This window comes from Somniosus microcephalus, chromosome 10 (genome assembly GCF_052327205.1).
Source record: "Somniosus microcephalus isolate GS21.2 chromosome 10, FLI_Smic_1.0, whole genome shotgun sequence".
NCBI classification, from domain to species: domain Eukaryota; kingdom Metazoa; phylum Chordata; class Chondrichthyes; order Squaliformes; family Somniosidae; genus Somniosus; species Somniosus microcephalus.
In genome coordinates, this window is record NC_140996.1 from 235,189,489 (window position 1) to 235,261,068 (window position 71,580).

A 71,580-nucleotide genomic window follows, 5' to 3' on the forward strand; every position below is an offset into this window, starting at 1 on the left:
GTGTGATAGAGGGAAAGGGAGAGAGAGTGTGATAGAGGGAAAGGGAGAGAGAGAGTGTGATAGAGGGAAAGGGAGGGAGAGAGTGTGATAGAGAGAAAGGGAGAGAGAGAGTGTGATAGAGGGAAAGGGAGAGAGAGAGTGATAGAGTGATAGAGGGAGAGAGATAGAGGGAAAGGGAGAGAGAGAGTGTGATAGAGGGAAAGGGAGAGAGAGAGTGTGATAGAGGGAAAGGGAGGGAGAGAGTGTGATAGAGGGAAAGGGAGGGAGAGAGTGTGATAGAGGGAAAGGGAGAGAGAGAGTGTGATAGAGGGAAAGGGAGGGAGAGAGTGTGATAGAGGGAAAGGGAGGGAGAGAGATAGAGGGAGAGAGAGAGAGAGGGAGAGGGAGAGGGAGATGATGGAGAGAGAGACAGACAGAGCGACCAAGCATTTACCAGGTAGTAAAGGGCTTCACCTGCTCTGAATGGTAATCAGAATAATTTGTCCTCTAATAGACAGGAAAGCAGAGAGAGGAAAGAAATAATAAACAGACTGCAGAAACAAACAGATAAAAACACAGTAAGAGTAATAGAGAGAGAAAAAGGGAGTGAAAGAGATGGAGAGACAGAGAAATAGAGAAAAGAACACAGAGCAGAGCGAGTCAAACAGAGAGAGAAAGAGATGAGAAATCGCAGGCGGAGCGCGTCGTGTAACAACTGCCCCCCCCCGGCCCCCTCTACCCCCCCCCACCCCCGGTCCCCCTCCTCCCCCCAGCCCCCTCCCTCCCTTCCCCCCCCCCACCCCCGGGTCCCCTCCCCGCACCCCCAGGTCCTCTCCCCGCCCCCCCCCCAGGCCCACTCTCCCCCGGAGGGGCAGTATTGAGAGAGTGCCGCACGGTCGGAGGGGCAGTACTGAGGGAGCGCCACACGGTCGGAGGGGCAGTACTGAGGGAGCGCCACACTGTCGGAGGGGCAGTACTGAGGGAGCGCCGCACGGTCGGAGGGGCAGTACTGAGGGAGCGCCGCACTGTCGGAGGGGCAGTACTGAGGGAGTGCCGCACTATTGGAGAGGCAGTACTGGGAGTGCTGCACTGTCGGAGGGTCAGTACTGAGGGAGTGCCGCACTGTTGGAGGGGCAGTACTGAAGGAATGCCGCACTGTCGGAGGGGCAGTACTGAGGGAGCGCCGTACTGTCGGATGGACAGTACTGAGGGAGTGCCGCACTGTCGGAGGGGCAGTACTGAGGGAATGCCACACTGTTGGAGGGGCAGTACTCATAGAGTCATAGAGTTATACAGCACAGAAAGAGGCCCTTCGGCCCATCGCGTCCGCGCCGGCCATCAAGCCCTGTCTAATCTAATCCCATTTTCCAGCATTTGGTCCGTAGTCTTGTATGCTATGGCATTTCAAGTGCTCATCCAAATGCTTTCACTGCCTGAAAGGGTGGTAGAGGTTCCTGCCTCTACCACCCTTTCAGGCAGTGAGTTCCAGATTCCAACCACCCTCTGGGTGAAAAAGTTTTTCCTCAAATCCCCTCTAAACCTCCTGCCCCTTACCTTGAATCTATGCCCCCTTGTTATTGACCCCTCTACTAACGGAAAAAGTTCCTTTCTATCCACCCTATCTATGCCCCTCATAATTTTGTATACCTCAATCAGGTCCCCCCTCAGCCTTCTCTGCTCCAAGGAAAACAACCCCAGCCTGTCCAGTCTTTCTTCATAGCTGAAGCGCTCCAGCCCAGGTAACATCCTGGTGAATCTCCTCTGCACCCTCTCCAAAGCAATCACATCCTTCCTATAGTGAGGCGACCAGAACTGCACACAGTACTCCAGCTGTGGCCTTACCAGCGTTTTGTACAGTTCCATCATAACCTCCCTGCTCTTATATTCTATGCCTCGGCTAATGAAGGCAAGTATCCCATATGCCTTTTTAACCACCTTATCCACCTGTTCTGCTGCCTTCAGGGATCTATGTACATGCACACCAAGGTCCCTCTGATCCTCTGTCTTTCCTAGGTCGTACCATTCATTGTGTATTCCCTTGCCTTGTTAGTCCGTCCAAAATGCATCACCTCACACTTTTCAGGGTTAAATTCCATTTGCCACTGTTCCGCCCATCTGACCAACCCATCTATATCGTCCTGTAGCCTGAGGCTTCCCGCCTCGCTATTTACCACCCCACCAATTTTTGTGTCATCTGCGAACTTACTGATCATACCTTTTACATTCACATCCAAATCATTAATGTAGACCACAAACAGCAAGGGACCTAGCACCGATCCCTGCGGTACCCCACTGGACACAGGCTTCCAGTCACAAAAACAACCTTCCACCATCACTCTTTGCCTTCTGCCACTAAGCCAGTTTTGGATCCAATGTGCCAAGGCACCCTGGATCCCATGGGCTCTTACCTTCCTGACCAGTCTCCTATGCAGGACTTTATCAAAAGCCTTACTGAAATCCATGTAAACCACATCCACTGCACTACCCTCATCCACACACCTAGTCACCCCCTCTCAAAATTCAATCAAATTGGTCAGACATGATCTTTCCTTGACAAAGCCATGCTGGCTACCCTTAATTAATCCCTGCCTCTCCAAGTGGAGACCAATTCTATCCCTCAGAATTTTTTCCAATAATTTCCCTACCACTGATGTTAGGCTCACTGGCCTGTAATTCCCTGGTTTATCCCTGCTACCCTTCTTGAATAATGGTACTACGTTAGCTGTTCTCCAGTCCTCTGGCACATCCCCTGTGGCCAGAGAGGTTCTGAAAATTTGTGTCAGAGCCCCTGCAATCTCCTCCTTTGCTTCACATAGTAGCCTGGGATACATCTCGTCCGGGCCTGGGGATTTATCCACTTTTAAGCCTGCTAAAACCGCTAGTACCTCCTCCCTCTCGATGCTAATATGTTCAAGTATATCACAGTCCCCCTGCCCGATTTCTAAGTCCACATCGTCCTTCTCCATAGTGAAAACAGATGCAAAAAATTCATTTAAAACCCCACCTACATCCTCTGGCTCTACACACAGTTTGCCACTTTGGTCCCTAATGGGCCCTACCCTTTCCCTAGTTATCCTCTTGTCCTTAATATACTTATAAAACACCTTAGGATTTTCCTTTATTTTGCTCGCCAGTGTTATTTCATGGCCTCTCCTCGCTCTCCTAATTTCTTTTTTAAGTATGCCCCTGCACTTTTTATACTCCTCTAGGGCTTCCTCTGTCTTTAGTCCTTTGTATCTGCCAAAAGCCTCCCTTTTTTTCCTAATCCATTCTCGTATATCCCTTGACATCCAAGGTTCACTGGGCTTGTTGGTCCCACCCTTGACCTTTACGGGAACATGTTGCCATTGTACTCTTTTTTTAAAATTCATTGATGGGATGTGGGCATCGTTGGCTAGGCCTGCATTTAGTGCCCATCTCTAATTGCCCTTGAGAAGATGGTGGTGAGCCGCCTTCTTGAGCCGCTGCAGTCCATATGGTGTAGGTACACCCACAATGCTGTTAGGAATGTACTCTCTCAATTTCCTTTCTGAAAGACTCCCATTACTGAGGGAGCACTGCATTGTCAGAGAGGCAGTACTGAGGGAGCACTGTACTGTCGGAGGGGCAGTACTGAGGGAGTGCCGCACTGTCGGAGGGGCAGTACTGAGGGAGCGCTGCACTGTCAGAGGGGCAGTACTGAGGGAGCTCTGCACTGTCAGAGGGGCAGTACTGAGGGAGCACTGCATTGTCAGAGGGGCAGTACTGAGGGAGCACTGTACTGTCGGAGGGGCAGTACTGAGGGAGTGCCGCACTGTCGGAGGGGCAGTACTGAGGGAGCGCTGCACTGTCAGAGGGGCAGTACTGAGGGAGCTCTGCACTGTCAGAGGGGCAGTACTGAGGGAGCTCTGCACTGTCAGAAGGACAGTACTGAGGGAGCACTGTACTGTCGGAGGGGCAGTACTGAGGGAGTGCCGCACTGTCAGAGGGGCAGTACTGAGGGAGCACTGCACTGTCAGAAGGACAGTACTGAGGGAGCGCCGCACTGTCGGAGGGGCAGTACTGAGGGAGTGCCACACTGTCGGAGGGGCAGTACTGAGGGAGCACTGCACTGTCAGAAGGACAGTACTGAGGGAGCACTGTACTGTCGGAGGGGCAGTACTGAGGGAGTGCCACACTGTCGGAGGGGCAGTACTGAGGGAGTGCCGCACTGTCAGAGGGGCAGTACTGAGGGAGCGCTGCACTGTCAGAAGGACAGTACTGAGGGAGCACTGTACTGTCGGAGGGGCAGTACTGAGGGAGTGCCACACTGTCGGAGGGGCAGTACTGAGGGAGTGCCGCACTGTCAGAGGGGCAGTACTGAGGGAGCGCTGCACTGTCAGAGGGGCAGTACTGAGGGAGCTCTGCACTGTCAGAGGGGCAGTACTGAGGGAGCGCCGCACTGTCAGAGGGGCAGTACTGAGGGAGCACTGCACTGTCGGTGGGGCAGTATTGAGGGAGCGCCGCACTGTCGGCAGTGCTGTCTTTCGGATGAGACGTTAAACCGAGGCTCCGTCTACCCTCTCAGGTGGACGTAAAAGATCCCACGGCCACTATTTCGAAGAAGAGCAGGGGAGTGTTCCCCGGTGTCCTGGGGCCAATATTTATCCCTCAACCAACATCACTAAAACAGATTATCTGGTCATTATCACATTGCTGTTTGTGGGAGCTTGCTGTGCGCAAATTGTCTGCCACGTTTCCTACATTACAACAGTGACTACACTTCACAAAGTACTTCATTGGCTGTGAAGGGCTTTGGGACATACTGAGGTTGGGAAAGGCGTTGGAGAAACGTGAGTCTTTCATTCAGTATTTTTATGACGCAGTTGGTTAGATTTTCACCGTCCTGTTGGGTGTGAAACTGACGCTGCCGATCCGCCTGCGACTGAAGCCGCCCGATTCACCTTAGTGTGGAAATCAATTGAAAGTGAAAAGCAGGCGGTTTCTATATTGTGAGGCCGATCTGCGACGGCCGTCTCGCGGCCAGGTGGCAGGTGGAGACGCCACCAGGAAGTGACCGTGCTCCTCTCCAACTGGTATCCATGAACAAGGTGGTCAACATCCAGGGAACGGGAATCATAATATCCCTGGAGATAAAGGGCAGGACTTGCATTTCTATAGCGCCTTTCACCACTGCAGGACGTCCCAAAGCGCTTTCCAGCAATGAAGTACTTCATGATCACCTTAAACATGATGAGAGATTCAGGCCTGCCAAAGACCAGGAGCCAGGAATATACCGTTTAAAGGGCTAATTGCACAGAAAAGTGGAGGCTGCTTATCAAAACTTCAGCAGAGGTCAGTGGAATGCCTTTAAAGGAATAATGCTGAGCTTGCCGGATGATCAGTCCCGAAATGGATCAATAAACAAATTCAAAGTGAAATAAATGGGGGAAAACATTAACCGTGTGAGAGAGGAGTAAGGGTCCATTGGGACAGGGTCAGCCAGAGGGTTAGAGGGGCCAGAGGCTCGATTCTAATTCTGGGCACGTTCAGGGCTGAGGGGAGGACACACAGAATCCTCAGTGTGATTTTAATTTGTCCGCACTGTCTCCCAACCATAGCGGGGAATGGGGCGGGAGGAATGGGCTGTAGCCAGGAGTGGGGTGGGCTTTGGGGAATGGGGCGGGAGCGGGGACTGGGATGAGAGGCCACTGGGACCCACGGGAACGGTCCCGACATAACGGACAGGGGGTGGTCACCAAAGAGCTGCCAGTGGTGGGAGGGAGGGAGGGGGAAGGTTGGGTGGGGGGTGGGGAAGCCCAAAGATTCCTGCCGGAGTCTGTCTCCGTCACGCTCTGTCCCCCATCACGCTCTGTCCCCCATCACGCTATATCCCCGTCACGCTATATCCCCGTCACGCTCTGTCCCCGTCACGCTCTGTCCCCGTCACGCTCTGTCCCCCATCACGCTCTGTCCCCGTCACGCTCTGTCCCCGTCACGCTCTGTCCCCGTCACGCTCTGTTCCCGTCACGCTCCGTCCCCGTCACGCTCTGTCCCTGTCACGCTCTGTTCCCGTCACGCTCCGTCCCCGTCACGCTATATCCCCGTCACGCTCAGTCCCCGTCACGCTCTGTCCCCGTCACGCTCTGTCCCCGTCACGCTATATCCCCGTCACACTCTATCCCCGTCACGCTATGTCCCCGTCACGCTCTACCCCGTCACGCTCTATCCCCGCCACGCTCTGTCCCCGTCACGCTCTGTCTCCATCACGCTCTGTCCCCGTCACGCTCTGTCCCCCGTCACGCTCTGTCCCCCGCCACTCTCTGTCCCCGCCATGCTCTGTCCCCGTCATGCTCTGTCCCCGCCACGCTCTGTCACCCATCACGCTATAGCCCCGTCACGCTCTGTCCCCGTCATGCTCTGTCCCCGTCACGCTATATCCCCGTCACGCTCTGTCCCCGTCACGCTCTGTCCCCGTCACGCTCTGTCCCCGTCACGTTCCATCCCCGTCACACTCAGTCCCCGTCACGCGCTGTCCCCCGTCACGCGCTGTCCCCGTCACGCTATATCCCCGTCACACGCTGTCCCCGTCACACTATATCCCCGTCACGTTCTGTCCCCGTCACGCGCTGTCCCCGTCACGCGCTGTCCCCGTCACGCTATATCCCCGTCACGCGCTGTCCCTCGTCACGCTATATCCCCGTCACGCTCTGTCCCCGTCACGCGCTGTCCCCGTCACGCTATATCCCCATCATGCGCTGTCCCCGTCACGCTATATCCCCGTCACGCTCCGTCCCCGTCACGCTATATCCCTGTCACGCTATATCCCCGTCACGCTATATCCCTGTCACGCTATATCGCCGTCACGCTTTATCCCCGTCATGCTCTGTCCCCGTCACGCTCTGTCCCCGTCACGCTCTGTCCCCGTCACGCTCTGTCCCCGTCACGCTCTGTCTCCGTCACGCTCTGTCCCCGTCACGCTCTGTCCCCCGTCACGCTCTGTCCCGCGCCATGCTCTGTCCCCATCACACTTTGTCCCCCGTCACGCTCTGTCCCCCGCCACGCTCTGTCACCCGTCACGCTATAGCCCCGTCACACTCTGTCCCCGTCACACTCTGTCCCCGTCACGCTCTGTCCCCGTCACGCTCTGTCCCCGTCACGCTCTGTCTCCGTCACGCTCTGTCCCCGTCACGCTCTGTCCCCGTCACGCTATATCCCCATCAAGCTATATCACCGTCACGCTATATCACCGTCATGCTCTGTCCCCGTCACGCTCCGTCCCCGTCACGCTATATCCCCATCACGCTATATCCCCGTCACGCTCTGTCCCTGTCACGCTCTGTCCCCATCACGCTCTGTCCCCGTCACGCTCTGTCCCCGTCACGTTCCGTCCCCGTCACGCTCCGTCCCCGTCACGCGCTGTCCCCGTCACGCTATATCCCCGTCACGCGCTGTCCCCCATCACGCGCTGTCCCCATCACGCGCTGTCCCCATCACGCTATAACCCCATCACGCGCTGTCCCCATCACGCTATATCCCCGTCACGCTCTGTCCCCTGTCACGCTCTGTCCCCCGTCACGTGCTGTCCCCGTCACGCGCTGTCCCCGTCACGCGCTGTCCCCCATCACGCGCTGTCCCCGTCACGCTCTGTCCCCGTCACGCTCTGTCCCCGTCACATTCCATCCCCGTCACGCTCCGTCCCCGTCACGCGCTGTCCCCCGTCACGCGCTGTCCCCGTCACGCTATATCCCCGTCACACGCTGTCCCCGTCACACTATATCCCCGTCACGTTCTGTCCCCGTCACGCGCTGTCCCCGTCACGCGCTGTCCCCGTCACGCTATATCCCCGTCACGCGCTGTCCCTCATCATGCTATATCCCCGTCACGCTCTGTCCCCGTCATGTGCTGTCCCCGTCACGCTATATCCCCGTCATGCGCTGTCCCCGTCACGCTATATCCCCGTCACGCTCCGTCCCCGTCACGCTATATCCCTGTCACGCTATATCCCCGTCACGCTATATCCCTGTCACGCTATATCGCCGTCACGCTTTATCCCCGTCATGCTCTGTCCCCGTCACGCTCTGTCCCCGTCACGCTCTGTCCCCGTCACGCTCTGTCCCCGTCACGCTCTGTCCCCGTCACGCTCTGTCCCCGTCACGCTCTGTCTCCGTCACGCTCTGTCCCCCGTCACGCTCTGTCCCCGTCACGCTCTGTCCCGCACCACGCTCTGTCCCCCTCACACTTTGTCCCCCGTCACGCTCTGTCCCCCGCCACGCTCTGTCACCCGTCACGCTATAGCCCCGTCACGCTCTGTCCCCGTCACGCTCTGTCCCCGTCACGCTCTGTCCCCGTCACGCTCTGTCCCCGTCACGCTCTGTCCCCGTCACGCTCTGTCCCCGTCACGCTCTGTCTCCGTCACGCTCTGTCCCCGTCACGCTCTGTCCCCGTCACGCTCTGTCCCCCGTCACGCTATATCCCCATCACGCTATATCCCCATCACGCTATATCCCCGTCACGCTCTGTCCCCGTCATGCTCCGTCCCCGTCACGCTATATCCCCATCACGCTATATCCCCGTCACGCTCTGTCCCCGTCACGCTCTGTCCCCGTCACGTTCCGTCCCCGTCACGCTCCGTCCCCGTCACGCGCTGTCCCCGTCACACGCTGTCCTCCGTCACGCTATATCCCCGTCATGCGCTGTCCCCGTCACGCGCTGTCCCCGTCACGCTATATCCCCGTCACGCGCTGTCCCCGTCACGCGCTGTCCCCGTCACGCGCTGTCCCCATCACGCTATATCCCCATCACGCGCTGTCCCCATCACGCTATATCCCCGTCACGCTCTGTCCCCTGTCACGCTCTGTCCCCGTCACGTGCTGTCCCCGTCACGCTATATCCCCATCATGCACTGTCCCCGTCATGCTCTGTCCCCGTCATGCGCTGTCCCCGTCACGCGCTGTCCCCGTCACGCGCTGTCCCCGTCACGCTCTGTCCCCGTCACGCTCTGTCCCCGTCACGCGCTGTCCCCCGTCACGCTCTGTCCCCGTCACGCTCTGTCCCCGTCACGCTCTGTCCCTGTCACGCGCTGTCCCCGTCACGCTCAGTCCCCGTCACGCTCCGTCCCCGTCACGCTCCGTCCCCGTCACGCTCCGTCCCCGTCACGCTCTGTCCCCGTCACGCTCTGTCCCCGTCACGCTCTGTCCCCGTCACGCGCTGTCCCCGTCACGCGCTGTCCCCATCACGCGCTGTCCCCGTCACGCTCTGTCCCCGTCACGCTCTGTCCCCGTCACGCGCTGTCCCCCGTCACGCTCTGTCCCCGTCACGCTCTGTCCCCGTCACGCTCTGTCCCTGTCACGCGCTGTCCCCGTCACGCTCAATCCCCGTCACGCTCTGTCCCCGTCACGCTCCGTCCCCGTCACGCTCCGTCCCCGTCACGCTCCGTCCCCGTCACGCTCTGTCCCCGTCACGCTCTGTCCCCGTCACGCGCTGTCCCCGTCACGCGCTGTCCCCGTCACGCTATATCCCCGTCACGCACTGTCCCCCGTCACGCTCTGTCCCCGTCACGCGTTGTCCCCCGTCACGCTCTGTCCCCGTCACGCTATATCCCCGTCATGCTCTGTCCCCGTCACGCGCTCGAGGGCTAAAGTTGACCCTCTAGAATACAGAGCAGCAGTGGCAAACCCTGTGGGCGCCAGCGAGCTGCGAGTCAGTGGTCAGGACAAGAAAAGAGAGAAACATAGAGATAGGAACAGGAGTAGGCCATTCGGCCCTTCGAGCCTGCTCCGCCATTCAATGAGATCATGGCTGAAACGGGCTGCAAGGGAGAAGGAACAGGCGATACTAAATATTCTGATTGATTAACCAAGCGATGGAATGAACAACAGGCTTTCGGCAAAAACGCAGGCCCGGGCAAAATTCAGGACCGAGGTGGAATCCAAGGCAAGCTGAAAGGGTTTTTAAACAAATAAATCCACCAGGATGGATGGTATTTTTTCCAGAGTGCTGGGAGAGGCTGGTGGAGATTTGTGAGATTACGACAATTCATGTTTAGAATATAAAAGTCAAGATGCTACGATCTGGAATGTGCTGTCTGGAAGGGCGGTGGAAGCGGATTCAATAGTAACTTTAAAAGGTAATTGGATAAATACTTGAAGGGGAAAAATTCACAGGGATTCGGGGGGGTGGGGGGAGAGCAGGGGAGCGGGACTAATTGGAGAGCTCTTTCACGACAGGCTGAATGGCCTCCTTCTGTGCTGTGTGTAACGGTGAATTTATTTCAAACCTCAGTAAGAGCACAGATGGAGCAGTGTGTGCAGTTTCGGGCTCCGCACTGCAGGAGGGACATTGAGGCAATAGAGCGGGTGTAACGCGGATTCAGGAGGAGGTTGTCTGGTGTGGGAAAATATAATGGAAGCTTGATAAAATGGGTCTGTTTTCAGTAGAAGAGGAGGCTGTGGGCTGCACGACCCAGTCAAGATCCCACGCATGTGCGGTTTTTTCAATTTAAAAGCTTAAAGGGAACATTGGTTGTGGGATGATTTGACAGGTGTTTAAAATTATGATGGGATGGGACAGGGAGGGATTTACAACAACAACTTGCATTGATAGATACTTTTTTATTCGTTCCTGGGATGTGGGCGTCACTGGCAAGGCCGGCATTTATTGCCCATCGCTAGTTGCCCCTTGAGAAGGTGGTGGTGAGCCGCCTTCTTGAACCGCTGCAGTCCGTGTGGTGAAGGTGCTCCCACAGTGCTGTTAGGGAGGGAGTTCCAGGATTTTGACCCAGCGACGATGAAGGATCGGCCGATATATTTCCAAGTCAGGATGGTGTGTGACTTGGAGGGGAACTTGGAGGTGGTGGTGTTCCCATGCGCCTGCTGCTCTTGTCCTTCTAGGTGGAAGAGGCCGCGGGTTTGGGAGGTGCTGCCGAAGAAGCCTTGGCGAGTTGCTGCAGTGCATCTTGTAGATGGTCCACACTGCAGCCACGGTGCGCCGGTGGTGGAGGGAGTGAATGTTTAAGGTGGTGGATGGGGTGCCGATCAAGCGGGCTGCTTTGTCCTGGAATATTATAAGCCTTAATATAGCGCCTTTAATGCAGTAAAACGTCCCAGGGTGCTTCACAGGAGCGATTTCAGACAAAATTTGACACCGAGTCACGTAAGGAGAAATTAGGACAGGTGACAAGAGGTCGGTTTTAAGGAGCGTCTTAAAGGAGGAGAGAGAGGCGGAGAGGTTTAGGGAGGGAATTCCAGAGCTCGGGGCCCAGGCAGCTGAAGGCACGGCCGCCAATGGTGGAGCGATTAAAATCAGGGATGGTCAAGAGGCCGGAATTAGAGAAGCGCAGAGATCTTGGGGGGTTGTGGGGCTGGAGGAGGTTACATGGATTGGGATTTTAAAATCAAGGCGTTGCTGGACTGGAAGCCAATGTAGGTCAGCGAGCCCAGGGGGTGATGGGACAAGGACTAGATCAAGGAGACATCATAAGATTAAACCAGAGAATCAGAGAAATTTACGGCACAGAAGGAGGCCATTCGGCCCATCGTGTCCGCGCCGGCCGACAAAGAGCTCTCCAGCCTAATCCCACTTCCCAGCTCTTAGTCCGTAGCCCTGCAGGTTCCGGCACTTCGAGTACATATCCAAGTACTTTTTAAATGTGATGAGGGTTTCTGCCTCGACCACCCTTTCAGGCAGTGAGTTCCAGACCCCCACCACCCTCTGGGTGAAAACAGTTCTCCTCAACTCCCCTCTAATCCTTCCACCAATTACTTTAAATCCATGCCCCCTGGTTATTGACCTCTCTGCGAAGGGAAATAGGTCCTTCCTATCCATTCTATCTAGGCCCCTCATAATGTAAAATACTTTGGACAGAGAGCAGGAGAAACTGTTTTCCACAGAGCGGTGAGGCTGTGGAACGTTGCCTCTATCCACACTGCGGGGAAGGATCCTGGCCATGGGCTGGCTCTCTCGCTCACACACACTTCTCATGTCTTGACTTCTCCGAAAGTGGGCAGCACCTTCGCCTCTGAGTCAGAAGGTTGTGGGTTCGAGTCCCACTCCAGAGACTTGAGCACAAAAATCTAGGCTGACACTGCAGTACTGAGGGAGTGCTGCACTGTCGGAGGGGCAGTACTGAGGGAATGCTGCACTGTCGGAGGGGCAGTACTGAGGGAGCGCCGCACTGTCGGAGGGGCAGTACTGAGGGAGCGCTGCACTGTCGGAGGGGCAGTACTGAGGGAGCGCCGCACTGTCGGAGGGGCAGTACTGAGGGAGCGCCGCACTGTCAGAGGGGCAGTACTGAGGGAGCGCCGCACTGTCGGAGGGGCAGTACTGAGGGAGCGCCGCACTGTCAGAGGGGCAGTACTGAGGGAGCGCTGCACTGTCGGAGGGGCAGTACTGAGGGAGCCCCGCACTGTCGGAGGGGCAGTACTGAGGGAGCACTGCACGGTCGGTCGGAGGTACTGAGGGAGTGCTGCACTGTCGGAGGGGCAGTACTGAGGGAGCGCTGTACTGTCAGAGGGGCAGTACTGAGGGAGAGCTGTACTGCCAGGGGGGCGGTACTGAGGGAGCGCCGCACTGTCGGAAGGGCGGTACTGAGGGAGCGCTGCACTGTCGGAGGGTCAGTACTGTGGGAGCGCCACACTGTCGGAGGGTCAGTACTGCGAGAACGCCGCACTGTCGGAGGGGCAGTACTGAGGGAGCACCGCACTGTCGGAGGGGCAGTACTGAGGGAGCGCCGCACTGTCGGAGGGGCAGTACTGAGGGAGCGCCGCACTGTCGGAGGGGCAGTACTGAGGGAGCGCTGCACTGTCGGAGGGGCAGTACTGAGGGAGTGCCGCACTGTCGGAGGGGTGGTACTGAGGGATCTCCTTCCGGACTCACCAGCATCGAGAATAAGTCAGTTGCAGATAATTTTCCAAACTCTCATGGATTCTTCCTGAAAACTTCTACCCTTTGCGGCTGTTGAGACCCCCTTCCTATATCCTTACTCTCATTCAAAACCCACGGAGCCCGACTGAACCAGTCACTGGCTGACAGCCAACACCCACAATCCAATCATAAAGATGCCATGTCCACAGCACCTTGGCTTACTCAGCTCCTGCCCTTATGACCCCGACAGCATCTGTTTTTTGACCCTCAAGACTCGCATCTGGGGTAGTTATGGCAACAAGTCTCTTTATTGGAGCGATGCGGTGCCCTCGATGGTCCTGTGAGCAGCTCACTGCCAGACAGCATAACATTCCAACACAGTCGCAACTTCAAGTGACCTCGGTTCACAGGCTCGCTCCACTCTGTGCCCCGTCCTTACTGAGGGGGAATATCCAACCTTCGTTCGTTCACCCAACAGCTTCCCTATTCGACTATAGCAGTCCTCACTCTCACCCCAGGCTGTCTGGGTTACGACTCACTCACAGAGTTTAATTATAAGCAGGAGGGTTGTGAGTCTAATATAGTTCAGGCTGCCATTACATGCAACTGATGATTACAGAGTTCTACGTTTAATTCTTACACACGATTAGAAATCCGTTGCTGCTGATGATAAGATACTAAAACAAATATTCTAAGAAAGAACTAATCCATCATAATCTTACAGGGATTAGGACTGAACTCAACGTAAACGCGAGGAACAGCGCCTCATCTTTCTATCTGGCACTTTAAACCTCCCGGACTCAACATCGAGTTCAACAATTTCAGTTCATAACCTTGGCCCTGTTTTATTTGGATGGCAGCTGTTGATGATTCTGCCATTCCCATTTACTCCTCCTCTAGACTCATCTTATGTTTCTTTACTTGTCCCATTACCATCTCCTCTCGCCTCGCACCGTCATGTTGTGTATATGGACTATCAAAAGGTGTTTGATAAAGTACCGCATACTGGGCTTGTTAACAAAACTGAAGCCCATGGGATAAAAGGGGCAGTAACAACATGGATAGAAAACGGGCTAAGGGATAGCAAACAGAGAGTAGTGGTGAACGGTTGTTTTTCAGACTGCAGGAAGGTATACAGTGGTGTTAACACAGAAACATAGAAGATAGGAGCAGGAGTAGGCCATTCGGCCCCTCGAGCCTGTTCCGCCATTTAATGAGATCATGGCTGATCATCCAAATTCAGTACCCTGTCCCTGCCTTCTCCCCATACCCCTTGATCCCTTTAGTCTTAAGAAATATATCTAACTCCTTCTTTAATATATTTAATGAATTGGCCTCAACTGCCTTCTGTGGTAGAGAATTCCACAGGTTCACCACTCTCTGGGTGAAGAAATTCCTCCTCATTTCAGTCCTACATGGCTTACCCCTTATCCTTAGACTGTGACCCCTGGTTCTGGACTCCCGCGCCATCAGGAACATCCTTCCTGCATCTAGTCTGTCTAGTCCTGTTAGAATTATATAAGTTTCAATGAGATCCCCTCTCATTCTTCTAAACTCTAGCGAATATAAGCCTAATCGACTCAATCTCTCCTCATACGTCATTCCTGCCATCCCAGGTATCAGGCTGGTGAATCTTCGCTGCACTCTCTCCATGGCAAGAACATCCTTCCTCAGATAAGGTGACCAAAACTGCACACAATACTCAAGGTGTGGTCTCACCAAGGCCCTGTACAACTGCAGCAAGACATCCTTGCTGCTGTACTCGAATCCTCTCGCTATGAAGGCCAACATACCATTTGCCTTCTTAACCACCTGCTGCACCTGCATGCTTACCTTCAGCGACTGGTGCACACGGACACCCAGGTCTCGTTGCACTTCCCCTTCTCCCAATCTATTGCCATTCAGATAATAATCTGTCTTCCTGTTTTTGCCACCGAAGTGGATAACCTCACATTTATCCACATTATACTGCATTTGCCATGAATCTGCCCAATCACCCAACCTGTCCAAATCGTACTGGAGTTTCTCTGCATCCTCCTCACAGCACATACGCCCACCCAGCTTTGTGTCGTCTGCAAACTTGGAGAAATTACATCTAGTTCCCTCGTGTAGATCATTAATATATATTGTGAATAGCTGGGGTCCTAGCACCGATCCCTGCGGTACCCCACTAGTCACTGCCTGCCACTCGGAAAAAGACCTGTTTATTCCAACTCTTTGCTTCCTGTCTGCCAACCAGTTCTCTATCCAAGACAGTACCTTACCCCCAATCCCATGTGCTTTAACTTTGCACGCTAATCTCTTATGCGGGACCTTATCGAATGCCTTCTGAAAGTCCAAATACACACATCTACTGGTTCTCCCTTATCTATTCTACCAGTTACATCCTCAAAAAATTCCAGTAGATTAGTCAATCATAATTTACCTTTTGTAAATCCATGTTGACTTTGTCCGATCCTGTCACTGTTTTCCAAATGCTCTGTTATTACATCTTTTATAATGGACTCTAGCACTTTCCCCACTACCGATGTCAGGCTTACCGGTCTATAATTCCCCGTTTTCTCTCTACCACCTTTTTTGAATAGTGTGGTTACATTAGCTATCCTCCAATCCATGGGAACTGTTCCAGAGTCTATAGAATTTTGGAAGATGACCAGCAATGCATCTACTATTTCTAGGGCCACCTCCTTAAGTACCCTAGGATGTAGATTATCAGGCCCTGAGGATTTATCGGCCTTCAATCCCGTCAATTTCCCTAACACCATTTCCCTACAAATACTGATTTCATTCAATTCCTCCCTCTCATTAGAGCCTATGTTCCCCGACATCTCTGGGAGGTTATTTGTGTCCTCCTTTGTGAAGACAGAACCAAAGTATGTATTTAATTGGTCTGCCATGTCTTTGTTCCCCATTATAAATTCCCCTGATTCTGACTGCAAGGGACCTATGCTTGACTTCACCAATCTTTTTGTTTTCACATATCTATAGAAGCTTTTACAGTCAGTTTTCATGTTCCCTGCAAGCTTACTCTCATTATCTGTTTTCCCCTTCTTAATTAATCCCTTTGTCCTCCTTTGCTGAATCCTAAACTGCTCCCAATCCTCAGGTTTGCTGCTTTTTCTGGCCAATTTATATGTCCTCTCCTTGGATCTTATGCTATCGCTAATTTCCCTTGTTAGCCACGGTTGAGTCACCTTTTTTGTTTTATTTTTATGCCAAACAGGGATGAACAAATTCTGTAGTTCATCCATGCGATCTTTAAACGTTTGCCATTGCCTATCCACCATCAACCCTTTAAGTAAGGTTCCCCAATCCATCCTAGCCAACTCGCGCCTCATACCATCGTAGTTTCCTTTATTTAAATTCAGGACCCTAGTCTCTGAGTCAACTATTTCACTCTCCATTTTAATGAAGAATTCTATCATATTATGATCGCTCCGCCCCAAGGGGCCTCGCACAACAAGATTGCTAATTAATCCTTTCTCATTACATAATACCCAGTCTAAGATGGCCTGATCTCTGGTTGGTTCCTCGACATATTGGTCCAGGAAACCATCCCGTATACACTCTAGGGCAGGATTTTCATTGGGCCATGGAGGCGGGATTGGAGGCGTGTGGGGGGTTAAAATCACGAAAACTGGCATCCCGCCTCCAAACAATTTAAATTCATTCGTGTCTAATGGTCCTGACTCTGTCCCACCTCCAAGAGGCGGGATAGGCCATTAAGGCCCTTAACAAGCACTAAATTGTCTCTATAATGCCATTTTGAATGGCCTTTGCGATTTTAACCCTTTTCCCACGTGAAGCACGCCTGTTCTGAAACACGACGGTGAAACCTGGCGGGAGCACAATTGGATTGCTGACTCTCAGCTGCAGGTCAACCATTAAAGAGGAGATTTGATCAGCCATCATTTGCAGGTGGCAGGACTTTGTTGTCTCAGGTCTGGGGGAACTTTTAGAAGGCATAACCACAGCTGTGGTTGTTTGGAGCCTGACACCCATCTCCAGTGTGACCTCCTGGGAAACCCCTCTCGCCACCTTCACTGAGCGCTTCCTCAACTGAGGCATCTACCAGAAGCATGGGAGCCATTTATTTCCTTCCCTTCTGGGCATTAGAGGAGCTCGAGCACCAGCCACGGCACCAGCAGAACCAGGAACAACAGCAGCAGCAGGAGCGCCAGGCTGCTGCTCACCCACCTGAAGCTGCACAGGCCAGAAGGGGCCAGCGCATGGAAGCCCGCCGGCGCAGGAGATACCCCCCAAACAGGGTCTACAGACGCAGGGTCAGCTACCTCAACATGACTGAGCAGCAGTGCCAAAGGCGGCTCCGACTTTCGCGAGAGGTAGTGAGTGACATCACCACTGCACTCAACTTTTTTGCCTCAGGCTCATTCCAGGGATCAGCAGCAGACATCAGCGGCATCTCCCAGGTGGCCGCACACACTTGCATCACGCAGGTAACCGATGCCCTTTTTGCCCTCGCACACAATCACATCCATTTCACCAAGGATCGCGCAAGTGTGACGGCGCGAGCGGTTGGATTAGCTCATCTGGCAGACTTTCCAAGGGTGCAGGGCGTCGTTGACTGCACACATGTGGCCCTTAAGGCACCCCATCGCAATCCAGGTATTTTTGTCAACTGCAAGGGCTTCCACTCCCTCAATGTTCAGCTGGTGTGTGGCCACAAGAAGGAAATTTTGTATGTTTGTGCCAGGTACCCTGGAAGCTGCCATGACTCCTTCATACTGTGCCAGTCTAGTGTGCCTCCGCTATTCAGTCTGCCAGACCAACTTAACGGATGGCTACTTGGAGACAAGGGCTATCCCCTGAGGACGTGGCTAATGACGCCGTTGAGGAGACCATCCAATGAAGCTGAGGAGAGCTACAACTCCAGCCACATGTCCACCAGAGCCATAATGGAGCAAACCATCGGTTTGCTGAAGATGTGCTTCAGATGCCTGGATAGATCAGGTGGAGCCCTGCAGTACTCAGCAGCCAGGGTCTCCAGAATCGTCGTGGTTTGCTGTGCACTTCACAACATGGCACAGCATCGTGGCTTGCAGATTCCTGAGGACCAAGTGGCTCCTCACATATCCTCCTCAGATGATGAGGAGTAGGAGGAGGAGGAGGAAAGCGAAAACAAACATCCTGCAGAGGCCCATCAACCAGCGGCAGCATTACATGAGAACATTACTGCCCGAGATGCAAGGAACGCACTCATCTTGGCCAGATTTGCTTAGCTTAGCCGATCAAACACTTTTGCCTCGCAGCTTCTTACCTGAGCATCAACAATGGCCAAGACCCTGCGGATTCCTAGCTATTTGACCAGCATACTGACAAAATTGCAAGTAATCCTAAGCCCTCAATGTGAAAGTCCCATTTGTGACATGACACACGCCACAACTACAGCAGTAGCCATCAGAATTTTTATTAACATTATTAATCTGATGGCTTTTTCTAACAATACATCAAATTTCACCCAAGTGACTACCCTTGTGACTATTTGTGCAGTATCTTTCTTTTACGCGTGCTCCTACGTGGTGCTTCCCCTGTGGCTTCAGCGGATGTGGAGGCCCCTTGCTCACTTTCCTGCTGCTCCTGTCTCGACACCTTTGGCGGGCATCCTCTGGGGTTGCGAGCCTGTGAGGGCTCGTCAAAAGTCTGCTGCTCCTGCGGCTGTGCAGGGCTTGAGACGCCGATCTCAGTTGGGTGTGGACTCTGGTGGGGCTCTGACCGAGGGCTCTGCAGTGGCATGGAAGTGTGAGCGCTTGGAGAGGAGCCCCCACTTCTTTGATGTCTGCCACCAACTTCCCTCTCATGGGTCAGGTTCCCCTCAGTGCTTGCAAGTGGCTTGAGAGCAGCTTGCTGCACATCAGGGGGGCCATGGGGACTGTATCTGCACTGGCAGTCCTACTCAGAAGGACTTCCATGAAGGTCTGGTTTCTCTGTTCAATAGATGACCATCACTCCTCCAGAGATGTCATTCTATTCTGAACACTCACCATGTTTTCTGCACTCTGGTGACTTATCTCCTCCATGGCCGCAGCCATCCTCTTGTCTACTGTAGCCATCTTTTTGACGGAGGTTGCCATCCTTTCCGTGGTGATGCGTTCATGCGCCAATGACTCCACAAAGGCTCTGCTCATGTTTGCTATGGACTCCTCCATTCGCTCCACACTCACAGTGACCCTGGAGACAAAACCTGCCAGAGACTCCTGCATCTGTTCCTGGAGTTCCAGCACCGGTGATCTTATGGATGGACCCAGAGGCAGAGGGTCGACATGCAGCTGAGCCGAGCTGGCAGAGTCCTGCGCCCTCCGACTAGGACTCTCCACCGCTGTCCCTGTCTCCACAATCTGCTGATGCTCACTTGTGAGCTGTGATACACCAGGTGACAACACTACTCTATGTCCCGAAGGTCCCACCGAGGTGTGAGTGTCTGTGCTGGTGCTGGGTGCGGTGAATTCTGCTGACACTGCGCCCTCAGAGGTTGCAGCTTCCTCTGAGGAGTCTGGATGCTCAGGCTGTTCCTCCTGGCTAGTGGGGACGGGTGCTTGCGATGGTCCTGTGGGGGAGTAAAGGAAATAGTCAGAGATGTGAGGCCAAGGTTACATGCACATTGCATATTGCAGATGATCATAAGTCCATCTGTTAGAGCTTCAGAATCATTATCAGTGACTCATGCAATGTCAGTGAGAGAGATGGAAAACTATTCTGTCACCAGCTTGCTGTGATGCACCCATCTGTCCATCCCCCACTTGCGCATCGTCCTCCAGTCCCACGATCTCCAGGACTGCCTCCTCCCAGGGGGTGAGGTGGGCTACTGATGGTAGCCCTCCTCCTGTCCTTTCTCGCTTATTGTGAGCTCTCTTTTCTTGCAATGAGGGAGACAAGTGGAGGTTGAGTGAGAATGAAAGAGTGAGTGCAGAGATTCCATAGCATAGATGCTTAGAAGGAGACAAAGATGGAGTGAGGTGGCAAGACCAAGGGCCCTCCCTGTGTGTTGTCAGTTGTTTTCATAGCATCACAGTGATAGGGAGTGTGAGGGCTGCATAGTCGAATAGTTATGTGAATGTGAGCATAGAGAGAGAGGGAATGGGTAAGGGTGCATGGATGTCAGTGTCAAGTGGGATGTGGAGGAAGAGATTGCTGAAGCTGAGTGCTGGTGAGGAAAGGCAATGGAGATCAGATTGAGGGTGATGGGAACTTCATACTCACTTTTCCAGTGTGCTGAAGGTCATGAAGTCTCTTCCTACACTGTATCCAGGTTCTGCGGGTCACTGCTAAGGAGTTGACCTCCTCTGCCACCTGTATCCACACGGCCTTGGTCTGCTGGGGAGGCTTCTTCCTCCCTGTAGAAGGGAAGAGCACCACTTTATGTGCTCTGGCTCCATCAACTAATGCCTGCAGGGCCACATCATCGAATCTGGGAGCAGACTTAGCTCTCCCGCTGCTCATGGTGCCTCCAGGTCCCTGCCACACCAAAGGCCAAAAGGTGGGCAGTCTGCAGAAGAAGCAAGGCTTGTTGCAGACCTTAAATGCAGCAGCAATGATGATGTCATCGAAGGCGACTTTCAGACTGGAAAAACCCATTGGCCATGGGTTCCTGCACGCTGGAACTCAATTGGGAAATTAAGTTAAATTCGCATCAATCTCCCACATCGATTTACATTCGTGTGGATAACACGAAATGTGGATTACACGACCCCAACCCGCCCCTGAATTAAAATCCAGCCCTAGGAATTCCTCCTCCACAGTATTGTTACTAATTTGGTTAGCCCAATCTATATGCAGATTAAAGTCACCCATGATAACCGCTGTGCCCTTATTGCCGGCGTCTCTAATTTCCCGTTGAATGCCATCCCCAACCTCAGCATTACTGTTTGGGGGTCTGTATACAACTCCCACTAACGTTTTCTGCCCCTTGGTATTTCTCAGCTCTACCCATACAGATTCCACATCATCAGAGCTAATATCCTGCCTTACTATTGTGTTAATCTCCGCTTTAACCAGCAATGCTACCCCACCTCCTTTTCCTTTTTTCCTGTCACAATTCACAATTCACAATTCAAATCGCTTTATTGGCATGATAAGTTACATCTTATGTTGCCAAAGCATCAAAATACATTTATGGTTTACCACATAAACGCAGTTCTATTCATACAGTGTATAAACAGGTATATCCCTGAGTGTATAAATATACATTCGCATTGTTTATATATATTCTTTTCTTAGTCCTTCCTGAATATTGAATACCCCTGGATGTTGAATTCCCAGCCTTGGTCACCCTGGAGCCATGTCTCCGTAATTACAATTATATCATATCCGTTTACATCTATTTGCGCAGCTAATTCATCCACCTTATTACGAATGCTCCTTGCATTAAGACACAAAGCCTTCAGGCTTGATTTTTTAGCACTCTTAGTCCTTTTAGAATTATTATTTACTGTAGCCCTGTTTGATTTATACCCTTGATTTCTCTGCCTTCCACTTTTGCTTTTCTCCTTCCTGTCTTTTGTTTCTATCCTTGCTTCCCTTTCCTCTGTCTCCCTGCACAGGTTCCCCAGGGATCGCTACTAGGGCCACTGCTTTTCTTGATGTATATTAATGACTTGGATGTGGGTGCACAGGGCACAATTTCAAAATTTGCAGATGACACAAAACTTGGAAGTATAGTGAACAGCGAGGAGGATAGTGATAGACTTCAGGAAGACAGACAGGCTGGTGAAATGGGCGGACACATGGCAGATGAAATTTAACACAGAGAAGCGTGAGGCGATACATTTTGGGTGGAAGAATGAGAAGAGACCGTACACACTAAATGGGACAATTTTAAAGGGGGTGCAGGAACAGAGAGACCCGGGGGTGTACGTACACAAATCGTTGAGGTGGCGGGGCAGGCTGAGAAAGTGGTTTAAAAAAGCTTACAGGGTCCTGGGCTTCATAAATAGAGGCACAGAGTACAAAAGCCAGGAAGTGATGCTAAACCTTTATAATACACCAGTTAGACCCCAGCGGGAGTATTGGGTCCAATTCAGGGCACCGCACTTTAGGAAGGATGTCAAGACCTTGGAGAGGGTGCGGAGGAGATTTACTAGAATGGTTCCAGGGATGAGGGACTTCAGTTACGTAGAGAGACTGGAGAAGCTGGGGTTGTTCTCCTTAGAGCAGAGAAGGTTGAGAGATTTGATAGAGGTGTTCAAAATCATGAGGGATTTTGATGGAGTAAATAAGGAGAAACTGTTTCCAGTGGCCAAAGGGTCGATAACCAGTGGACACAGATTTAAGGTGTTTGGCAAAAGAACCAGAGGGGACATGAGGAAAAACCTTTGTTACGCAGCGAGTGGTTAGGTTTTGGAACGCGCTGCCTGATAGGGCGGTGGAAACAGATTCAATAGGAGCCTTCAAAAGGGAATTGGATAAATACTTGAAAGAGAAACAATTGCAGGGATCTGGGGAAAGAGCGGGAGAGTGGGACTGACTGGATTGCTCTTTGAAAGAGCCGGCGCAGACTCGATGGGCCGAATGGCCTCCTGCTGTGCTGTACTATTCTAGGATTCCATCATCCCTTTTGTCATTTAATCTTTCCTGCCGCCCACCCTATCACAGACCTTCCCTTTGTTCTTTCCTCCCCTTCCCCCTTTCCCTGTCCCTGTACAGGAAACTTTCGATTTACCGGCACCTAAATAACCGGAAATGTCGGTTAACCGGCAAAATTCAGGAGTAGGTTATACTTCATATTTATTTGCCTTCTTCCATCTGTGCTGTGCAAGGGTGTGGCTGCAGCCGTTGCTAAGCTACAGAGACGCTTGAAACTTGTGTTCATTGTTCTACAGTTGTTGCTAAGCAACAGGGTTTGTTGCTTTATACGGAGCTCTGAGCTCCCTATCTTTTACTATAGCGTTCGGTTATCTGGAATTGTTGATGAACCGGCACCACGTCGGTCCCGTCTGTGCCGGGTAAAAGAAAGTTTCCTGTACTTGCTTAAAACCTGTTATATCTCTAACTTCTTCCAGTTCTGACGAAGGGTCATCGACCTGAAACGTTAACTCTGTTTCTCTCTCCACGGACGCTGCCTGACCTGCTGAGTATCTCCAGCATTTTCTGTTTTTATTTCAGATTTCCAGCATCTGCAGTATTTTGCTTTTGTAAATGGGGTTAGGAAGCTGATTGTGCGGAGAATTAACACCAGCGCGGACTGGCTGGGCCGACGGCCAGTTTTGGTGTTGTAATTTAAAGTCATTCTATAAAGAAGTCAGTGGTCACTGGGGAGTTATCAGTAGATTGGAAACTGGCTAACATGATGCCCAGAAAGAAAGAGAGACTCACATTTCTCCAGCGCCTTTCACAACCACCGGACGTCCCAAAGCGCTTTACAGCCAATGAACTACTTTTGAAGTGTAGTCACTGTTGTAATGTGGGAAACACGCTGGCCAATTTGCGCACAGCAAGCTCCCACAAATAGCAACGTGATAATGACCAGATAATCTGTTTTAGTGATGTTGGTTGAGGGATAAATATTGGCCCCAGGACACCAGGGAGAACTCCCCTGCTATTCTTCGAAATAGTGACATGGGATCTTTTACATCCACCTGAGAGAGCAGACGGGGCTTCGGTTTAATGTCTCATCTGAAAGACGGCACCTCCTCTGAAATGGCCGAGCGAGACACTCAGTTGTATCAAAGCAGCGCTGTGGGAGCCCCTTCACCACACGGACTGCAGCGGTTCAAGAAGGCGGCTCACCACCACCTTCTCGAGGGCAACTAGGGATGGGCAATAAATGCCGGCCTTGCCAGCGACGCCCACATCCCGAGAATTAATTAAAAACAACATCCCTCTCTGTCACTCCTGGCTTCCCTCCCCCGCCCCACGAGCTATTTGCAGCATTGTTGTTAATGGTGATTCATCCAGTTATCATTGGCACTCTATCTGTAATTAGGCTGTCTGCAGCTGGATGGAGGAGGCCCAGGAGATATTCAGAACCATTAAGACGACAATCAGTGGTGTCAGCTCCCTTTATCAGTTTCTTTTTTGCAAATCAGACAAATGTACATGAATCATTTTACATTTCTCTAACTGCTTGTAGCACAGTGTAGGTGTCATATCCGAATGGAGATGATATCTTTGGGCCCAGGTCAGCTCTTAGAAAAAGAGTGCGATTTATCCGTGAATTTATACTGGAGTTTAGCTCTCTGGGTGTCTCATAAGTGTTGGGCCTACCTGGTAGTGTGTTGACCGTTCCTTGGGGCGTTGACTGTTCCTTGGCACGTTGACTGTTCCTTGGCACGTTGGCCGTTCCTTGGCACGTTGGCCGTTCCTTGGCACGTTGACTGTTCCTTGGGGCGTTGACCGTTCCTTGGCACGTTGACTGTTCCTTGGCACGTTGGCCGTTCCTTGGCACGTTGACTGTTCCTTGGCACGTTGACTGTTCCTTGGCACGTTGGCCGTTCCTTGGCACGTTGACTGTTCCTTGGGGCGTTGACTGTTCCTTGGCACGTTGACTGTTCCTTGGGGCGTTGACCGTTCCTTGGCGCGTTGGCCGTTCCTTGGCACGTTGACTGTTCCTTGGGGCGTTGACTGTTCCTTGGCACGTTGGCCGTTCCTTGGGGCGTTGACCGTTCCTTGGCACGTTGACTGTTCCTTGGCACGTTGACTGTTCCTTGGCACGTTGACTGTTCCTTGGGGCGTTGACCGTTCCTTGGCGCGTTGGCCGTTCCTTGGCACGTTGACTGTTCCTTGGGGCGTTGACTGTTCCTTGGCACGTTGACCGTTCCTTGGCACGTTGGCCGTTCCTTGGGGCGTTGACCGTTCCTTGGCACGTTGGCCGTTCCTTGGCACGTTGACTGTTCCTTGGGGCGTTGACCGTTCCTTGGCACGTTGACCGTTCCTTGGCACGTTGACTGTTCCTTGGCACGTTGACTGTTCCTTGGCACGTTGGCCGTTCCTTGGCACGTTGACTGTTCCTTGGCACGTTGACCGTTCCTTGGCACGTTGACTGTTCCTTGGCACGTTGACTGTTCCTTGGGGCGTTGACCGTTCCTTGGCACGTTGACCGTTCCTTGGCACGTTGACTGTTCCTTGGCACGTTGACCGTTCCTTGGCACGTTGGCCGTTCCTTGGCGCGTTGGCCGTTCCTTGGCGGGTTGGCCGTTCCTTGGCGCGTTGACTGTTCCTTGGCGCGTTGACTGTTCCTTGGGGCGTTGACCGTTCCTTGGCACGTTGACCGTTCCTTGGCACGTTGACTGTTCCTTGGCACGTTGGCCGTTCCTTGGGGCGTTGACCGTTCCTTGGCACGTTGGCCGTTCCTTGGCGCGTTGACTGTTCCTTGGTGCGTTGACTGTTCCTTGGGGCGTTGACCGTTCCTTGGCACGTTGACCGTTCCTTGGCGCGTTGGCCGTTCCTTGGCGCGTTGGCCGTTCCTTGGCGCGTTAGCCGTTCCTTGGCGCGTTGGCCGTTCCTTGGCGCGTTGGCCGTTCCTTGGCACGTTGACCGTTCCTTGGCGCGTTGACCGTTCCTTGGCGCGTTGACCGTTCCTTGGCGCGTTGACCGTTCCTTGGGGCGTTGACCGTTCCTTGGGGTGTTGGCCGTTCCTTGGCGGGTTGGCCGTTCCTTGGCGCGTTGACCGTTCCTTGGGGCGTTGGCCGTTCCTTGGCACGTTGGCCGTTCCTTGGCACGTTGGCCGTTCCTTGGCGCGTTGGCCGTTCCTTGGCGCGTTGGCCGTTCCTTGGCACGTTGACCGTTCCTTGGCGCGTTGACCGTTCCTTGGCGCGTTGACCGTTCCTTGGGGCGTTGGCCGTTCCTTGGCGCGTTGGCCGTTCCTTGGCGTGTTGGCCGTTCCTTGGCGCGTTGGCCGTTCCTTGGCGCGTTGGCCGTTCCTTGGCACGTTGACCGTTCCTTGGCACGTTGACCGTTCCTTGGCGTGTTGACCATTCCTTGGCGCGTTGGCCGTTCCTTGGGGTGTTGGCCGTTCCTTGGCGCGTTGACCGTTCCTTGGCACGTTGACCGCTCCTTGGCGCGTTGACCGTTCCTTGGCGCGTTGGTGGTTCGTTGGTGCGTTGGCCGTTCCTTGGCGCGTTGGCCGTTCCTTGGCGGGTTGGCCGTTCCTTGGCGGGTTGGCCGTTCCTTGGCACGTTGACCGTTCCTTGGCGCGTTGACCGTTCCTTGGCGCGTTGACCGTTCCTTGGCGCGTTGGTGGTTCGTTGGTGCGTTGGCCGTTCCTTGGCGCGTTGGCCATTCCTTGGCGCGTTGGCTGTACCTGGTGGTCAATGTTATGTGGCCACCCAGTGCTCTGGAGCTCCCGCGGAGCCGGCTCACCGGCTTTTAAATGGGAAAAGACCCACTTGACTTTTTTGTCTCTCGGGGAATCGAGGGATATGGGGATCGGGCGGAAAAGTACAGTTGAGGTCGATGATCAGCCATGATCTTATTGAATCGCGGAGCAGGCTCCAGGGGCCGAATGCTCAACTCCTGCTCCTATTCCTTATGTTCTGTCGGAGGTGCCGTCTTTCGGATGAGACGTTAAACCGAGGCCCCATCTGCTCTCTCAGGTGGATGTAAAAGATCCTGACCTGAATCTTGTCATTCATGTGGAAAGGACTTATGAAATGATACTGGGCGGCCTGCTGGTGGTGCTGTCCAGGGAGAGTATAAATACTCGGGCACGGGCCCAGCTTGCTCAGGACATTCTTTAACAGGAACTAGTGAAGGACACAACTAGACCTCCATGTTGTAAAACAGTTGATTAAAGTTTTGTTTAACGCTTAGACCAAGTGCCCAGCAGTTTTCTTACGTCAGATCCCAGGGCCATTATTTCGAAGAAGAGCAGGTGAATTCTCCCCGGTGTCCTGAGGCCAATATTTATCCCTCAATCAACATCTCTAAAAACAGATGATCTGGTCATTATCACATTGCTGTTTGTGGGAGCTTGCTGTGTGCAAATTGGCTGTCGCGTTTCCTACATTGCAACAGTGACTACACTTCAAAAGTACTTCATTGGCTGTGAAGCGCTTTGGGACGTCCTGAGGTCGTGAAAGGCGCTATAGAAATGCAAGTCTTTCTTTCGCTCCCAGGGGATTTCCAGGGGTCGGTGGTGAGGGGTGCGTTGTGCCATTTCGTGATGGAACAGGCTGACTGAAAGAGTTGGGCTTTCCCTGTAGCTCTTGGTAGCTTTGTACTTTTATGCAGAGTGGATTACACTTTTATTAAAAACAGTTTTGATTGTTGGTTTCCGTTCCTTCACAGATCTCGATTATACAGTTCGAATCCTGCTCTATTCCATTATTTTTCTGCTGAGTGTTTTTGGGAACACGATGATCATCTTGGTGCTGATTCTGAACAAGAGGCTGCGGACGGTGACAAACTCCTTCCTGCTCTCACTGGCCTTCAGCGATCTGATGGTCGCCATCTTCTGCATGCCATTCACCCTCATCCCCAACCTGCTGGGAGACTTCATCTTCGGGGAGGCCATGTGTAAAATCACTGCCTACTTCATGGGTAAGAGAACACACCTGGCTCGGTATAGTTAACCTTAGCCGGTGGACTGGAGACGGGCAGAATTGGCCAGGGATCCTGGCCTGATCACTATCCAGTGGCCCCTGTGGGAATGTGTGTGTGTCTGGGTCTATATATGTGTCTGCGTGTCTGCCTGCATCCATGTCTGCGTGTCTCTGTCTGCATGTCTATGTCCATGTGTCAATGTCTCTGTCTGCCTGTCTATGTCCGTGTGTCAATGTCTCTGTCTGCCTGCATCCATGTCTGCGTGTCTCTGTCTGCATGTCTATGTCCATGTGTCAATGTCTCTGTCTGCCTGTCTATGTCTGTGTGTCAATGTCTCTGTCTGCCTGTCTATGTTTGTGTGTCAATGTCTCTGTCTGCCTGTCTATGTCCATGTGTCAATGTCTCTGTCTGCCTGTCTATGTTTGTGTGTCAATGTCTCTGTCTGCCTGTCTATGTCCGTGTGTCAATGTCTCTGTCTGCCTGTCTATGTCTGTGTGTCAATGTCTCTGTCTGCCTGTCTATGTCCGTGTGTCAATGTCTCTGTCTGCCTGTCTATGTCCGTGTGTCAATGTCTCTGTCTCCCTGTCTATGTCTGTGTGTCAATGTCTCTGTCTGCCTGTCTATGTCCGTGTGTCAATGTCTCTGTCTGCCTGTCTATGTCCTTGTGTCAATGTCTCTGTCTGCCTGTCTATGTTTGTGTGTCAATGTCTCTGTCTGCCTGTCTATGTCCGTGTGTCAATGTCTCTGTCTGCCTGTCTATGTCCGTGTGTCAATGTCTCTGTCTGCCTGTCTATGTCCGTGTGTCAATGTCTCTGTCTGCCTGTCTATGTCTGTGTGATCAGTTTAGCAATGATTCCAGGTTTTTTCATCATCTCCTCTATCTGAGAATCCGTCTCGAGTGTGGGTCCTTCTGTGGGAATCAGAACTTCCTTTTTTGAATTTGTACTTGGGAAGTGAACAAGGCCACAGTAAATGTCTCGGGGCAGTTGAGAGTCAATCAATCAGGTAATGTGGGACTGGAGTCACATTTTGGCCAGACGGGGTAAGGATGACAGGGTTCCTTCCCTAAAGGACACGAGTGAAACAGTTAGGTTTTGACAATCCGACAGATTCATGGATATTTCCTGGTGGCAATCAACATATCATCATATATATTGGTTTCAATTTCACAACTTGCCCTGGTGTGGTTTGAAGTCAGGACCTCTGGGCTTCTAGTCCAGTAACATAACCAGGAGGCTAGCTCAATAAATGTACCCTTTGCTGGCTTAAGTAAAGCTCCCTCTACACTGTCCCATCAAACACTCCCAGGGCAGGTACAGCATGGGTTAGATACAGAGTAAAGCTCCCTCTACACTGTCCCATCAAACACTCCCAGGGCAGGTACAGCACGGGTTAGATACAGAGTAAAGCTCCCTCTACACTGTCCCATCAAACACTCCCAGGGCAGGTACAGCACGGGTTAGATACAGAGTAAAGCTCCCTCTACACTGTCCCCATCAAACACTCCCAGGGCAGGTACAGCACGGGTTAGATACAGAGTAAAGCTCCCGCTACACTGTCCCATCAAACACTCCCAGGGCAGGTACAGCACGGGTTAGATACAGAGTATAGCTCCCTCTACACTGTCCCATCAAACACTCCCAGGGCAGGTACAGCACGGGTTAGATACAGAGTAAAGCTCCCTCTACACTGTCCCCATCAAACACTCCCAGGGCAGGTACAGCATGGGGTTAGATACAGAGTAAAGCTCCCTCTACACTGTCCCATCAAACACTCTCAGGGCAGTACAGCACGGGTTAGATATGTATTGATTTGTATGTGGGTTCAATGACGACACATTCATGAAAGAGAATGACTTTTTATCTAAAGTTTGTTCAACTCAGTTAACAGCATTTACAGGAGACACCATGCTAGAAATCCATCTAAAACGAAACTAAAACTAACCTGCTTCTCTCTGTCACATGCCCTCTGCTGGTCAGGCATAAGTAATCAATCAGGCAACTATGCTGGTAAGGCATCATAATCAAACAGGCAAATACCATCACTATTTGCTGATATCATTACATCTCCCTTTCTTAAAACAAAAGTATTTTACTTTTAACTAACAACATGTTTTCTTTGTATTAATCTGCATTTTAACTGTAACACTTAATGAACTTACATTAACATTATCATTATCAAGGTTTTTTAAACCTTGCTTTGTGTGTTCACATGAAATATGTAAATACACTAGAACTTGAAGAAAGAATAAGATAACATTACTTCCTTCTATAACAATAGTCCTTAAATTTGCTCAATGAGTCTCTCAGGAGGCTTCACGTGTCTTGAGGATTTTCTGATTGATTGTCCTTGAATCTGAGTTGTTGCCTCAGATGATGATTTCTCAGCTGTGTGATCAGGTTGTTCAACAGTATCAGTCTCTTGACCTGCTGTGTGATCAGGTTGTTCAACAGTATCAGTCTTTTGACTTGCTGTGGCTGGTCCCATGAGAAGATCCCGACGATTTCTTCTCAGAACAGCACCCTCATCTGTCTGAATGGTGTATGATCTTGGTTGTACTTCACTCAGGACAGTTCCCTTCTGAGTCCTTGGCCTAGAAATTCATTAAGGCGCTGCCAGCTTTGCGCCCAGTTAACGCCTAAAGAGTGATTTTGCGCCAGAAATGAGTTTGCGCAGATATTCAGCGCAGCGGTATTGGCGGCGGTAGCCGTTAGTGCTCCGCCGGCACCGATGACGTCATCGGTGTGCGCAGTGCCCCGGTTCCGCCCCGAAACCGGCCCGATCCCCATATTTAGTTGCGGCCGCCTCCTCCGAAGCGGCCGCAAACAGCGACCAGAAAACGGGGCCGTGCTGCTGCCTTAGTGGGGCGCTTTAAAGCGGAAGGTGCGGCCGGCCGCTTTTTCGGCAGCCGCCTGCCCGCACCTCCTTCCCCGGCCTCCTCCACCCCCCCCCCCCCCGCGGCATTGCCGGCTGCTTTCCGCGAGCCCGGCACTTCTCCGTGGTGCCGGGCTCATTTGCCGGCACTATCCAGCGGCGATCTCCCCGTTGCAGGCAGCTCCCCCTTAAGAGAAGGAGGAGGCCTGCAGTACCGCAGCCTGCCGCTCCGCAGCGGCTGGCGCAGCGGCGCCAAGAGCGCTGATATTCAGTGTCAGCGCCCCAAGTGGAGGCGGGCACACCCTGATATAGCGCCCGGTTCCGAATTGGGGCGCTAACAATGAATATCTGACGATCGCTATAGGCTTCCCGCCCAGCGCTAACTTTTGGGCGCTAGCCAGCTGGCGGGGCCATAGTGAATTTCTAGGCCCATATGTTTGTTTTGTCTTTGAACCTTACTTGGTCACCAGTGTGGAGTTCAGGTAGGTTTTGCGTTCCTCTGTCATAGTAGTACTTTTGCTTTTCTTTCTGTTGTTCTTTGAACTTCCTCACTTTCTCCCCCTCTTTTGTTTTCAGGAGGTTCTCCGGGATGGGTAAGTTTGACCTTAGCCGACGTCCCATAAGGAGTTGGGCTGGTGACTTACCACACTCGAGCGGCGTTGTGCGGTATACAAGCATGCTCTGGTAGAAGTCAGTTCCACCGTCTTTTGCCTTGTACATCAGTCTTTTCACTGTCTGGACCGATTTTTCCACTAGTCCATTGGACTGTGGAAAGTGAGGACTTGACATTGTGTGGACAAAGTCCCACTCTTTGGCAAAGTGTCGGAAACTTGCATTGTAAAACTGAGGTCTGTTGTCTGTGAAGACCTCGCTTGCCACGCCATGTCTGGAGAATATGGCTTTCATACATCTTATCACAGCATCTGCAGTGGTGGTGTACAGTCTACAAACCTCTGGATACAGGGAGTAATAGTCTGTGACTACAAGATAGTCCTTCCCTTGACATACGAATAGGTCAGCGCCTACCTTCTGGTAAGGTCTGTCTGGCGCTGGGTGTGGCTTTAGTGGTTCTACCGGATTGCTTGCTCGATATTTCAGGCATATTGTGCAGTTTGACACCTCATTTGTCACATCTTGGTTGATTCGTGGCCAGTACATCACCTCTCGTGCTCTTTTCTTACACTTTTCGATTCCCAGATGTCCTCCATGGATTCTTTTTAGCATCTCTTTTCTCAGACTCTTTGGGATAACTATTTTACTTCCTTTGTAGATGATGTCTTCGACCACTGATAGTTCCTCCCTGCAGTTCCAGTACTCTGCCATGTCAGGTGAGCAGTCTTGCTTCATGTTGGGCCATCCATCCAAGATGCTTTTCCTCAGTCGTCTCATTGTTTCATCTTTGTCTCAGTCTTTATGAGCTCCATTTTTGCATCTGCTATGGGCAGTGCACTTGTGATCATGTCCACGTAGGCATTCACTTTTTCATCCATTGTGGTGTTTGCGGGCTCACTTGGGTCTACAGCTCTGGACAACGTGTCTGCTGTATACATCAGTTTACCCGGAGTGTACGCAACATTCAGTGTATAGCGTTGCAGCCTGATCATCATTCTTTGTATTCTAAGCGGACAGCTATTTAGTGGCTTTTGGAACAATGCAATCAAGGGCTTATGGTCAGTCTCTACACTGATTGCTTGTCCTGCCACAAACTGGTGAAATCTTTCACAGGCGTATGTGATGCTGAGCAGCTCCTTTTCTATTTGAGCATATCGCGTCTCCGCGTCTGTCATTGAGCGCGATGCATATGCAATAGGTTGCCAGTAGTCATATTTTTGCAGAAGAACGGCACCGAGCCCACTCTGTGATGCATCTGATGATATCTTGATGGGTCTCGCTGGGTCATAAAACCTCAGAACTGGTTCCTCTGTGAGCAGTTTCTTTAGATCGCTCCATGACTTCTCATGCTCATGATTCCATTCCCATTCTATGTTCTTTTCAGTTAGTCTTCTCAGTGGCGCCATCTTTTCTGAGAGGTTGGATATGAATTTACCCATGTAGTTGATCATTCCATTAAACCTCAGCACGTCCTTTTTGCATTGTGGCTTTGGCATATTCTCAATGGCGGACACCTTTCTGGGATCTGGTCTGATGCCCTCACTGCTAAGGATATCTCCCACGAATGTCAGTTCTGTCACCCCGAGCTGGCATTTCTCTCTATTCAGCTTCAGGTTTGTTTTCCTTGTTGCTTCCAGCACTTTTTTCAGTCTCTCGTCATGCTCAGTTCTCGTGGTTCCCCATACTATGATGTCATCCATTGATGTATCAACTCCCTCCAGGTGCTCATAGATCATATGGATAGTTTTGTGATACACTTCAGGAGCTGAGGCAATGCCAAATGGTAACCTTAGGAATCTGTATCTGCCAAATGGACTGTTGAGCGTGCAGTCTTGAACTTGCTTCGTCCAGTTTCATCTGCCAAAATCCTGATGATGCATCTAACTTGCTGAAATACTTTGCATTTGCAAACTGTGACATGATTTCCTCACGTGTAGGAAGCTTGAAGTGCTCTCTCTTTATTGCTCTGTTTAGATCTCTTGGATCCAGGCAAATTCTGAGCTTTCCATTCTTCTTGTCCACTACGACGAGGGAACTCACCCACTCAGTTGGCTCATCTATCTTCCGAATCACATTCAGGCTTTCCATCCTGTCCAACTCTGCCTTCAGTTGCTTTTGAAGAGCAAACGGAACTTTTCTGCATGGATGTGTGACCGTTGGCATACTTTTATCTACTCTGATCGTGTGTTCTCCTGGAAGGCAGCCTAGACCCTGAAATAGGTCGTTGTACTCTTTCATGAGTTCATCATAGACTGTCTCTCCTTCGCTTTCCACAACGAGGACTCTCTTTACCAGGTTCAGTCTCTCACAGGCTTTTAAACCTAGTATGGCTTGCACATCCTTTGGCACCATGATTAATGCTAGCGTGTGCTGTCTGTCCTTGTGTGTCACTTTGACAATGCATCTTCCTTTCACTGGTATATCAGTACCTGAGTATCCTGTCACTTTCACTTTTATTCCACGTATCTTTGGTCTGGGTCTAATTTTCTTAAAATCAGTCTCTGATATCACATTAACTTGTGCTCCAGTATCCAATTTAAATGGAATGTGTATGTCATTCACTTTTAGTGTCAACATCCAGTCTCTTTTTTCTTCTTTGTTTTCAGACACAACATCTACATAGAACTCCTCTATCTCGCTTTCACCTACTGCATGGATCTTGCTTTGTTGCGCTTGGTTCTTGCAGCAACGGGCATAATGGTTGTTTTTGTTGCAACTATTGCATGTTTTACCATATGCTGGACACTTTTTTGGAGTATGCTGTGTACCGCATCGACTACATGACTTTCGATTGCCCCTTTCATTTTTGTTCATTGGCCACGCCTCTTTTTTCACATTGGTGCTCTTTTTGTTAAACGGTTTGTGTCCGTTCTTTCTCACTGCATCCACGTTGCAGCTACTGTCACTGAACAGCTCCTTTGCCTGCAACTTCACAGTCTCTGTAGCCCTACACAGTGCTATGGCTTTTCCCAGGTCTAGATTTTGCTCTCTTAGCAGTCTTTCCCTTAGACCATTATCTGGAATACCACACACCAGTCTGTCTTTTATCAGCGAGTCTGTCAGTCCCCCAAATTCACATGTTTTGCTTCGGTTTCTCAGTTCAGTCACATACTGATCAATAGTCTCTCCCGTTTTCTGTACACATGTGAAAAATATGTGCCTCTCAAACGTCACATTACGTTTAGGTATGCAGTAGGCCTCAAACTGTTCCATTATTTTATCTAGCTTCATTTTGTCTCCATCAGCAGCAAATGTGAAGTTATTATACACCTCCAGCGCTTCATCACCCACGACATGCAAGAACACTGACGCTTTTATTTTATCACTTTTCTCGTCAGCTCCGATTGCCGCTAAATACAACTCCAAACGTTGTTTGAATCTCCTCCAATTTTCAGCCACATTACCTGTCAACTGAAGCTTCGCCGGTGGGTGCAAACCTTCCATTTTTCACTTCGTTAGCTATTCTCCAATTGTAAGTAACGATGTTCTCTTTTGGCTTGCTAATATGTGGAGAGCTGATTTAACTTCAGATTTTTCCTCTTCATCTCTTTCAATCACTTCTGACACCATGTATTGATTTGTATGTGGGTTCAATGACGACACATTCATGAAAGAGAATGACTTTTTATCTGAAGTATGTTCAACTCAGTTAACAGCATTTACAGGAGACACCATGCTAGAAATCCATCTAAAAGCGAAACTAAAACTAACCTGCTTCTCTCTGTCACATGCCCTCTGCTGGTCAGGCATAAGTAATCAATCAGGCAACTATGCTGGTAAGGCATGATAATCAAACAGGCAAATACCATCACTATTTGCTGATATCATTATAAGATACAGAGTAAAGCTCCCTCTACACTGTCCCATCAAACACTCCCAGGGCAGGTACAGCACAGGTTAGATACAGAGTAAAGCTCCCTCTACATTGTCCCATCAAACACTCCCAGGGCAGGTACAGCACGGGTTAGATACAGAGTAAAGCTCCCTCTACACTGTCCTATCAAACACTCCCAGGGCAGGTACAGCACGGGTTAGATACAGAGTAAAGCTCCCTCTACACTGTCCCATCAAACACTCCCAGGGCAGGTACAGCAAGGGTTAGATACAGAGTAAACTCCCTCTACACTGTCCCATCAAACACTCCCAGGGCAGGTACAGCAAGGGTTAGATACAGAGTAAACTCCCTCTACACTGTCCCATCAAACACTCCCAGGGCAGGTACAGCCCGGGTTAGATACAGAGTAAAGCTCCCTCTACACTGCCCCATCAAACACTCCCAGGGCAGGTACAGCACGGGTTAGATACAGAGTAAAGCTCCCTCTACACTGGCCCATCAAACACTCCCAGGGCAGGTACAGCACGGGTTAGATACAGAGTAAAGCTCCCTCTACACTGTCCCATCAAACACTCCCAGGGCAGGTACAGCACGGGTTAGATACAGAGTAAAGCTCCCTCTACACTGTCCCATCAAACACTCCCAGGGCAGGTACAGCACGGGTTAGATACAGAGTAAAGCTCCCAGCAAGGGGCTTCAGCTATTCACTGTATTTATTAATGACTCTGATGATGGGATAGAAAGCCACATATCCAAGTTTGCCGATGACACTAAGATAGGCGGAATTGTAGCCATTGTAGATGAAAGCATAAACTTACAAAGAGATATTAGTAGATTAAGTCAATGGGCGAATATGGCAAATGGATTTCAATATGGGCAAGTGTGAGGTCATCCACTTGGACCTAAAAAGATCAGCGTATTTGAAATGGTGAAAAGCAGAAACCGTGGAGGTCCAAAGAGACTCGGGGGGTCCAGGTTCATCGATCATTAAAATGTCATGAACAGGTACAGAAAATAATCAAAAAGACTAATGGGATGCTGGCCTTTATATCCAGAGGACTAGAGTACAAGGGGGCAGAAGTTATGCTGCAGTTATACAGAACCCTGGTTCACTGGATTGATTCCTGGGATGAGAGGGCTGTCCTATGAGGAGAGATTGTGTAGAATGGGCCGATACTCTCCGGAGTTTAGAAGAATGAGAGGTGATCTCACTGAAACATACAAGATTCTGAGGGGGATTGACAGGGTCGATGCTGAGAGGTTGTTTCCCCTGGCTGGAGAGTCTAGAACCAGGGGTCACAGTCTCAGGATAAGGGGTCGGCCATTTAGGACTGAGATGAGGAGGAATTTCTTCACTCAGAGGGTGGTGAATCTTTGGAATTCTCTGCCCCAGAGGGCTGTGAATGCTGAGTCATTGAGAATATTCAAGGCCGAGATCGATAGATTTTTGGACTCTAGGGGAATCAAGGGATATGGAGATCGGGAGGGAAACTGCAGCTGAAGTTTTTAAGATATTAAGGGGAACAGATTGGGTAGAGAGAGAGAAACTATTTCCGCTGGTTGGGGAGTCTAGGACTGGGGGCAGAGTCTAAAAATTAGAGCCAGACCTTTCAGGAGTGAAATTAGGAAACACTTCTACACACAAAGGGTGGTAGAAGTTTGGAACTCTCTTCTGCAAATGCCAATTGGTGCTAGATCAATTAATTCTAAATTTGAGATTGATAGATTTTTGTTAACCAAAGGTATTAAGGGAAATGCGCCAAAGGCGGGTATATGGAGTTAGGTCGCCGATCAGCCATGATCTCGTTGAATGGCGGAGCAGGCTCGAGGGGCTGAATGGCCTCCTCCTGTTCCTATGCTCCTCTAAATGATACCAGGGCTTAAAGGGTTAAAGTTTGTTGGGGTACGCAGGGCATAATGTCGGGGTATGCTGATTGTCCTGTTGTAGATCTGCCTGATTCTCATGGCCTTTGACGTTGGTGGATTGAGAATCGGGAGGTTTCTCTAACAGGCAGAATCCACGGAGAATCTTATTCGCCTTTCTTGTGATTGAATCCAAGGATTCGTCACTGGAGAGATGATGCCTCTATTTTTCTCGGCATTTGGGGGTTCACAAGTGAGGTCTCCGGGTTGAGCGCTCAATTTGGGAGAGGAGGGGGTTTGCATGACGACCTGTGTTACACGGGTCTCGCTGCAGGAACCCGAGCTCTGGATGTTGCTGTTGTTGGTGGTCTTGGTTTTCTCTGGAACTAATGGAGCTCCTTCCTTCCAGGGATCTCGGTCAGCGTCTCCACCTTCAGCTTGGTGGCCATCGCCATCGAGCGCTACAGCGCAATCTGCAACCCGCTGAAGTCTCGCGCCTGGCAGACCCGCTCCCACGCTTACAGAGTCATCGCAGCCACCTGGCTCCTGTCCATCGTCATCATGATCCCGTATCCTGTCTACAATCTGCTCCACCCCTTCCAGAGGTCGGACAGGACCACGGCTCACAACTGTAGACTCACGTGGCCCAGCAAAGAGGTGCAGCAAGCCTGGTAAGGGCATGGTCGACCAGAAGCAGAGTGCGTGACAGCAGGATTCGGAAGGGGTCCAATTCTGGGCACCGCACTTCAGAAAGCATGTCAAGACCTCGGAGAGGTTTCATAGACTGATACAGCACAGAAGGAGGCCATTCGGTCGATCGTGCTTGTGCTGGGTGTAGAGGAGATTTACTGGAATGGTTCCAGGGATGAGGGGCTTCAGTGATGTGGAGAGACTGGGGAAGCTGGGGTTGTTCTCCTTAGAGCAGAGAAGGTTAAGGGGAGATTTGATAGATGTGTTCAAAATTATGAGGGGTTTTGATCGAGTAAATAAGGAGAAACTGTTTCCAGTGGCAGGAGGGTCGGTAACCAGAGGACACAGATTGAAGATCATTGGCAAAAGAACCAGAGGGGAGATGAGGAAACATTTTTTTACGCAGCGAGTTGTGATCTGGAACGCGCTGCCTGAAAGGGCGGTGGAAGCAGATTCAATAGTAACTTTCAAAAGGGAATTGGATAAATACTTGAAAAGGAAACATTTGCAGGGCTGTGGGGAAAGAGCAGGGGGGAGTGGGACTAATTGGAGAGCTCGACCAAAGAGCCGGCACAGGCACGATGGGCCGAATGGCCTCCTCCAGTGCTGTAAGATTCTGTGATTTTACAAACCTGAATTTTTATTGGTCCTTATTGCTCAATGCCATTGGGGGACCTACTGGCTGGAGTTTTACTCAAATGCATATTGCCCAGCTACAATCTAACCTTAAAATTAGAGCCAGGCCGTTCAGGGGTGATGTCAGGAAACACTTCTTCACACAAAGGGCAGTGGAAATCTGGAACTCTCTCCCCCGAAAAGCTGTTGAGGCTGGGGGTCAATTGGAGCTTTGGAGACTGAGATTGATAGGTGTGTGTTGGGTAAGGGTATCAAGGGATGCGTAGCAAAGGCGGGTAAATGGGGGGTTGAGGTACAGATCAGCCGTGATCTAATTGAATGGTGGAACAGGCTCGAGGGGTCGAATGGCCTCCTCCTGTTCCTGTGTAACAGGCTCGAGGGGCTGAATGGCCTCCTCCTGTTCCTGTGTATCAGGCTCGAGGGGCTGAATGGCCTCCTCCTGTTCCTACAGATTGTGATATTTTCTACTGGGTTGGAATCACTCAGCTCCTGGGCTAACGGACAGCCAGACGCACATCAGTTTGTTGGTTTGTGTGTCGGTCGGTACACGGAGTTTGGGGTAGATTTTGGCGAACCTGGCAGGAAGAAGGCGGGACTTCCCCTTTCGGGTTTTTGACCCGTCTACTTCGACGTCTGGCCAACCCACACAATTTCCCCTTGATTGACCTTGTTGAGCCCGCCCAGCGGGCTCAGCAGGCCAATTAAGGGCCACCCGGCAACAGGTGACGTCACAGACAGACATTTCATCTGTCAAGAGTTCTTTGACAGATGAAATATCAGCGTTTCACAGCTGTTTGAAGCTGTGAAACACTGACAGTCTGAGTTCTAAGCTGAGTCCTTCTGCACAGACTCAGTTAGAACTCTCACCGACACTCAAAGCTGAAGGCTGTCACTTTTCACAGCTCGCAGCCGTTCAGCTTTAAGTGCCGGCTGAGTGATGGGCTCCCGACGGCTACAGGAAGGAAGGCTGTTAAGGTAAGTACAGGTAAGTAAAAGTTCTTTACACACTTTAGACACACTTACCTTTACACTCATGCACCCATCACTCACCTGAGCGCTGACATCGCGACCCCTCCAACTCCTTCAACCCGACGGCCCGCCTGCTCTAACCTGGCGTGGTTTGGAGCCGTCGGGAAACCCACACGACACCCCTCAAAATAGGGATTAGGCTAAAAACTGCCTGTTAACTACCTGTTAACAGGCAGTTAATTGGCACTAATCCCTTCCCGCCTGGTTTCGGCGGGTCCCAGTGTGGGGCGTGTTATGTTCATTAATAAATAGACATTCTTATTATGAACACAGCTAGCTTTTGCTAGTTACTTTATTGAGCCCATGTGGACTAGTTACAGTATCTGTAGAGGCTTCCATCTTGACTGCTGCCTTGTGGGTAGCCTAGCCTCATGGGTAATGTAGTCTTAATATATATATAGCTGGATAGTGTAGTCTTATACATACAGCTATATACAGCTCTACGGCTCCACCTAGTGTCCACTATAGAATGACATGTTATTGATCACTACATCCCCCTTTCTTTGAGGTTTAACAAAATCAATATCAATCAACTTTCAAGAAAACAATAAAGATAATATCAGTAACACTTTTGTTAGTGCTCTATAAACATAAACATTTTCAAAACAGTCAACACATTTTCAAAGCTTTACATTGTACTCAAAGATTAAGTCTATCAGACTTTTTTACTTCACGTGTGGATCTTCTCAACACGGGTAAGTCTGATGTGTCTTCATGAGATTGTTCTGGCGGTGAATGACAAGATGCAGTTGCGGCATTGTCATCAATCTGCTCTTGTATAGATCGAGGTCTCCTTGCGATCTTTGCTTGGAGAGGGTTTCAGTGTTTCCTTCACTCTTCATGCCACAACTCTCAATGTAGTCAATGCACTCTCGAAAAACTGCTGGCAGCTGGATCCCATCATACAGCATAGTCCTCTCAGCAGCCTCGGCTAATGGAACACCAAAGATTGGCCTGAGGGAAGAAGGAGTATCCACCGGAACTGCTTCCTGCCCTGGTGCAGGCTTCTTCTTTTTCTTTTTCTCTTTCCATTACTTAACAACATCTGCTGCGGTTATATCTTTGGACTTTTTCTCCTTGTGTTTTTCCTCTTTGTGCTTTTCTTCCTTTGGCTTCTCTTTGACCTTGAAGTCTTTTTCTTTCTTCTTGGAGAAACTAGGCTTTTTGAAGACATGGATACCCTTTGGCCTTTTCATCCTTGATGGGCTCTCTGCTTCATCACCTGAGTCATCTGGTCTGCTTATGGCACAGTTTATACGGTAGACTCTCTTGACCAGTTCTAAGTCTTCACAAGCTTTGTCACCTAGTATCGAATCAAGTCTTTCAGCCACAACAGAAAACATGAGATGATGCACTTTGTCTTTGACTGTCACTTTAAGTCTGCATACACCTAAGCTATCTATTTTCTGTCCATTATAGCTCTTCAGTAGTACTGACTTTTTCTGTATTTTGGGCTTTTCTTTCATATTTTTTATGTCACTCATACTGATTAAGTTTGCTTTTGCCCCAGTGTCCAGTTTCAATGTAACTAATGCTCCATTTACCTGCAGTGGGATCACCCATTTGTCCACTTTTACTGCATTGACTTTATGTTCAGCATTGTCCATTTCTGAGGGCTGCACATTTTCTGTATCTTTTTTGATATTGTCACATGACACCATTCCTACAAAAAATGTCTCACTTAAATCAGTGTCCTCAATTACATTAACTTGTTGCCCTTTCTTAGTTTTTACTTTTGAAAAGCATTGTTTGGCAAAGTGATTCTTTCCATTACACTTTGTGCACATTTTTCCAAACGCTGGGCATTGTCTTAACTGGTGTTTGTAACCACAGCGTTTACAATTAAAAATGTCATCCTCCGATTGCTTTTCATTTCTGTTCTGCCCATGTTTCTTCCCCTTATAGGACACAGCACCGACAGCAGCATTATCACTCATTACAATCGCATCATTATTGATTTCACTGAAAGTCTTTGCGTGCTTTCGAGCTAGCTCGCTGGCTTGGCATATTTTCACTGCCTTTTCCAAATTTAGTTCGGTTTCTCTCAACAGACGTTCCCTGACTTTTTTATCATGAATACCAAACACAATCTGGTCACGAATCATGGATGCTTTGAGCTCAGAGAAATTACATGTCTGTGCTTTCAGCTTCAGATCAGTTATAAAGCTATCAAAAGTCTCATTTTGCTGCTGTGTCCTTGAACAGAACATGTATCTTTCATAGGTCTCATTCTTTTTGGGAGAACAATGTGCATCAAATTTCTTTAGCACATCGTCTAATTTGTCTCTGTTCTCCGCTGGATTAAATACAAATGTATTAAATACCTCTATCGCCTGTGGGCCTGCAACCGTAAGCAGCAATGCTATTTTCCTTGCGTCTGGCTTCGTACCGAATCCGATGGCTGCAATGTAGAGTTCGAATTGCTGTTTAAAAGTCTGCCAATTGTAGTCGATTTTTTCTGTGAGTTTCAAACGCTCTGGTGGCTTCAAATTCTCCATGTCGCTTTTCACAATTTTCAGCAGATCTTCACCACCCTGGTACCATGTTATGTTCATTAATAAATAGACATTCTTATTATGAACACAGCTAGCTTTTGCTAGTTACTTTATTGAGCCCATGTGGACTAGGTACAGTATCTGTAGAGGCTTCCATCTTGACTGCTGCCTTGTGGGTAGCCTAGTGCCTCATGGGTAATGTCTTTAACACATACAGCTGGATAGTGTAGTCTTATATATACAGCTATATACAGCTCTACGGCTCCACCTAGTGTCCACTATAGAATGACATGCTATTGATCACTACAGGGCGGGTACCCGCCGCCCCTGAAACTTATGTGGGGCGGGGTTTTGGGCGGGATGGTGGCGGGACCCCCAAATTCGGGATTTCCCCCCCCCCACATGCCTGAAACCCCGCCTGACGGCTCCCCGAAAATCTAGCCCTTTGTGTCTGTCTCCAAGAGGATTTCACTGACCGGCTGGTCGGGGCAGGGCTGCCCCCTCTGGTCAGACATTTCCCTGCAGGTTTCATCACATGACCTCCAGCCTCTAACGGCCCCGCCCACGCACTACCGCCATTGGTCGCCTGACACGTCCCTCCTCGCAGTGCCCGCCTTCCCACGGCCAATCGGTAAGCGGAACAGAATCTTCGTTAACTGATTGGATGTTACTTGACTGTCAGTCAAACAGACTTTTTTCCACAAAGGTTCAATATTTTTACAGCTAAGCACCGGTGATTTTTCTCCCGGAGTTGCTGGCGGCAGTATCCTGGAGATTAGTCTTTAATGGTGGAGCCTCCAGGGCAATCCTTGTTCCAGGGCCAGGGCTGGCGTTGAATATCTGCTGCGTCCCAGCGGGATGTCTACAGGGCTATTGGTCTGAACTGTTCGTCACCCTGAGGCTCTTTATCGCAACTCGGAGTTGGGGGAGGGGAACGGGGAGATTGTCACATTGATATCCAACTGAATATTGGGAAGACTGAAGCCATTGTCTTCGGGTCCCGCCACCGACTCCATTCCCGAGCCACCGACTCCATCCCTCTCCCCGGCATCTGTCTGAGGCTGAACCAGACTCTTCGCAACCTTGGTGTTGTACTTGACCCTGAAATGAGCTTCCGACCACATATCTGCAGCATAACAAAGACCGCCTATTTCCACCTCCGTAACATCGCCCGACTCCCCTTCCCAGCCCAGCTAATCTGCTGCTGAAACCCTCATCCATGCCTTTGTTACCTCCAGACTCGACTATTCCAACACACTCCTGGCTGGCCTCCCACATTCTACCCTACATCAACTTCAACTCATCCAAACCTCTGCTGCCCCGTGTCCTAACTCGCACCCAGTCCCGTTCACCCATCACCCCCCGTGCTCACTGCCCCGTGTCCTAACTCACACCCAGTCCCGTTCACCCATCACCCCCTGTGCTCACTGCCCCGTGTCCTAACTCACACCCAGTCCCGTTCACCCATCACCCCCTGTGCTCACTGCCCCGTGTCCTAACTCACACCCAGTCCCGTTCACCCATCACCCCCTGTGCTCACTGCCCCGTGTCCTAACTCACACCCAGTCCCGTTCACCCATCACCCCCCGTGCTCACTGCCCCGTGTCCTAACTCACACCCAGTCCCGTTCACCCATCACCCCCCGTGCTCACTGCCCCGTGTCCTAACTCGCACCCAGTCCCGTTCACCCATCACCCCCCGTGCTCACTGCCCCGTGTCCTAACTCACACCCAGTCCCGTTCACCCATCACCCCCTGTGCTCACTGCCCCGTGTCCTAACTCACACCCAGTCCCGTTCACCCATCACCCCCCGTGCTCACTGCCCCGTGTCCTAACTCACACCCAGTCCCGTTCACCCATCACCCCCTGTGCTCACTGCCCCGTGTCCTAACTCACACCCAGTCCCGTTCACCCATCACCCCGTGTGCTCACTGCCCTGTGTCCTAACTCACACCCAGTCCCGTTCACCCATCACCCCCTGTGCTCACTGCCCCATGTCCTAACTCGCACCCAGTCCTGTTCACCCATCACCCCCTGTGCTCACTGCCCCGTGTCCTAACTCACACCCAGTCCCGTTCACCCATCACCCCCCGTGCTCACTGCCCCGTGTCCTAACTCACACCGAGTCCCGTTCACCCATCACCCCTTGTGCTCACTGTCCCGTGTCCTAACTCACACCCAGTCCCGTTCACCCATCACCCCCTGTGCTCACTGCCCCGTGTCCTAACTCGCACCCAGTCCCGTTCACCCATCACCCCCCGTGCTCACTGCCCCGTGTCCTAACTCACACCCAGTCCCGTTCACCCATCACCCCCTGTGCTCACTGCCCCGTGTCCTAACTCACACCCAGCCCCGTTCACCCATCACCCTGTGCTCACTGCCCTGTGCCCTAACTCACACCCAGTCCCGTTCACCCATCACCCCCTGTGCTCACTGCCCTGTGTCCTAACTCACACCCAGTCCCGTTCACCCATCACCCCCTGTGCTCACTGCCCCGTGTCCTAACTCGCACCCAGTCCCCTTCACCCATCACCCACTGTGCTCACTGCCCCGTGTCCTAACTCGCACCCAGTCCTGTTCACCCATCACCCCCTGTGCTCACTGCCCCGTGTCCTAACTCACACCCAGTCCCGTTCACCCATCACCCCCTGTGCTCACTGCCCCGTGTCCTAACTCACACCCAGTCCCGTTCACCCATCACCCCCTGTGCTCGCTGCCCCGTGTCCTAACTCGCACCCAGTCCCGTTCACCCATCACCCCCTGTGCTCGCTGACCAACACCTCGATTTTAAAATTCTCATCCTTGTGTTCAAATCCCTCCATGGCCTCGCCCCCCTCCCTATCTCTGTAACCTCCTCCAGCCCTACAACCCTCCGAGATCTCTGCGCTCCTCCGATTCTGGCCCCTTGCGCATCCCCGATTTTAATCGCTCCACCATTGGCGGCCGTGCCTTCAGCTGCCTGGGCCCTAAGCTCTGGAATTCCCTCCCTAAACCTCTCCGCCTCTCCTCCTTTAAGACGCTCCTTAAAACCGACCTCTTTGACCGAGCTTTTGGTCACCGGTCCTAATATCTCCTTATGTGGCTTGGTGTCAAATTTTCTTTGCCTAACGCTCCTGTGAAACGCCTTGGGACGTTTTACTACTTTAAAGGCGCGATATAAATGCAAGAAGTTGTTGTTGTGCTGACCTTGAGCTAGTTGTGGTGACGATTGCCTCACTTTTTCAGGTACCTCTTTCTGCTCTTCCTTCTCTTCTTCCTCCCTGGTGTGGTGATGGTGATCGCCTACGGTTTGATTTCCCGGGAGCTCTACCGAGGAATCCAGTTTGAGATGAATCAGAAAAAGGAAACCAAAGGTTTGAATCCACTTTCCTCAGAAGACCCTTGGGGTCGATGCTGACTTTGAGCGATCGTGTGAAACGGGCGACAGCGAATTGGGAGCCCGATCGACATCAATAGAAATAAAAACAGAGAGAGATATAAAACGGGATTGTCGGTTCACTGTCGCACAAAGTCAAACTCTACTTCCTGTCTCCGAATTAGTGAACTTCCTCAAAGGGTTTTACTGAAAGGGTGGTGGGAGCAGACTCAACAAGGTTTTATAATTGAAAAGGAGAAATTTGCAGGGCTCTAGGGAAAGAGCAAGGGGGAGTGGGACTAATTGGAGAGCTCTCTCAAAGAGCCGGCACAGGCAGGATGGGACATAGGAACAGGAGGAGGCCAGTCGGCCCCTTGAGCCTGTTCCGCCATCCAATTAGATCATGGCTGATCTGCATCTTGACCCCATTTACGGCCTCCTTCTGTGCTCTCCCCCCACCATCCGCCCTACATAACCTTGTGCTCGTCCAAAACTCTGCTGTCTGTATCTTAACTCGCTCCAAGTCCTGTTCACCCATCACCAATCTTCCCTGCAAGCTGTGCGGCCTCGCAGCTGGCTTTTCAATAGAAAATCCGGCCATGTGTGATATTTTGAATGGGCCGCACAGCCCCCAGAAAATTACGGGGAGCATTACCCATCACCCCCTGTGCTCGCTGACCTACACCGGCTCCCGGTCCGGCAACTCCTCAATTTTAAAATTCTCATCCTTGTTTTCAAATCCCTGCATGGCCCCTCGCCCCTCCCTATCTCTGTAACCTCCTCCAGCCCTACAACCTCCCGAGATCTCTGTGCTCCTCCAATTCTGGCCTCTTGAGCATCCCCAATTTCCATCGCTCCACCATTGGCGGCCGTGCCTTCAGCCGCCTGGGCCCCGAGCTCTGGAATTCCCTCCCTAAACCTCTCCGCCTCTCTCTCCTTTAAGACGCTCCTTAAAACCGACCTCTTTGACCAAGCTTTTGGTCGCCTGTCCTAATATCTCCTCCTGTGACTTGGTGTCAAAAATGTTTTTATTGATCGCGCTCCTGTGAAGCGCCTTGGGATGTTTTGCAATGTTCAAAGTGCGATATAAATACAAGTTGTTGTAAGATTCTTCCTTATGATCTTCAGTAGCGGCAGGAGGGTGGGTGGTTTATATTCTGGTCAGTACGTGACCTTGCCTCCGACAGACTGAGAGATGTGTTGTGTGGACTCCACAGAGAGTTGATCGATGTTGACATTTGGTGAGTAATGAGAGGCGGATTCAGCAGAGACGGGGCCAAACCTCCGGGATTGCCTGGAATCTCCGGGAATTCATGATTAATCACTAGAACGCTGCTGTGAGCAATCCCGGGAGAAAAATACTCGGAGCATTAAAAAAAAATCTGGTGTTTGTTTTATTTTTGAACAACTTTATTTATTAGTTATGAAAATAATGGAGAGAGAAAGTCTGGTGATTGGTGGACCGGCATCAAATCAAATCAACAGGACAACGGTCGGATTGTCCGAAAAACCCAACTGGTTCACTAATGTCCTTCAGTGGGGGGGACCTGCCGACCTTCCCCGGTCTGAGGCCTCGCAAACTGTTCAATTGTATAAACAATAGCTATTTGAGCAGAAGGCCCACCATCACCCTGCTCGAAGTAACGAGGGATGGGTATCATGTCATTCCCACTCTCTGAGAATCAAACAAATGAGGGAGCGCTGCACTGTCAGAGGGGCAGTACTGAGGGAGCGCTGCACTGTCGGAGGGGCAGTACTGAGGGAGCGCCGCACTGTCGGAGGGGCAGTACTGAGGGAGCGCCGCACTGTCGGAGGGGCGGTACTGAGGGAGCGCCGCACTGTCGGAGGGGCAGTACTGAGGGAGCGCTGCACTGTCGGAGGGGCAGTACTGAGGGAGCGCTGCACTGTCGGAGGGGCGGTACTGAGGGAGCGCTGCACTGTCGGAGGGGCAGTACTGAGGGAGTGCTGCACTGTCGGAGGGGCAGTACTGAGGGAGCGCTGCACTGTCGGAGGGGCAGTACTGAGGGAGCGCTGCACTGTCGGAGGGGCGGTACTGAGGGAGCGCTGCACTGTCGGAGGGGCGGTACTGAGGGAGTGCCGCACTGTCAGAGGGGCAGTACTGAGGGAGCGCTGCACTGTCGGGGGGCAGTACTGAGGGAGCGCCGCACTGTGGGAGGGGCAGTACTGAGGGAGCACTGCATTGTCGGAGGGGCAGTACTGAGGGAGTGCCGCACTGTCAGAGGGGCAGTACTGAGGGAGCGCTGCACTGTCGGAGGGGCGGTACTGAGGGAGCGCCGCACTGTCGGAGGGGCAGTACTGAGGGAGCGCTGCACTGTCGGAGGGGCGGTACTGAGGGAGCGCTGCACTGTCGGAGGGGCAGTACTGAGGGAGCGCTGCACTGTCGGAGGGGCAGTACTGAGGGAGCACTGCATTGTCGGAGGGGCAGTACTGAGGGAGTGCCGCACTGTCAGAGGGGCAGTACTGAGGGAGCGCTGCACTGTCGGAGGGGCAGTACTGAGGGAGCACCGCACTGTCGGAAGGGCAGTACTGAGGGAGCACTGCATTGTCGGAGGGGCAGTACTGAGGGTGCGCCGCACTGTCAGAGGGGCAGTACTGAGGGAGCGCTGCACTGTCGGAGGGGCAGTACTGAGGGAATGCCGCACTGTTGGAGGGGCAGTACTTGCGGAGCGCCGCTCTGTCGGAGGGACAGTACTGAGGGAGCGCCGCACTGTCGGAGGGGCAGTACTGAGGGTGCGCCGCACTGTCGGAGGGGCAGTACTTGCGGAGCGCCGCTCTGTCGGAGGGACAGTACTGAGGGAGCACCGCACTGTCAGAGGGGCAGTACTGAGGGAGCGCCACACTGGCGGAGGGGCAGTCCTGAGGGAACGCCGCACTGTCGGAGGGGCAGTACTGAGGGAGCGCCGCACTGTCGGAGGGGCAGTACTGAGTGAGCGCCGTACTGTCGGAGGGGCAGTACTTGCGGAGCGCCGCTCTGTCGGAGGGGCGGTACTGAGGGAGCGCTGCACTGTCAGAGGGGCAGTACTGAGGGAGCGCTGCACTGTCAGAGGGGCCGTACTGAGGGAGCGCCGCTCTGTCGGAGGGACAGTACTGAGGGAGCGCCGCACTGTCGGAGGGGCAGTACTGAGGGAGCGCCGCACTGTCAGAGGGGCAGTACTGAGGGAGCGCCGCACTGTCGGAGGGGCAGTCCTGAGGGAACGCCGCACTGTCGGAGGGGCAGTACTGAGGGAGCGCCGCACTGTCGGAGGGGCAGTACTGAGGGAGCGCCGCACTGTCGGAGGGGCAGTGTTTTGGATGAGACATTAATCCGCGGCCCAACTCCTGAGAATGAATGAGGAAACGAGTGAAATAGTTACTTTGAATGCTCCAGCATCATCCGCCCTGTCAACTGATGGAAATTTTCCCTTTCTAGCGCACATTAACGGAGCAGGAGGCTCGGGCTGTCAGCCCTACGACGATAATGACGGCTGCTACCTGCAGGTGGGCAAGCGGAGGAACACCATGGAGATGTCGACACTGACCCCCAGCGCCAGCGCCAAGCTGGACCGTGTCCGCAGCAACGCCTCCGAGTCCAAGCTGGTGGCCAAGAAGCGGGTGATCCGCATGCTGATCGTCATTGTGGTGATGTTCTTCGTCTGCTGGATGCCCATCTACACCGTCAACACCTGGCGCGCCTTCGACGATTTGAACGCCATCCGGCGCCTCTCGGGTGCCCCCATCTCCTTCATCCACCTGCTGTCCTACACCTCCGCCTGCGTCAACCCCCTGGTCTACTGCTTCATGAACAAGCGATTCCGCAGGGCCTTCCTCATCACCTTCTCCCGCTGCCTCCGGCCACTCGGGGTCTTCAAGGACCTGGAGGACGAGCCGGGGGCCACGGGGACCTCCCTGTCAAAGTTCAGCTACACGACCGTCAGCACCATGGGCCCAGTGTAAACGCAGGCTCCCTCCCCCCGCTCCCGCCCCCAACCAACCCCCAGTCCGGCCATTCGGGCCCATCTCGCAACACTTGTGCATTTTGTGGGGTTTCTTTTCTCCCCCTTTCCCCCCACCCTTAACTCCAGTAAGGTCCAACACATCATCATGAGAGGCAACTCAGATCATGGCTGATAGCTGCAGGGAAATGTATTGTGGCATGACCCCTTGACCCCAGTCACTCTTGGGTGATCTGACCCTTGCCCCCAGTCACTCTTGAGTGATCTGACGCTTGACCCCAGCCGCTCCTGTTGAGCAGTCTGATCCCTTGACCCCAGTTCTGGGCAGAATCCAGCATCTGATCCATTCAACCGTGTGAAGCATCTCACCTCCTCCCTCTAGCTGCCCCTCCCCCTCCCTCCGACGGGCCAGTGTGTGTGTCAGGGTGTAACTGACCAGAAGATGTCCCGGTTTCATTCCCTGGTCACCGGCGGGGTGTGGGGGGTGGGGGGGGGGGCAGTCATTGTTTGGACGTTAGTGCCCCTGGTCTAGGGTAGGGACGGGGGTTGGGGGTGGGGGGTCAGAATCGAGCGGACTTTTTGGGTGAGAATTGTACCGGAGCTCGACTGCGATGCCTTACGAGGTCGGTTAGCCTACCAGTGCTCACCATCCAGGTTACCACAGGAAGGAAGACAGGTCAGAGGTGGGATAATCCAGGTCCTCCTCCCCACGCTCCCTCCGACGGTGGCTTCCCATTGGAAACATGGGATTGGGAATATACCTTTCAACGTGTTTGATGTACCTGGTTGTGGGGATTGGAGTTAACAGCCCATGGGACACCCTACCAAGTGTGGTGTCCACCATAGAATGGGATCGGTGGTGCATTTGAAAGAAAGACTTGCATTTATATAGCGACCTCAGGATGTCCCAAAGTGCTTTACAGCCAATGAACTACTTTTTGAAGTGTAGTCACTGTTGTAATGTAGGAAACGCGGCAGCCAATTTGCGCACAGCAAGCTCCCACAAACAGCAATGTGATAAATGACCAGATCATCTGTTTTAGTGATGTTGGTTGAGGGATAAATATTGGCCCAGGACACCGGGGTGGGCTCCCCTGCTCCTCTTCGAAAGAGTGGCCGTGGGATTTTTTACATCCACCTGAGAGAGCAGACGGGGCCTCGGTTTAACGTCTCATCCAAAAGACGGCACCTCCAACAGTGCGGCGCTCCCTCAGTACTGCCCCTCCGACAGTGCAGCGCTCCCTCAGTACTGCCCCTCCAACACTGTGGCACTCCCTCAGTACTGCCCCTCCGACAGTGCGGCGCTCCCTCAGCACTGCCCCTCCGACAGTGCGGCGCTCCCTCAGTACTGCCCCTCCGACACTGTGGCACTCCCTCAGTACTGCCCCTCCGACAGTGCGGCGCTCCCTCAGCACTGCCCCTCCGACAGTGCGGTGCTCCCTCAGTACTGCCCCTCCGACAGTGCGGTGCTCCCTCAGTACTGCCCCTCCGACAGTGTGGCGCTCCCTCAGTACTGGCCCTCCAACACTGTGGCGCTCCCTCAGTACTGCCCCTCCGACAGTGCAGCGCTCCCTCAGTACTGCCCCTCCGACAGTGCGGCGCTCCCTCAGTACTGCCCCTCCGACAGTGCGGCGCTCCCTCAGTACTGGCCCTCCGACACTGTGGCACTCCCTCAGTACTGCCCCTCCGACAGTGCGGCGCTCCCTCAGCACTGCCCCTCCGACAGTGCGGTGCTCCCTCAGTACTGCCCCTCCGACAGTGCGGTGCTCCCTCAGTACTGCCCCTCCGACAGTGTGGCGCTCCCTCAGTACTGGCCCTCCAACACTGTGGCGCTCCCTCAGTACTGCCCCTCCGACAGTGCAGCGCTCCCTCAGTACTGCCCCTCCGACAGTGCAGCGCTCCCTCAGTACCGCCCCTCCGGCAGTGCAGCGCTCCCTCAGTACCGCCCCTCCGACAGTGCAGCGCTCCCTCAGTACCCGCCCCTCCGACAGTGCAGCGCTCCCTCAGTACCGCCCCTCCGACAGTGCAGCGCTCCCTCAGTACCGCCCCTCCGACAGTGCAGCGCTCCCTCAGTACCGCCCCTCCGACAGTGCAGCGCTCCCTCAGTACCGCCCCTCCGACAGTGCAGCGCTCCCTCAGTACCGCCCCTCCGACAGTGCAGCGCTCCCTCAGTACCGCCCCTCCGACAGTGCAGCGCTCCCTCAGTACCGCCCCTCCGACAGTGCAGCGCTCCCTCAGTACTGCCCCTCCGACAGTGCAGCGCTCCCTCAGTACTGCACTGGGAGTGTCGGTGTGGATTTTGTGCTCAAATCTCTGGAGTGGGACTTGAACCCACAACGCCCTGACTCCGAGGTGAGAGTGCTGCTCACTGAGTCACGGCTGACAGCTGAAGAAGTTTTAATCAGACTGATTCCCCGTCACCAACACACGCGCTTTGTTGTTGAGAAATTCAGAGCTGGCCTTTGGCAGACACCAACAGAACCCCAGAGAGAAGGAAATAGCGATCGGTTTTTAAAGGCCTTCAGATTGTAGGAGGGAGCAGAGACTGAGGGAGGTGTGGAGTTCCACAGTTTGCAGATCCTGGGAAGGATGAGTTGGAGCAGGGACACCTCCAGGGAAAGAAACAAAATGTGGGAACAAATTTAAGATGATTAAAGGAGTTGATCGGGTCGAGAGAGAGAAACTATTTTCTCTGGTGGGGGGAGTCCAGAACAAGGGGGCAGAACCTTAAAATTAGAGCCCGGCCGTTCAGGGGTGATGTCAGGAAGCACTTCTTCACACAAAGGGTGGTGGAAATCTGGAACTCTCTCCCCCAAAAAGCTGTTGAGGCTGGGGGTCAATTGGAAATGTCAAAACTGAGATTGATGGATTTTTGTTGGGTAAGGGGTATTGCGGGTTACAGAACCAAGGCGGGTAGATGGAGTTAAGATACAGATCAGCTGTGATCTCATTGAATGGTGGGACAGGCTGGAGGGGCTGAATGGCCTCCTCCTGTTCCCATGACAAGAGAACAACAGAGCTAAATGAGATGGATATTGAGGTAATAAAGACTCACTGCACACTTGGCTGTACATAAAGCAAGGCTTTAATCGACTTGTAACAAAACATGGAGGTCTAGTTAGTAGTCACTAGCTTCCTGTTTCCAGACTGTCTCTGGCCAAGGTGGGCCCACGCCCGAGTATTTATGCTCCTTGGGTGGCGCCCTCAGCTGGCTGTTCAGTAGTACTTCTTGTAGAAGTTGCGATTTATGACATATACTTTCCTTGGAGTCGGTGCAACGAAGGTTCACTAGATTGATTCCTGGGGTGAGAGGGTTGTCCTATGAGGAGAGATTGTGTAAAATGGGCCGATACTCTCTGGAGTTTAGAAGAATGAGAGGTGATCTCATTGAAACACACAAGATTCTGAGGGGGATTGACAGGGTAGATGCTGAGAGGTTGTTTCCCCCTGGCTGGAGAGTCTAGAACCAGGGGTCACAGTCTCAGGATAAGGGGTTGGCCATTTAGGACCGAGATGAGGAGAAATTTCTTCACTCAGATTGTTGTGAATCTTTGGAATTCTCTGTCCCAGAGGCCTGTGGAGGCTCAGTCGTTGAGTATATTCAAGGCTGAGATCGATAGATTTTTGGACTCTAGGCGAATCGAGGGATATGGAGATCAGGCGGGAAAGTGGAGTTGAGGTCGAAGATCAGCCATGATCTTATTGAGTGGCGGAGCAGGCTCGAGGGGCCGAATGGCCAACTCCTGCTCCTGATTCTTATGTTCTTATGACTGTGTGACAGTGGGTTGTGAGAAAGCGAGTTGAGAGCCATTGCTGTGTGTTGTATCCGTGTGTTAATGGAGACACGGAATGCAGGAGTTGGTTTCACAGGTGTTTACTGAACAAAGTCTGGAGGTGAACTAACAGATACAAGACACTATACAGGCTTATATAGCCCGAGTGGCCATTACCGGCATTACAGTACACAGGGGGCTCTTAAAGGCACATACACCACAATTCCTCCCCTTTTAGACAACCAGTACATAACATTTTAAGTAATCATTAATTAACATGTTACAAGAACAATAATCTACACATTTGCTGCAGTTAATCAATTATAAGTCAGTCTCTCTGGAGGCTTCCTGACTCAGTCTGGATAACGCCTCGGTGGTGTAGTAGTTTTTGGTGGTGTAGTAGCTTCTTTTGGCAAGGTCGATTCGGCTTGAATGCCAGTGTCGGGTTCATCTGGTTCCAGTATCACCGGATCGGAGGTAGATACTATGGGTATCTCTGCTTCATCATTAGGCGTATAGAGTTGTGGTGTAGGTTGTCCCTTTTCGGATGACTCTATGATCTGGTCAGCATGGCGCCTTATTATGCTTTCTCCAATGTCCACGGTATACATCAGCGGTCCTAGTCGTGTGCAAATAGTTCCAGGCTGCCATTTCTCGGTACGGTAGTCCTGGGCCAAAACTTGTTGACCTATCTGGAAGGTTCTAGTTGGCCTTTCGTTCATGCCTTGAAATTGCCGGTTCTCCACGTCCCTTCTGATGTTTGGCTTGATCAAATCCTGCCGGCATCTTAGGCTTCTATTGAAGAACATCATGGCGGGAGTTTGGTTTGTAACCACATGTGTTGCATTCCTGTATGCAAACAAGAAGTTATCTACCTTATGCTGTAGATTTATGTCTTCATTACCCATGGCCTTTATGGCCTTCTTGAAGGTCTGGACAAACCTTTCAGCCAATCCATTGGTGGCGGGATGGTATGGGGCGGACGTGTAATGCTTAACCCCATTGTTTTTTAAGAACTTCCTGAATTCTTCGGACACAAATTGCGGTCCATTATCAGAACAGATCTGTTCAGGCAGCCCATTCCTGGCAAATATGGTCCTTAATACTGTGATTTTTTTTCCGTGGTGCTGGAGGACATCTTTATTACCTCCGGCCACTTGGAGTGTGCATCAACCGCGATTAAGAACATTGAGTCCATAAATGGACCAGCAAAGTCGATGTGTACCCTTTGCCATGGAGATGAGGGCCACTCCCATGGATGTAGAGGGGCTTGTGGTGGGGCGTTTTGGACCTTCTGGCATCCTAGGCAGCTCTTGGTCATTTCTTCGATGTCTCCATCGATACCTGGCCACCACACAAACGCTCTGGCTAGGTTCTTCATTTTCACTCCACCCAGATGCCCCTCGTGAAGCTCCTTTAGCACTTTATCCTGGAGTTTGGGTGGAATCACCACTCTGGATCCACACATCAAGGTTCCTCGGCACACTGACAGCTGTTCTCTTCTTTGTGAGAATGCTGGCAACAGTGGTTCGCCATGTGCTGGCCATCCCTTCACTGTTAAATCATAGACTCGTGAGAGAGTCGGGTCATTTCTCGTTTCCTTTTCAATGGCAGAATTTGTTACTGGTAGACATTCCACTATGGTTGAGTGGAACATCTCCACTGGGTCCACTGTAGGTGCCTCTTCTACCGTTGGCAACGGTAGGCGCGATAAACCGTCAGCATTCCCATGCTGTTTTGATCCTTCGTATTCTATGTCATATTGGTGTGCCCCTAGGAAAAGGGACCACCTCTGTAGCCTTTGCGCTGTCATAATGGGAAAACCCTTTTTAGGGTTGAATATGGAGACGAGGGTTTGATGGTCAGTCAACAAGGTAAATTTTTGTCCGTGTAGGTAATGGTTGAATTTCTTCACTCCCCATACCAGGCTGAGTGCTTCCCTGTCGATCTGGGCATAGTTACGCTCAGCTGAGTTCAATGAGCGTGACGCAAAAGCTATCGGCCGCTCCGAGCCATCAGGGAATCTATGCGATAGTACCGCTCCTACGCCGTAAGGGGATGCATCGCACGCCAGTCTGATTGGCAGTGATGGGTTGTAATGAGCCAAAACTTCCTTGGACGTGATCAAGCCTTTGCATTTGTGGAAGGCACGTTTACAGTCTTCGCTCCATTTCCAAATTACTCCCGTTTGTAGCAGTTCGTTAAGAGGGTGCAGAAGAGTTGACAAGTTCGGTAAAAATTTATGATAGTAATTTATCAATCCCAGGAATGACCTTAATTGTGAGACATTTTCAGGTGCTGGGGCTTTTATGACTGCTTCAATTTTTTCAGGTGACTTATGCAACCCTTCCTCGTTAATTATGTGGCCACAATATGATATTTGTTTCTGGAAAAATTCGCACTTGGGGTGATTTGCTCGTAGGCCCCGTTCTCTCAGCCTAGTGAGCACCTGCTCCAAATTGGCAAGGTGCTCGTTGTCGTTTTCTCCTGTTACAAGGATGTCGTCTAGGTAGCATTGAGTCCCCGGAATCCCTTGGAGGACTTGCTCCATAGCTCTTTGCCAGATAGCTGGAGCTGATGCTACTCCAAAAACCAGTCGATTGTACTGGTACAGGCCTTTGTGTGTATTTATCGTGAGATACTTTTTAGAGGCCTCTTCAACCTCCATCTGTAGATATGCCTGTGCCAAGTCAATTTTGGTGAAACGTTTCCCTCCGGATAGTGAGGCGAAAATATCTTCTATCCTCGGAAGAGGATACTGTACCGTGTGAAGGACCGGGTTTACAGTCACCTTGAAGTCCCCACAGATGCGAATTTTTCTCTGTTCTTCAGATTTATCATTATTCAACGTTTTCTTCATGACCGGGACGATGGGTGTTGCCCACTCGCTCCAATCTATCTTGGATAATACGCCTGCCTTTTCCAAATTCTCCAGCTCTGCCTCGACTGCTGGACGAATTGCGTATGGCACCGGCCTTGCCTTAAAAAACTTGGGAATTGCCGCATCTTCCACTTTTATTGAGGCGGTGACGCCTTTCAAGGTTCCTAGTTCCTGTTGAAACACTTCCTTGGCGTTGGCCAAGATGTCTTTTAATCGTTCAGGTATGACGTCATCATCATTTTTTTTCTTACTGGTCACCATCAGTGCCTGAATGGAGTGCCAGTCTAAACGTATCTTCCTGATCCATTCACGTCCCAACAGCGGTGGACCACCATCTTGCAGAACGTATAAATACAACTTCTGTATTTCCTTGCCGTTGTATACAACAGGCACCCTTATTTTCCCTTTGGGATATACTTTCTGCCCCGTATATGTTTTCAAGATAATAGATGTGTCTTTCAAGGGTATATGCGGAAATAGCCGCTCATAATCCTGTCGACTTATGACGGTCAGAGCTGATCCTGTATCTAGCTCCATTTTAACTGGGGACCCCGCTATCGTGAGGGTAACCCAAATGGTCTGGTAATCTTCTTTGGCAATTACATTATGTAATTTGAGACAGCTTAGTCTCTTGTTTCCGGAGTCGCTATCGCTCTTCTGGTCTTCGGAGCTACTGTCCGTCATCATTTGTACCTTTCTGTACTTTTCCTTATTGATTTTTTTCCTGTCCGTGGATTTTTTGTTTCCAGATCGGCATACACGTGCAATGTGTCCAATCTTTCCGCATTGCCTGCATGCTTTGTCCTTGAACCAGCAGTCCCTCTGGTCATGGTTGGATCTGCCGCAGCGATAACATCTCTCAACCCTGTGTCATTTCATGGGTGCCGAAGTCCTGTGGCTTTTGCTGTATCTCTGCAGCTCCCCTTGCGGCTGCTTCGTATGATACAGCCACACTGAAAGCCTTGTCCAGTGTCAAATCTTTCTCAGAAAGTAGCCTTTTCTGTGTTCCTTCACTTAGGAGACCGCAGACGAATTTGTCTCGAAGAGAATCTGGCAGTCCTGCCCCGAATTGGCAGTACTTTGACAGCTTCCTTAATTCAGTGAGGTAATCAGCGTTACTTTCATTCTTGTGCTGATTCCTCCTGAAGAATTTGAATCGTTCCGCTATCAGCAGCGGTGTTGGGTTTAAGTGCTCCTGTAGGGTATCAACAGTCTCCTTAAAATTCTTGTCCTTCGGTTTGGCTGGAGTGATTAAGTTTCGTAACAGCCCGTATGTCCTTGCGCCCATTAGATTTAGAAGTACTGATGCCTTTTTATCATCCTCTATTTCATTTGCTGTGCAATATACCTCCACTCTTTCCACATATGTGGTCCAATCCTCTATATCGCTATCGAAAGCAGTAATATTGCCAGTCTTAGGCATCCTGAAAAAAAATGGCGCCTCCCGCGCTTTCCTTTCTTCCCCGCAGAGAAAAAATGGCGCCTCCCACGCTTTCCCACCGCTGCCGCTGCTGACAACGCTGTTCTCCGCGGTTTTTATTTACATAGGTATTTTTAATAGGCGGAGACTTGTTCCCGCCGGACTCTCTGGGACTTTTCCCTCCCTCTGCTTGGTCCGAACGCCGACCTGCTTTGCAGCGCCGGCCGTCTCCCGAGTGCTCCACCCTCTGTCTCTGTTTGCCTCCGCCTTTGCTGCTCGGCCCCGCTGCAGAGCCAGCCGATGGAGCCCCAGCCCGCCGCCCAGGAAGGATTATTGCAGTACCTGCCACCAGCTCGGCTAGCTGGTGAAACCACAGTTTTTTTTTTTTGTTTCTTGTTTTTCTTCGATTTTCGTCTGAGGAATCGATCTCTTTGAGCTGCTGCCGAATTGCAGGTAAGTCCGTTTCCAATTCATCGCCACTGTTGTATCCGTGTGTTAATGGAGACACGGAATGTAGGAGTTGGTTTCACAGGTGTTTACTGAACAAAGTCTGGAGGTGAACTAACAGATACAAGACACTATACAGGCTTATATAGCCCGAGTGGCCATTACCGGCATTACAGGACACAGGGGACTCTTAAAGGCACATACACTATATTGCAGCGCAATTCCTAAAAGGAAAGAAAAGGGCGACTATTAGCCGTGAAATGGGTGGGACTGACAATATCTAGAGCCTCGTGTTCCTGTGGCTCTATTGGGGGGGCGCCCCCAGCAGCGAGTGTCCCCAGGAGGAGTAGGAGACCTCCCCCCCAAACAAAAGGCAAGCGCCAATGTCTGTTTCAGGAGACCCTCCGCTGAGAGAGGTGGGGAGGGTGGGGGGGAATTGTGCTTACCACAATCGAAGGGACCATGGATTGGAGATGGCCTGAACGCCCGATTCTCTCCCCCCCGGTTCTCCAACGGGAGCGTGAGATTACTGAATTTCCCCAAATATTGTGCAGTGTTTGAAGGCGGGTTTTGGAGTCATTATCCCGAGATTTAGTTTCTCTCCTGTCATTGCCTGACGGGGAAGCACAACTCGCAGGACGCAGTGAGCTCCAGGAAATAACGCTGGAGGGGGTTGGACTGGTTGCTTGTTCTTTCTGGTGTCGTTGCTTTAAACGTCAGATTACAAACACACTCCGCTGTAGCAATGCAGGATCAGTCTTTAATGAAACATCATACGTCACAAATACAGTAGGAGCTGTTAAACTGTGAAACTTGCACCTCTTAGACAAATGTTACCTTTAATCTCATTCCTTGCACATCACCTGTAATTCACAGTACATCATCAAAGATACGTACAAATGACAGCAGAATAACATGATCCAAACAAACACGCACTAAACTCTTCTCAATCTCTTATTACCTTGGTTATATTGCCGTCATAAACTCTTCCGATCATTATATTACCATAAACACAAGTGACCTGAACCCTGACCTGATAGGTGCGCAGGCCAGCCCTCTGATCTGTGGAGGTACATTTACTTAGAATCTCATGCTCAGCAGAAAGCTGTTTTAACTCATCATGTGCTGGTCCCACAAACTGTCCAGGGCATTTGAGGTACCCAGGTAGGACAGTGACCCTTCACCCTCTGGGTCCTGGTGTCAAATCCAGCCCCAGAGAGGGAATAATATTTCTTTCTGATGTCTTCAGAGTAAAATTGGTCTCCGTATCTGAGGAAGGAGATACTTGCCTTAGAGGGAGTGCAACGAGGGTCCACTAGATTGATTCCTGGGATGGGGGGATTGTCCTATGAGGAGAGATTGAGTAGACGAGGCCTATATTCCCTAGAATTTAGAAGAATGGGAGGTGATCTCATTGAAACATACAAAATTCTTACAGGGCTTGACAGGGTAGATGCAGGGAGGATGTTTCCCCTGGCTGGGGAGTCTAGAACCAGGGGTCACAGTCTCAGAATAAGAGGTCGGCCATTTAGGACTGAGATGAGGAGAAATTTCTTCACTCAGAGGGTGGTGAATCTTTGGAATTCTCTACCCCAGAGGGCTGTGGAGGCTCAGTCGTTGAGTATATTCAAGGCTGAGATCGATAGATTTTTGGATATTAAGGGATATGGAGATCGGGCGGGAAAGTGGAGATGAGGTCGAAGATCAGCCATGATCTTATTGAATGGCGGAGCAGGCTCGAGGGGCCGAATGGCCGACTCCTGCTACTATTTCTTATATTCTTAAATTGCATCAGAGGAGTTTGACTGTTCTTGGTTGAGGTGACAGTCATTAGTATTGTTGCCTTGTTCCTGGGCTTGCTGACATCACTGGGACATATTCCACTTACGGAAGTTCATTGATTGTCGTCATAGTTACAGTGCAGCGTGCTCTGTGATTGGTGTGTTAATCTGGCTATGCTGGTTGCTTTTGTGTTTCTATGGATACCACAAACCTATACCTAACCTGTTGCTCTTGTGACGGTTTCGATGCTCATTGTGGGCTGTTCGATTTCATGTAACATTACCCTGGAATGAGCCATTGATCAGATCTGTCCCACACCTGGTCTCTAGGATAATCCCGGGAATTGCTGCCGTCTGGACTGTTCATCCTCAGGGACAGACTCGTACTAATACCCATCCCAAGCCCAGCCGCTAAATGCAGCAATGTGGATACACGCCACGGCTGGAGTCTGTAAACCAACCCTGCAAGAGACTCAAACTGCAGCCAGCACACATCGACACTGCGGACTGGTCACCCAGACTGACCCGTCACAGTTGGATGAACATAATCAGTTCTTAGTCTAGTGACTGGCTGACCGACTGGTGGGCACTGCCCGCCTCGCTCTGCCAGCTAGCCCTTTGTGAAATGGGTGCCATCCATGGTCCAGACTGTGCCACCCTATTGAGGTGGCAGGTCAATGGGAGGATTAAAAAAAATGGAAAAATGGGAACAGGAACAGAGGCATCAGTTACACTAGCTCAGGGTATTGGGCAGTGGGTATTGGGCAGTGGGTATTGGGCAGTGGGTATTGGGCAGTGGGTATTGTGCAGTGGGCAGTGGGTATTGGGCAGTGGGTATTGGGCAGTGGGTATTGGGTATTGGGCAGTGGGTATTGGGCAGTGGGTATTGGGTATTGGACAGTGGGCACTGGGCATTGGACAGTGGGTATTGGGCAGTGGGCAGTGGGCAGTGGGTATTGGGCAGTGGGTATTGGGCACTGGGCACTGGGTATTGGGCACTGGGTATTGGGCAGTGGGCACTGGGTATTGGGCAGTGGGCACTGGGTATTGGGCACTGGGTATTGGGCACTGGGTATTGGGCAGTGGGCACTGGGTATTGGGCACTGGGTATTGAGCAGTGGGTATTGGACAGTGGGCAGTGGTTATTGGGCACTGGGTATTGGGCAGTGGGCACTGGGTATTGGGCAGTGGGTACTGGGTATTGGGCACTGGGTATTGGGCAGTGGGCACTGGGCAGTGGGCACTGGGTATTGGGCACTGGGCACTGGGTATTGGACAGTGGGCATTGGGCACTGGGTATTGGACAGTGGGTATTGTATACTGAGTTAAAAAGAAAGAAAATACAAAAAAAAGCAGCTGAAATAGTTGAGCCAGCGTCCACCACCTGAAACTGGTCAGTGTGAATGACCAGTGGCCTGGAACTGACTGCTGGGCACTGGCTGTTGTCCACTTGGTTTTGGGTAGGAGGTATTGGTTATTGGGTGATGGGTATTGGGTGATTGTTGGCCTTCATTACAAGAGGATTTGAGTACAGGAGTAAAGAAGTCTTACTCTAATTATATAGGGCCTTGGTGAGACCACACCTGGAGTACTGTGTACAATTTTGGTCTCCTTACCTAAGGAAGGATATACTTGCCATAGAGGGACTGCAACGAAGGTTCACGAGATTGATTCCTGGGATGGCGGGACTGTCGTATGAGAAGAGATTGAGTAAACTAGGCCTGTATTCTCTTGAATTCAGAAGAATGAGAGGGGATCTCATTGAAACATACAAAATTATTACAGTGCTTGATAGGATGGATGCTGGGAGAATGTTTCCCTTGGCTGGGGAGTCTAGAACCAGGGGCCACAGCCTCAGGATAAAGGGTAGGCCATTCAGGACTGAGATGAGAAGAAATTTCTTCACACAGAGGGTGGTGAATCTTTGGAATTCTCTACCCCAGAGGGCTGTGGAGGCTCAGTCATTGGGTGTATTCAAAACAGAAGTCGATAGATTTCTGACTAGTAAAGGCCTCAAGGGATATGGCGATAGTGCAGGAAAGTGGAGTTGAGGTAGAAGATCAGCCATGATCTTATTGAATGGCGGAGCAGGCTCGAAGGGCAGAATGGCCGACTCCTGCTCCTATTTCTTATGTTCTTATGATGGGCATTGACTGCCGAGCACAGAGTAAGGAAGGATGGGGGGCAGTCCTCTGGCATTGACTGTCAATCACAGGTGGAAGTTGATGGACTTGAATGCGAACTCTCAGACAGCAGGTGTAGTTAGTATCTCTTGAGAATCATCATAGAATGATGCAGCACAGAAGGAGGTCATTCGGCCCATCGTGCCTGTGCCGGCTCTTTGAAAGAGCTCTCCAATTAGTCTCACTCCCCCCTGCTCTTCCCCACAGCCCTGAGAAGAGGCGAGTTGGAGGCTTGTGATCTTGTGTAAAAGCATCTCCTCTCCATCTGTTGAGCTGAGTGTAGTGGGTGTCCTGGGTGTAGTGGGTGCCCTGGGAGCAGTGGATGCCCTGGGTGTAGTGGGTGCCCTGGGTGTAGTGGGTGCCCTGGGAGCAGTGGATGCCCTGGGTGTAGTGGGTGCCCTGGGTGTAGTGGGTGCCCTGGGTGTAGTGGGTGCCCTGGGTGCAGTGGGTGTCCTGGGTGCAGTGGGTGTCCTGGGTGCAGTGGGTGCCCTGGGTGCAGTGGGTGTCCTGGGTGAAAGGAATACTAGTACCGTTGAAACTGACAATCAGGCGGGTTCATGGGCTCTGTTTTCGATGTTCGGTGTGCAGATGTTTGGCTCTTGTCTGATTTGGTTAAACCCTGGTGTATTTGTTATTTCTGTGCTCGATGTGGTGATGTGTGATCAATCATGCCATCACCTGTGCCTGTACAAATCTCACCGAGATGTTTATTAAACGAATTGATGTATAAACCCATCCAGCTCCGACCTGGGATTTTTCTTTCCGTTTCGGTTCTCAATGACGTCAGGCGTTGCGCCGAGTTAGACTGACCTTTCACCCTCTGGGACCTGGGGTCAATCCGGCCCCCTGACAGATATTGACCCTTTAACCCCGCTGCCCTCGAGCCGGCTTGATGCGTAGAGGAGTGGTGAAGAGAATCTGGGACGCTGATCGGCGCGCCGCGACCCATGGGTAAGTGGATCCGGGGCTACGGGCGAGGATTGGAGTTGCGGGGGGGGGGGGGGGGTGGTAGACAACATGGGGGCCAGGATCAGGTGGGGGAGCCTGGAACTGCAGGGGGTGGGGGGGGAGACCGGGATTCTGGGGGGAGGGCGATATCGGGAGTCGGGAATCTCTGAGCCGGGAGCAGTGGTGATCGAGACGATTCTTAACTGTGGGTTCAGGAGCAATCCTGTCCCTCCTGGCTCCACATTCGGGTAAGTTACACACCTGTTTGATTGGCAGGTTTACCCGGAGCAGGTTTCTCCAGTTTCCTCGGGGCCAGTTTCCCCGGAGTTTCTCCAGTTTCCCCGGGGCCCGGTTTCTCTGAATGCAGCCTGCAATTGGCAAACCAATCTTGGAGAGGGGACCTCAAGCGGCCCCTTATTTGCAAACGCAAGTGTCCGAGCTTCAGGCGTGGGTACAGGACGCCTTTTGTTTGTCCTTACCCACAATAGCCGGCGGCGCACTTCCTGCCCGCCATATTCGGGCCGTAGTAGGTCACGCAACGCCTGAAAAGCGGGTGCTACGCGGATTAAGGCACTTTTTACACCGACTGGGGTTAGTGTCCTGCTCAGGGTGAGAAGACATGAAACGAGAAAAGCCTCCAGGTTCATGAAACCCAGACGGACGGACCATGTGCAATGTGGTCGCGACCACATTTTTGAGGGCGTCTCCAACTGGTAAACCTCCAAGGTGTAAAGTTCCGTGACACTCCCTCCCCCCCAACTCCCAAGGATAATGACAATGTCCACGCTCACTCCTTAGACCACTAACATTCCTTAAATACCTTGCATGGTCCCAGCAAGTACATGAACCATCACGCTCCAGAGAGGATTAGATCATCTCTCTGCAACTTCATCATCTTCGAGAACACCAATTCTACCATCTCCCCTCTGCAACTTTTAACAGGAGCTTGGTTTAATGTTTTAGGAACAGGAGAAGTCCATTCAGCCCCTCGAGCCTGTTCGGTCATTCAATGAGATCATGGCTGATTTGTATCTTAACTTCATCCACCTGCCTTGGCTCCATATCCCTTAATAACCTCTCCCTAAAGCACGGCACCTCTGACAATGCAGCCCTCCTCTAGCACTGCACTGAATATTGTGTGTGCCACGGCTGGCACAGGTATCCCAATACTGTGTGATCCTTGTCTTCAGCAGCTTCAGATCGAACCAGATACTTGTGAAGACTTCCCCTTGGTGACAGTGTGTGAACTACAAGATCTTAATGCTCTCAGCCCCAGGACATCGCTGCAGGAGTTCCTCAGGGCAGTGCCCTAGGCCCAACCATCTTCAGCTGTTTCATTAATGACCTTCCTTCCAACATAAGGTCAAAAATGGGGATGTTCGCTGATGACTGCACAGTGTTCAGCGCCATTCACAACTCCTCCGATAATGAAGCAGTCCATGCCCGCATGCAACAAGGCCTGGATGACGTTCCGGTTTGTGCTGATAAGTGGCAGGTAACATTCGCGCCACACAAGTGCCAGGCAATGACTATCTCCAACAAGCGAGAGTCTAACCACCTCCCCTTGACATTCAACGGGATTACCATCGCTGAATCCCCCACCATCAACATCCTGGGGGTTACCATTGACCAGAAACTTAACTGGACCAGCCACATAAATACTGTGGCAATAAGAGCAGGTCAGAGGCTGGGTATTCTGCGGTGAGTGTCTCACCTCCTGACTCCCCAAAGCCTTTCCACCATCTACATGGCACAAGTCAGGAGTGTGATGGAATACTCTCCACTTGCCTGGATGAGTGCAGCTCCAACAACACTCAAGAAGCTCGACACCATCCAGGACAAAGCAGCCCGCTTGATTGGCACCCCATCCACCACCTTAAACATTCACTCCCTCCACCACCGGCGTACCGTGGCTGCAATGTGTACCATCGACAAGATGCACTGCACCAACTCGCCAAGGCTTCTTCGGCAGCACCTCCCAAACCCGCGACCTCTTCCACCTAGAAGGACAAGGGCAGCAGGCGCATGGGAACACCACCACCTCCAAGTTCCCCTCCGAGTCACACACCATCCTGACTTAGAAATATATCGCCGATCCTTCATCGTCGCTGGGTCAAAATCCTGGAACTCCCTCCCGAACAGCGCTGTGGGAGCACCTTCACCACACGGACTGCAGCGGTTCAAGAAGGCGGCTCACCACCACCTTCTCAAGGGCAACTAGGGATGGGCAATAAATGGTGGCCTTGCCAGCGACGCCCACATCCTGAGATTGAATTTTTAAAAATCCCAAACTTGTGCTTTCCCTTGGTGCTGCCTTAAGTGGCGGAGGAATGTATGAGCTGGTCGGTTCGTTGATGTGTCAGGAATAGCCAACATTTATTGCCCATCACCCCTCCCCCACCCCCACCCCCCCTCCCCCATCACCCCTCCCCCACCCCACCTCCCCTCCCCCTGCCCAACCTCCCACCCCACCCCCACCCCATCGCCCCTCCCCCGCCCCATCTCCCCTCCCCCGCCCCATCTCCCCTCCCCCGCCCATCTCCCCACCCCGCCCCATCGCCCCTCCCCCGCCCAATCTCCCACCCCCGCCCCATTGCCCTTTCCCCACCCCATCTCCCCATCCCCCGCCCCCATCGCCCCTCCCCCGCCCCATCTCCCCTCCCCCGCCCCATCTCCCCTCCCTGCCCAATCTCCCCACCCCCCACCCCATCTCCCCTCCCCCGCCCCATCTCCCCTCCCCTGCCCAATCTCCCCACCCCCACCCCATCGCCCCTCCCCCGCCCCATCTCCCCTCCCCCGCCCCATCGCCCCTCCCCCGCCCCACCTCCCCTCCCCCGCCCAATCTCCCCACCCCCGCCCCATCTCCCCTCCCCCACCCCATTGCCCTTCCCCCACCCATCTCCCCATCCCCCACCCCATCGCCCCTCCCCACCCCCAACTCCCCCCTCCCCCACCCCATCTCCCCCTCCCCCGCCCCACCCCCACCCCACCGCCCCTCCCCCCGCCCCATCTCCCCACCCCCCACCCCATCCCGCCCCCACCCCATCTCCCTCCCCCGCCCCCACCTCCCCTCCCCCACCCCATCTCCCCACCCCCCACCCCATTGCCCCTCCGCCACCCCATCTCCCCTCCCCCACCCCATCGCCCCTCCCCCACCCCATCTCCCCTCCCCCACCCCATCGCCCCTCCCCCACCCCATCGCCCCTCCCCCACCCCATCGCCCCTCCCCCACCCATCTCCCCTCCCCCACCCATCGCCCCTCCCCCACCCCATCGCCCCTCCCCCAGCCCATCGCCCCTCCCCCACCCCATCGCCCCACCCCACACCCCACCCCATCGCCCCTCCCCCACCCCATCTCCCCTCCCCCACCCCATCCCGCCCCCACCCCATCTCCCCACCCCCGCCCCACCTCCCCACCCCACCTCCCCTCCCCCACCCCATCCCGCCCCCACCCCATCTCCCTCCCCAGCCCCCACTCCCCTCCCCCACCCCATCTCCCCACCCCACACCCCACCTCCCCACCCCCCACCCCATTGCCCCTCCCCCACCCCATCTCCCCACCCCCACCCCATCGCCCCTCCCCCACCCCATCGCCCCACCCCACACCCCACCTCCCCACCCCCCACCCCATTGCCCCTCCGCCACCCCATCGCCCCTCCCCCACCCCATCTCCCTCCCCCACCCCATCGCCCCTCCCCCACCCCATCTCCCCACCCCCCACCCCATCGCCCCTCCCCCACCCCATCTCCCCTCCCACACCCCCATCTCCCCACCCCCCACCCCATCGCCCCTCCCCCACCCCATCTCCCCTCCCACACCCCATCTCCCCACCCCCCACCCCATCGCCCCTCCCCCGCCCCCACCCCATCGCCCCTCCCCCACCCCATCTCCCCACCCCGCCCCATCTCCCCACCCCGCCCCATCTCCCCACCTCCCACCCATCGCCTCTCCCCCGCCCCATCTCCCCACCCCCACCCCATCTCCCCACCCCCCACCCCCCACCCCATCTCCCCTCCCATCTCCCCACCCCCCGCCCCATCTCCCCACCCCGCCCCATCTCCCCACCCCGCCCACACCCCCCCTCCCCCCACCCCATCTCCCCTCCCCCGCCCCATCTCCCCACCCCGCCCCATCTCCCACCTCCCACCCCATCGCCTCTCCCCCTCCCCATCTCCCCACCCCCCGCCCCATCTCCCCACCCCCCGCCCCATCTCCCCACCCCGCCCACACCCCCCTCCCCCCCACCCCATCTCCCCTCCCCCGCCCCATCTCCCCTCCCCCGCCCCATCTCCCCTCCCCGCCCCATCTCCCCTCCCCCGCCCCATCTCCCCTCCCCCGCCCCATCTCCCCACCCCCCGCCCCATCTCCCCACCCCACCTCCCCACCCCGCCCCCACCACCCTCCCCCGCCCCCACCTCCCCACCCCGCCCCCACCTCCCCATCCCCGCCCCATCTCCCACCCCACCCCCTCCCCCACCCGCACCTCCCCTCCCCGCCCCCACCTCCCCTCCCCCCCGCCCCATCGCCCCTCCCCACCCCTGCCCCCACCCCCTCCCCCGCCCCACCTCCCCACCCCGCCCCCACCTCCCCTCCCCCACCCCATCTCCCTCCCCTGCCCCATCTCCCCTCCCCTGCCCCATCTCCCCTCCCCTGCCCCATCGCCCCTCCCCGCCCCATCTCCCCTCCCCCGCCCCATCTCCCCATCCCCCACCCCATCTCCCCCCCCATCTCCCCCCCCACCCCATCTCCCCCCCACCCCATCTCCCCTCCCCGCCCCATCTCCCCTCCCCCCACCCCATCTCCCCACCCCCCACCCCATCGCCTCTCCCCCGCCCCATCTCCCCACCCCCACCCCATCTCCCCACCCCCGCCCCATCACCCCTCCCCCGCCCCACCTCCCCTCCCCCGCCCAATCTCCCCGCCCCCGCCCCATCTCCCCACCCCGCCCCATTGCCCTTCCCCCACCCCATCTCCCCATCCCCCGCCCCCATCGCCCCTCCCCCACCCCATCGCCCCTCCCCCACCCCAACTCCCCCCTCCCCCACCCCATCTCCCCCTCCCCCGCCCCACCCCCACCCCACCGCCCCTCCCCCCGCCCCATCCCCCCGCCCCATCTCCCCACTCCATCGCCCCTCCCCCGCCCCATCTCCCCACCCCCCACCCCATCCCGCCCCCACCCCATCTCCCTCCCCTGACCCCACCTCCCCTCCCCCACCCCATCTCCCCACCCCCCGCCCCACCTCCCCACCCCACCTCCCCTCCCCCACCCCATCCCACCCCCACCCCATCTCCCTCCCCAGCCCTCACTCCCCTCCCCCACCCCCATCTCCCCACCCCACACCCCACCTCCCCACCCCCCACCCCATTGCCCCTCCGCCACCCCATCGCCCCTCCCCCACCCCATCTCCCCTCCCCCACCCCATCGCCCCTCCCCCACCCCATCTCCCCACCCCCCACCCCATCGCCCCTCCCCCACCCCATCTCCCCTCCCACACCCCATCTCCCCACCCCCCACCCCATCGCCCCTCCCCCGCCCCCACCCCATCGCCCCTCCCCCACCCCATCTCCCCACCCCACCCCATCTCCCCACCCCCCACCCCATTGCCTCTCCCCCACCCCATCTCCCAACCCCCACCCCATATCCCCACCCCCCGCCCCATCTCCCCACCCCACCCCATCTCCCACCTCCCACCCCATCGCCTCTCCCCCGCCCCATCTCCCCACCCCCACCCCATCTCCCCACCCCCCACCCCCCACCCCATCTCCCCTCCCCATCTCCCCACCCCCCGCCCCATCTCCCCACCCCCCGCCCCATCTCCCCACCCCGCCCACACCCCCCTCCCCCCACCCCATCTCCCCTCCCCCGCCCCATCTCCCCTCCCCCGCCCCATCTCCCCTCCCCGCCCCATCTCCCCTCCCCCGCCCCATCTCCCCTCCCCCGCCCCATCTCCCCACCCCCCGCCCCATCGCCCCACCCCACACCACCTCTCCCACCCCCCACCCCATTGCCCCTCCGCCACCCCATCGCCCCTCCCCCACCCCATCTCCCCTCCCCCACCCCATCGCCCCTCCCCCACCCCATCTCCCCACCCCCCACCCCCATCGCCCCTCCCCCACCCCATCTCCCCTCCCACACCCCATCTCCCCACCCCCCCACCCCATCGCCCCTCCCCCACCCCATCTCCCTCCCACACCCCATCTCCCCACCCCCCACCCCATCGCCCCTCCCCCGCCCCCACCCCATCGCCCCTCCCCCACCCCATCTCCCCACCCCGCCCCATCTCCCCACCCCACCCCATCTCCCCACCTCCCACCCCATCGCCTCTCCCCCGCCCCATCTCCCCACCCCCCACCCCATCTCCCCACCCCCCACCCCCCACCCCATCTCCCCTCCCCATCTCCCCACCCCCCCGCCCATCTCCCCACCCCCCGCCCCATCTCCCCACCCCGCCCACACCCCCCTCCCCCCACCCCATCTCCCCCTCCCCCGCCCCATCTCCCCTCCCCCGCCCCATCTCCCCTCCCCGCCCCATCTCCCCTCCCCCGCCCCATCTCCCCTCCCCCGCCCCATCTCCCCACCCCCCGCCCCATCTCCCCACCCCACCTCCCCACCCCGCCCCCACCACCCTCCCCCGCCCCCACCTCCCCACCCCGCCCCCCACCTCCCCATCCCCGCCCCATCTCCCCACCCCACCCCCCTCCCCCACCCGCACCTCCCTCCCCGCCCCCACCTCCCCTCCCCCCGCCCCATCGCCCCTCCCCACCCCTGCCCCCACCCCCTCCCCGCCCCCACCTCCCCACCCCGCCCCCACCTCCCCTCCCCCACCCCATCTCCCCTCCCCTGCCCCATCTCCCCTCCCCCTGCCCCATCTCCCCTCCCCTGCCCCATCGCCCCTCCCCGCCCCATCTCCCCTCCCCGCCCCATCTCCCATCCCCCACCCCATCTCCCCCCCATCTCCCCCCCCCACCCCATCTCCCCCCCCACCCCATCTCCCCTCCCGCCCCATCTCCCCTCCCCCACCCCATCTCCCCACCCCCCCACCCCATCGCCTCTCCCCCGCCCCATCTCCCCACCCCCACCCCCATCTCCCCACCCCCCGCCCCATCACCCCTCCCCCGCCCACCTCCCCTCCCCCGACCAATCTCCCCGCCCCCGCCCCATCTCCCCACCCCGCCCCATTGCCCTTCCCCCACCCCATCTCCCCATCCCCCGCCCCCATCGCCCCTCCCCCCACCCCATCGCCCCTCCCCCACCCCAACTCCCCCCTCCCCCACCCCATCTCCCCCTCCCCCGCCCCACCCCCACCCCACCGCCCCTCCCCGCCCCATCCCCCGCCCCATCTCCCCACTCCATCGCCCCTCCCCCGCCCCATCTCCCCACCCCCCACCCCATCCCGCCCCCACCCCATCTCCCTCCCCTGACCCCACCTCCCCTCCCCCCACCCCATCTCCCCACCCCCCGCCCCACCTCCCCACCCCACCTCCCCTCCCCACCCCATCCCACCCCCACCCCATCTCCCTCCCAGCCCTCACTCCCCTCCCCCACCCCATCTCCCCACCCCACACCCCACCTCCCCCACCCCCCACCCCATTGCCCCTCCGCCACCCCATCGCCCCTCCCCCACCCCATCTCCCCTCCCCCACCCCATCGCCCTCCCCCACCCCATCTCCCCACCCCCCCACCCCATCGCCCCTCCCCCACCCCATCTCCCCTCCCACACCCCATCTCCCCACCCCCCACCCCATCGCCCCTCCCCCGCCCCCACCCCATCGCCCTCCCCCACCCCATCTCCCCACCCCACCCCATCTCCCCACCCCCCACCCCATTGCCTCTCCCCCACCCCATCTCCCCAACCCCCACCCCATATCCCCACCCCCCCGCCCCATCTCCCCACCCCACCCCATCTCCCCACCTCCCACCCCATCGCCTCTCCCCCGCCCCATCTCCCCACCCCCACCCCATCTCCCCACCCCCCACCCCCCACCCCATCTCCCCTCCCCATCTCCCCACCCCCCGCCCCATCTCCCCACCCCCCGCCCCATCTCCCCACCCCGCCCACACCCCCCTCCCCCCACCCCATCTCCCCTCCCCGCCCCATCTCCCCTCCCCCGCCCCATCTCCCCTCCCCGCCCCATCTCCCCTCCCCCGCCCCATCTCCCCTCCCCCGCCCCATCTCCCCACCCCCCGCCCCATCTCCCCACCCCACCTCCCCACCCCGCCCCCACCTCCCCATCCCCGCCCCATCTCCCCACCCCACCCCCTCCCCCACCCGCACCTCCCCTCCCCGCCCCCCACCTCCCCTCCCCCCCGCCCCATCGCCCCTCCCCACCCCTGCCCCCACCCCCTCCCCCGCCCCCACCTCCCCTCCCCCACCCCATCTCCCCTCCCCCGCCCCATCTCCCCTCCCCTGCCCCATCTCCCCTCCCCTGCCCCATCGCCCCTCCCCGCCCCATCTCCCCTCCCCCGCCCCATCTCCCATCCCCCACCCCATCTCCCCCCCATCTCCCCCCCACCCCATCTCCCCCCCACCCCATCTCCCCTCCCCGCCCCATCTCCCCTCCCCACCCCATCTCCCACCCCCCACCCCATCGCCTCTCCCCCGCCCCATCTCCCCACCCCCACCCCATCTCCCCACCCCCGCCCCATCACCCCTCCCCCGCCCCACCTCCCCTCCCCCGCCCCACCTCCCCTCCCCCGCCCAATCTCCCCACCCCCGCCCCATCTCCCCACCCCGCCCCCATTGCCCTTCCCCCACCCCATCTCCCCATCCCCCGCCCCCATCGCCCCTCCCCACCCCATCGCCCCTCCCCCACCCCAACTCCCCCCTCCCCCACCCCCATCTCCCCCTCCCCCGCCCCACCCCCACCCCACCGCCCCTCCCCCGCCCCATCCCCCCGCCCCATCTCCCCACTCCATCGCCCCTCCCCCGCCCCATCTCCCCACCCCCCACCCCATCCCGCCCCCACCCCATCTCCTCCCCCGCCCCCACCTCCCCTCCCCCACCCCATCTCCCCACCCCCCGCCCCACCTCCCCACCCCACCTCCCCTCCCCCACCCCATCCCGCCCCCACCCCATCTCCCTCCCAGCCCCCACTCCCCTCCCCCACCCCATCTCCCCACCCCCCACCCCACTTCCCCACCCCCCACCCCATTGCCCCTCCGCCACCCCATCGCCCCTCCCCCACCCCATCTCCCCTCCCCCACCCCATCTCCCCTCCCCCACCCCATCGCCCCTCCCACACCCCATCTCCCCACCCCCCACCCCATCGCCCCTCCCCCACCCCATCTCCCCTCCCACACCCCATCTCCCCACCCCCCACCCCATCGCCCCTCCCCCGCCCCCACCCCATCGCCCCTCCCCCACCCCATATCCCCACCCCCCCGCCCCATCTCCCCACCCCACCCCATCTCCCCACCTCCCACCCCATCGCCTCTCCCCGCCCCATCTCCCCACCCCCCACCCCATCTCCCCACCCCCCGCCCCATCTCCCACCCCCCCGCCCCATC

General features: G+C 54.2%; 1 protein-coding gene across 1 annotated transcript; it reads left to right on the forward strand.

The window, feature by feature from the left end:
• The first annotated feature begins 26,218 nt into the window (after window positions 1-26,218).
• Window positions 26,219-48,640, forward strand: LOC147112190 (cholecystokinin receptor-like). The gene is made up of 5 exons (XM_085998325.1): window positions 26,219-26,252; window positions 27,043-27,294; window positions 36,891-37,152; window positions 44,557-44,684; window positions 48,117-48,640. Exons 1-5 carry the CDS (start codon window positions 26,219-26,221, stop codon window positions 48,638-48,640), a joined length of 1,200 nt encoding a protein of 399 aa, XP_085854451.1.
• The last annotated feature ends 22,940 nt before the right edge of the window (window positions 48,641-71,580 follow it).

Excerpts from the sequence above, each read along its gene's own strand:
- LOC147112190 (XM_085998325.1), top strand. The coding sequence starts at position 26,219 with ATGATCTTATTGAATCGCGGAGCAGGCTCCAGGG. Across the intron at positions 26,253-27,042 it reads TCGCGGAGCAGGCTCCAGGG|ATCTCGATTATACAGTTCGA; the intron begins GCCGAATGCTCA and ends GTTCCTTCACAG. Across the intron at positions 37,153-44,556 it reads AAAGAGGTGCAGCAAGCCTG|GTACCTCTTTCTGCTCTTCC; the intron begins GTAAGGGCATGG and ends TCACTTTTTCAG.